At 52.1% G+C, this 71,012-nt stretch overlaps 2 protein-coding genes across 5 annotated transcripts; one reads left to right on the forward strand and one right to left on the reverse strand.

The window, feature by feature from the left end:
• Positions 1 to 10,295: 10,295 nt before the first annotated feature.
• GTPBP8 (GTP binding protein 8 (putative)) lies at positions 10,296 to 15,020 on the reverse strand. 2 transcript variants are annotated; one of them, XM_048492486.1, is made up of 5 exons: positions 14,873 to 15,020; positions 13,718 to 14,159; positions 12,128 to 12,226; positions 11,157 to 11,287; positions 10,296 to 10,442 (listed from the first exon to the last, which is right to left on the reverse strand). In XM_048492486.1, the coding sequence occupies exons 2-5, from the start codon at positions 14,051 to 14,053 to the stop codon at positions 10,325 to 10,327; spliced, it is 684 nt and encodes a 227-aa protein (XP_048348443.1). In that variant the 5' UTR covers positions 14,054 to 14,159; positions 14,873 to 15,020; the 3' UTR covers positions 10,296 to 10,324. The 2 variants fall into 2 exon arrangements, with proteins under 2 accessions (XP_048348443.1, XP_048348442.1); XM_048492485.1 differs by having other exon boundaries at positions 14,869 to 15,020.
• A 16,352-nt stretch (positions 15,021 to 31,372) lies between these two features.
• On the forward strand, positions 31,373 to 44,648 carry CD200R1 (CD200 receptor 1). 3 transcript variants are annotated; one of them, XM_048494674.1, is made up of 7 exons: positions 31,373 to 31,587; positions 34,087 to 34,194; positions 36,032 to 36,340; positions 37,407 to 37,655; positions 40,642 to 40,762; positions 42,270 to 42,327; positions 44,414 to 44,648. In XM_048494674.1, the coding sequence occupies exons 1-7, from the start codon at positions 31,506 to 31,508 to the stop codon at positions 44,528 to 44,530; spliced, it is 1,044 nt and encodes a 347-aa protein (XP_048350631.1). In that variant the 5' UTR covers positions 31,373 to 31,505; the 3' UTR covers positions 44,531 to 44,648. The 3 variants fall into 3 exon arrangements, with proteins under 3 accessions (XP_048350631.1, XP_048350632.1, XP_048350633.1); XM_048494675.1 differs by lacking the exon at positions 42,270 to 42,327; XM_048494676.1 differs by lacking the exon at positions 40,642 to 40,762.
• Positions 44,649 to 71,012: the final 26,364 nt, after the last annotated feature.

A 71,012-nucleotide genomic window follows, 5' to 3' on the forward strand; every position in this document is an offset into this window, starting at 1 on the left:
CCCCCCCACCCCCCCCCCCCCCCACCCCCCCCCCCCCCCACCCCCCCCCCCCCCCACCCCCCCCCCCCCCCACCCCCCCCCCCCCCCACCCCCCCCCCCCCCCACCCCCCCCCCCCCCCACCCCCCCCCCCCCCCACCCCCCCCCCCCCCCACCCCCCCCCCCCCCCACCCCCCCCCCCCCCCACCCCCCCCCCCCCCCACCCCCCCCCCCCCCCACCCCCCCCCCCCCCCACCCCCCCCCCCCCCCACCCCCCCCCCCCCCCACCCCCCCCCCCCCCCACCCCCCCCCCCCCCCACCCCCCCCCCCCCCCACCCCCCCCCCCCCCCACCCCCCCCCCCCCCCACCCCCCCCCCCCCCCACCCCCCCCCCCCCCCACCCCCCCCCCCCCCCACCCCCCCCCCCCCCCACCCCCCCCCCCCCCCACCCCCCCCCCCCCCCACCCCCCCCCCCCCCCACCCCCCCCCCCCCCCACCCCCCCCCCCCCCCACCCCCCCCCCCCCCCACCCCCCCCCCCCCCCACCCCCCCCCCCCCCCACCCCCCCCCCCCCCCACCCCCCCCCCCCCCCACCCCCCCCCCCCCCCACCCCCCCCCCCCCCCACCCCCCCCCCCCCCCACCCCCCCCCCCCCCCACCCCCCCCCCCCCCCACCCCCCCCCCCCCCCACCCCCCCCCCCCCCCACCCCCCCCCCCCCCCACCCCCCCCCCCCCCCACCCCCCCCCCCCCCCACCCCCCCCCCCCCCCACCCCCCCCCCCCCCCACCCCCCCCCCCCCCCACCCCCCCCCCCCCCCACCCCCCCCCCCCCCCACCCCCCCCCCCCCCCACCCCCCCCCCCCCCCACCCCCCCCCCCCCCCACCCCCCCCCCCCCCCACCCCCCCCCCCCCCCACCCCCCCCCCCCCCCACCCCCCCCCCCCCCCACCCCCCCCCCCCCCCACCCCCCCCCCCCCCCACCCCCCCCCCCCCCCACCCCCCCCCCCCCCCACCCCCCCCCCCCCCCACCCCCCCCCCCCCCCACCCCCCCCCCCCCCCACCCCCCCCCCCCCCCACCCCCCCCCCCCCCCACCCCCCCCCCCCCCCACCCCCCCCCCCCCCCACCCCCCCCCCCCCCCACCCCCCCCCCCCCCCACCCCCCCCCCCCCCCACCCCCCCCCCCCCCCACCCCCCCCCCCCCCCACCCCCCCCCCCCCCCACCCCCCCCCCCCCCCACCCCCCCCCCCCCCCACCCCCCCCCCCCCCCACCCCCCCCCCCCCCCACCCCCCCCCCCCCCCACCCCCCCCCCCCCCCACCCCCCCCCCCCCCCACCCCCCCCCCCCCCCACCCCCCCCCCCCCCCACCCCCCCCCCCCCCCACCCCCCCCCCCCCCCACCCCCCCCCCCCCCCACCCCCCCCCCCCCCCACCCCCCCCCCCCCCCACCCCCCCCCCCCCCCACCCCCCCCCCCCCCCACCCCCCCCCCCCCCCACCCCCCCCCCCCCCCACCCCCCCCCCCCCCCACCCCCCCCCCCCCCCACCCCCCCCCCCCCCCACCCCCCCCCCCCCCCACCCCCCCCCCCCCCCACCCCCCCCCCCCCCCACCCCCCCCCCCCCCCACCCCCCCCCCCCCCCACCCCCCCCCCCCCCCACCCCCCCCCCCCCCCACCCCCCCCCCCCCCCACCCCCCCCCCCCCCCACCCCCCCCCCCCCCCACCCCCCCCCCCCCCCACCCCCCCCCCCCCCCACCCCCCCCCCCCCCCACCCCCCCCCCCCCCCACCCCCCCCCCCCCCCACCCCCCCCCCCCCCCACCCCCCCCCCCCCCCACCCCCCCCCCCCCCCACCCCCCCCCCCCCCCACCCCCCCCCCCCCCCACCCCCCCCCCCCCCCACCCCCCCCCCCCCCCACCCCCCCCCCCCCCCACCCCCCCCCCCCCCCACCCCCCCCCCCCCCCACCCCCCCCCCCCCCCACCCCCCCCCCCCCCCACCCCCCCCCCCCCCCACCCCCCCCCCCCCCCACCCCCCCCCCCCCCCACCCCCCCCCCCCCCCACCCCCCCCCCCCCCCACCCCCCCCCCCCCCCACCCCCCCCCCCCCCCACCCCCCCCCCCCCCCACCCCCCCCCCCCCCCACCCCCCCCCCCCCCCACCCCCCCCCCCCCCCACCCCCCCCCCCCCCCACCCCCCCCCCCCCCCACCCCCCCCCCCCCCCACCCCCCCCCCCCCCCACCCCCCCCCCCCCCCACCCCCCCCCCCCCCCACCCCCCCCCCCCCCCACCCCCCCCCCCCCCCACCCCCCCCCCCCCCCACCCCCCCCCCCCCCCACCCCCCCCCCCCCCCACCCCCCCCCCCCCCCACCCCCCCCCCCCCCCACCCCCCCCCCCCCCCACCCCCCCCCCCCCCCACCCCCCCCCCCCCCCACCCCCCCCCCCCCCCACCCCCCCCCCCCCCCACCCCCCCCCCCCCCCACCCCCCCCCCCCCCCACCCCCCCCCCCCCCCACCCCCCCCCCCCCCCACCCCCCCCCCCCCCCACCCCCCCCCCCCCCCACCCCCCCCCCCCCCCACCCCCCCCCCCCCCCACCCCCCCCCCCCCCCACCCCCCCCCCCCCCCACCCCCCCCCCCCCCCACCCCCCCCCCCCCCCACCCCCCCCCCCCCCCACCCCCCCCCCCCCCCACCCCCCCCCCCCCCCACCCCCCCCCCCCCCCACCCCCCCCCCCCCCCACCCCCCCCCCCCCCCACCCCCCCCCCCCCCCACCCCCCCCCCCCCCCACCCCCCCCCCCCCCCACCCCCCCCCCCCCCCACCCCCCCCCCCCCCCACCCCCCCCCCCCCCCACCCCCCCCCCCCCCCACCCCCCCCCCCCCCCACCCCCCCCCCCCCCCACCCCCCCCCCCCCCCACCCCCCCCCCCCCCCACCCCCCCCCCCCCCCACCCCCCCCCCCCCCCACCCCCCCCCCCCCCCACCCCCCCCCCCCCCCACCCCCCCCCCCCCCCACCCCCCCCCCCCCCCACCCCCCCCCCCCCCCACCCCCCCCCCCCCCCACCCCCCCCCCCCCCCACCCCCCCCCCCCCCCACCCCCCCCCCCCCCCACCCCCCCCCCCCCCCACCCCCCCCCCCCCCCACCCCCCCCCCCCCCCACCCCCCCCCCCCCCCACCCCCCCCCCCCCCCACCCCCCCCCCCCCCCACCCCCCCCCCCCCCCACCCCCCCCCCCCCCCACCCCCCCCCCCCCCCACCCCCCCCCCCCCCCACCCCCCCCCCCCCCCACCCCCCCCCCCCCCCACCCCCCCCCCCCCCCACCCCCCCCCCCCCCCACCCCCCCCCCCCCCCACCCCCCCCCCCCCCCACCCCCCCCCCCCCCCACCCCCCCCCCCCCCCACCCCCCCCCCCCCCCACCCCCCCCCCCCCCCACCCCCCCCCCCCCCCACCCCCCCCCCCCCCCACCCCCCCCCCCCCCCACCCCCCCCCCCCCCCACCCCCCCCCCCCCCCACCCCCCCCCCCCCCCACCCCCCCCCCCCCCCACCCCCCCCCCCCCCCACCCCCCCCCCCCCCCACCCCCCCCCCCCCCCACCCCCCCCCCCCCCCACCCCCCCCCCCCCCCACCCCCCCCCCCCCCCACCCCCCCCCCCCCCCACCCCCCCCCCCCCCCACCCCCCCCCCCCCCCACCCCCCCCCCCCCCCACCCCCCCCCCCCCCCACCCCCCCCCCCCCCCACCCCCCCCCCCCCCCACCCCCCCCCCCCCCCACCCCCCCCCCCCCCCACCCCCCCCCCCCCCCACCCCCCCCCCCCCCCACCCCCCCCCCCCCCCACCCCCCCCCCCCCCCACCCCCCCCCCCCCCCACCCCCCCCCCCCCCCACCCCCCCCCCCCCCCACCCCCCCCCCCCCCCACCCCCCCCCCCCCCCACCCCCCCCCCCCCCCACCCCCCCCCCCCCCCACCCCCCCCCCCCCCCACCCCCCCCCCCCCCCACCCCCCCCCCCCCCCACCCCCCCCCCCCCCCACCCCCCCCCCCCCCCACCCCCCCCCCCCCCCACCCCCCCCCCCCCCCACCCCCCCCCCCCCCCACCCCCCCCCCCCCCCACCCCCCCCCCCCCCCACCCCCCCCCCCCCCCACCCCCCCCCCCCCCCACCCCCCCCCCCCCCCACCCCCCCCCCCCCCCACCCCCCCCCCCCCCCACCCCCCCCCCCCCCCACCCCCCCCCCCCCCCACCCCCCCCCCCCCCCACCCCCCCCCCCCCCCACCCCCCCCCCCCCCCACCCCCCCCCCCCCCCACCCCCCCCCCCCCCCACCCCCCCCCCCCCCCACCCCCCCCCCCCCCCACCCCCCCCCCCCCCCACCCCCCCCCCCCCCCACCCCCCCCCCCCCCCACCCCCCCCCCCCCCCACCCCCCCCCCCCCCCACCCCCCCCCCCCCCCACCCCCCCCCCCCCCCACCCCCCCCCCCCCCCACCCCCCCCCCCCCCCACCCCCCCCCCCCCCCACCCCCCCCCCCCCCCACCCCCCCCCCCCCCCACCCCCCCCCCCCCCCACCCCCCCCCCCCCCCACCCCCCCCCCCCCCCACCCCCCCCCCCCCCCACCCCCCCCCCCCCCCACCCCCCCCCCCCCCCACCCCCCCCCCCCCCCACCCCCCCCCCCCCCCACCCCCCCCCCCCCCCACCCCCCCCCCCCCCCACCCCCCCCCCCCCCCACCCCCCCCCCCCCCCACCCCCCCCCCCCCCCACCCCCCCCCCCCCCCACCCCCCCCCCCCCCCACCCCCCCCCCCCCCCACCCCCCCCCCCCCCCACCCCCCCCCCCCCCCACCCCCCCCCCCCCCCACCCCCCCCCCCCCCCACCCCCCCCCCCCCCCACCCCCCCCCCCCCCCACCCCCCCCCCCCCCCACCCCCCCCCCCCCCCACCCCCCCCCCCCCCCACCCCCCCCCCCCCCCACCCCCCCCCCCCCCCACCCCCCCCCCCCCCCACCCCCCCCCCCCCCCACCCCCCCCCCCCCCCACCCCCCCCCCCCCCCACCCCCCCCCCCCCCCACCCCCCCCCCCCCCCACCCCCCCCCCCCCCCACCCCCCCCCCCCCCCACCCCCCCCCCCCCCCACCCCCCCCCCCCCCCACCCCCCCCCCCCCCCACCCCCCCCCCCCCCCACCCCCCCCCCCCCCCACCCCCCCCCCCCCCCACCCCCCCCCCCCCCCACCCCCCCCCCCCCCCACCCCCCCCCCCCCCCACCCCCCCCCCCCCCCACCCCCCCCCCCCCCCACCCCCCCCCCCCCCCACCCCCCCCCCCCCCCACCCCCCCCCCCCCCCACCCCCCCCCCCCCCCACCCCCCCCCCCCCCCACCCCCCCCCCCCCCCACCCCCCCCCCCCCCCACCCCCCCCCCCCCCCACCCCCCCCCCCCCCCACCCCCCCCCCCCCCCACCCCCCCCCCCCCCCACCCCCCCCCCCCCCCACCCCCCCCCCCCCCCACCCCCCCCCCCCCCCACCCCCCCCCCCCCCCACCCCCCCCCCCCCCCACCCCCCCCCCCCCCCACCCCCCCCCCCCCCCACCCCCCCCCCCCCCCACCCCCCCCCCCCCCCACCCCCCCCCCCCCCCACCCCCCCCCCCCCCCACCCCCCCCCCCCCCCACCCCCCCCCCCCCCCACCCCCCCCCCCCCCCACCCCCCCCCCCCCCCACCCCCCCCCCCCCCCACCCCCCCCCCCCCCCACCCCCCCCCCCCCCCACCCCCCCCCCCCCCCACCCCCCCCCCCCCCCACCCCCCCCCCCCCCCACCCCCCCCCCCCCCCACCCCCCCCCCCCCCCACCCCCCCCCCCCCCCACCCCCCCCCCCCCCCACCCCCCCCCCCCCCCACCCCCCCCCCCCCCCACCCCCCCCCCCCCCCACCCCCCCCCCCCCCCACCCCCCCCCCCCCCCACCCCCCCCCCCCCCCACCCCCCCCCCCCCCCACCCCCCCCCCCCCCCACCCCCCCCCCCCCCCACCCCCCCCCCCCCCCACCCCCCCCCCCCCCCACCCCCCCCCCCCCCCACCCCCCCCCCCCCCCACCCCCCCCCCCCCCCACCCCCCCCCCCCCCCACCCCCCCCCCCCCCCACCCCCCCCCCCCCCCACCCCCCCCCCCCCCCACCCCCCCCCCCCCCCACCCCCCCCCCCCCCCACCCCCCCCCCCCCCCACCCCCCCCCCCCCCCACCCCCCCCCCCCCCCACCCCCCCCCCCCCCCACCCCCCCCCCCCCCCACCCCCCCCCCCCCCCACCCCCCCCCCCCCCCACCCCCCCCCCCCCCCACCCCCCCCCCCCCCCACCCCCCCCCCCCCCCACCCCCCCCCCCCCCCACCCCCCCCCCCCCCCACCCCCCCCCCCCCCCACCCCCCCCCCCCCCCACCCCCCCCCCCCCCCACCCCCCCCCCCCCCCACCCCCCCCCCCCCCCACCCCCCCCCCCCCCCACCCCCCCCCCCCCCCACCCCCCCCCCCCCCCACCCCCCCCCCCCCCCACCCCCCCCCCCCCCCACCCCCCCCCCCCCCCACCCCCCCCCCCCCCCACCCCCCCCCCCCCCCACCCCCCCCCCCCCCCACCCCCCCCCCCCCCCACCCCCCCCCCCCCCCACCCCCCCCCCCCCCCACCCCCCCCCCCCCCCACCCCCCCCCCCCCCCACCCCCCCCCCCCCCCACCCCCCCCCCCCCCCACCCCCCCCCCCCCCCACCCCCCCCCCCCCCCACCCCCCCCCCCCCCCACCCCCCCCCCCCCCCACCCCCCCCCCCCCCCACCCCCCCCCCCCCCCACCCCCCCCCCCCCCCACCCCCCCCCCCCCCCACCCCCCCCCCCCCCCACCCCCCCCCCCCCCCACCCCCCCCCCCCCCCACCCCCCCCCCCCCCCACCCCCCCCCCCCCCCACCCCCCCCCCCCCCCACCCCCCCCCCCCCCCACCCCCCCCCCCCCCCACCCCCCCCCCCCCCCACCCCCCCCCCCCCCCACCCCCCCCCCCCCCCACCCCCCCCCCCCCCCACCCCCCCCCCCCCCCACCCCCCCCCCCCCCCACCCCCCCCCCCCCCCACCCCCCCCCCCCCCCACCCCCCCCCCCCCCCACCCCCCCCCCCCCCCACCCCCCCCCCCCCCCACCCCCCCCCCCCCCCACCCCCCCCCCCCCCCACCCCCCCCCCCCCCCACCCCCCCCCCCCCCCACCCCCCCCCCCCCCCACCCCCCCCCCCCCCCACCCCCCCCCCCCCCCACCCCCCCCCCCCCCCACCCCCCCCCCCCCCCACCCCCCCCCCCCCCCACCCCCCCCCCCCCCCACCCCCCCCCCCCCCCACCCCCCCCCCCCCCCACCCCCCCCCCCCCCCACCCCCCCCCCCCCCCACCCCCCCCCCCCCCCACCCCCCCCCCCCCCCACCCCCCCCCCCCCCCACCCCCCCCCCCCCCCACCCCCCCCCCCCCCCACCCCCCCCCCCCCCCACCCCCCCCCCCCCCCACCCCCCCCCCCCCCCACCCCCCCCCCCCCCCACCCCCCCCCCCCCCCACCCCCCCCCCCCCCCACCCCCCCCCCCCCCCACCCCCCCCCCCCCCCACCCCCCCCCCCCCCCACCCCCCCCCCCCCCCACCCCCCCCCCCCCCCACCCCCCCCCCCCCCCACCCCCCCCCCCCCCCACCCCCCCCCCCCCCCACCCCCCCCCCCCCCCACCCCCCCCCCCCCCCACCCCCCCCCCCCCCCACCCCCCCCCCCCCCCACCCCCCCCCCCCCCCACCCCCCCCCCCCCCCACCCCCCCCCCCCCCCACCCCCCCCCCCCCCCACCCCCCCCCCCCCCCACCCCCCCCCCCCCCCACCCCCCCCCCCCCCCACCCCCCCCCCCCCCCACCCCCCCCCCCCCCCACCCCCCCCCCCCCCCACCCCCCCCCCCCCCCACCCCCCCCCCCCCCCACCCCCCCCCCCCCCCACCCCCCCCCCCCCCCACCCCCCCCCCCCCCCACCCCCCCCCCCCCCCACCCCCCCCCCCCCCCACCCCCCCCCCCCCCCACCCCCCCCCCCCCCCACCCCCCCCCCCCCCCACCCCCCCCCCCCCCCACCCCCCCCCCCCCCCACCCCCCCCCCCCCCCACCCCCCCCCCCCCCCACCCCCCCCCCCCCCCACCCCCCCCCCCCCCCACCCCCCCCCCCCCCCACCCCCCCCCCCCCCCACCCCCCCCCCCCCCCACCCCCCCCCCCCCCCACCCCCCCCCCCCCCCACCCCCCCCCCCCCCCACCCCCCCCCCCCCCCACCCCCCCCCCCCCCCACCCCCCCCCCCCCCCACCCCCCCCCCCCCCCACCCCCCCCCCCCCCCACCCCCCCCCCCCCCCACCCCCCCCCCCCCCCACCCCCCCCCCCCCCCACCCCCCCCCCCCCCCACCCCCCCCCCCCCCCACCCCCCCCCCCCCCCACCCCCCCCCCCCCCCACCCCCCCCCCCCCCCACCCCCCCCCCCCCCCACCCCCCCCCCCCCCCACCCCCCCCCCCCCCCACCCCCCCCCCCCCCCACCCCCCCCCCCCCCCACCCCCCCCCCCCCCCACCCCCCCCCCCCCCCACCCCCCCCCCCCCCCACCCCCCCCCCCCCCCACCCCCCCCCCCCCCCACCCCCCCCCCCCCCCACCCCCCCCCCCCCCCACCCCCCCCCCCCCCCACCCCCCCCCCCCCCCACCCCCCCCCCCCCCCACCCCCCCCCCCCCCCACCCCCCCCCCCCCCCACCCCCCCCCCCCCCCACCCCCCCCCCCCCCCACCCCCCCCCCCCCCCACCCCCCCCCCCCCCCACCCCCCCCCCCCCCCACCCCCCCCCCCCCCCACCCCCCCCCCCCCCCACCCCCCCCCCCCCCCACCCCCCCCCCCCCCCACCCCCCCCCCCCCCCACCCCCCCCCCCCCCCACCCCCCCCCCCCCCCACCCCCCCCCCCCCCCACCCCCCCCCCCCCCCACCCCCCCCCCCCCCCACCCCCCCCCCCCCCCACCCCCCCCCCCCCCCACCCCCCCCCCCCCCCACCCCCCCCCCCCCCCACCCCCCCCCCCCCCCACCCCCCCCCCCCCCCACCCCCCCCCCCCCCCACCCCCCCCCCCCCCCACCCCCCCCCCCCCCCACCCCCCCCCCCCCCCACCCCCCCCCCCCCCCACCCCCCCCCCCCCCCACCCCCCCCCCCCCCCACCCCCCCCCCCCCCCACCCCCCCCCCCCCCCACCCCCCCCCCCCCCCACCCCCCCCCCCCCCCACCCCCCCCCCCCCCCACCCCCCCCCCCCCCCACCCCCCCCCCCCCCCACCCCCCCCCCCCCCCACCCCCCCCCCCCCCCACCCCCCCCCCCCCCCACCCCCCCCCCCCCCCACCCCCCCCCCCCCCCACCCCCCCCCCCCCCCACCCCCCCCCCCCCCCACCCCCCCCCCCCCCCACCCCCCCCCCCCCCCACCCCCCCCCCCCCCCACCCCCCCCCCCCCCCACCCCCCCCCCCCCCCACCCCCCCCCCCCCCCACCCCCCCCCCCCCCCACCCCCCCCCCCCCCCACCCCCCCCCCCCCCCACCCCCCCCCCCCCCCACCCCCCCCCCCCCCCACCCCCCCCCCCCCCCACCCCCCCCCCCCCCCACCCCCCCCCCCCCCCACCCCCCCCCCCCCCCACCCCCCCCCCCCCCCACCCCCCCCCCCCCCCACCCCCCCCCCCCCCCACCCCCCCCCCCCCCCACCCCCCCCCCCCCCCACCCCCCCCCCCCCCCACCCCCCCCCCCCCCCACCCCCCCCCCCCCCCACCCCCCCCCCCCCCCACCCCCCCCCCCCCCCACCCCCCCCCCCCCCCACCCCCCCCCCCCCCCACCCCCCCCCCCCCCCACCCCCCCCCCCCCCCACCCCCCCCCCCCCCCACCCCCCCCCCCCCCCACCCCCCCCCCCCCCCACCCCCCCCCCCCCCCACCCCCCCCCCCCCCCACCCCCCCCCCCCCCCACCCCCCCCCCCCCCCACCCCCCCCCCCCCCCACCCCCCCCCCCCCCCACCCCCCCCCCCCCCCACCCCCCACTTCCCCCACCCCCCCCCCCCCCCACCCCCCCCCCCCCCCAACGCCCCCCCCCCCCCCCCCCCCCCCCCCCCACCCCTCCCCCCCCCCCCCCCCCCCCCTCCCCCCCCCCCCCCCCCCCACTCCCCCCGCCCCCCCCCCCCCCCCCCCCCGCGCCCCCCCCCCCCCCCTCCCTCCCCCCCCCCCACCCCCCCCTCCCCCCCCCCCCCCCCCCCCCCCACCCCCAAATTGTAGTCCATAACATCTGGAGTGCAAAAGGTTCGCCACCACTGGACTATACCAACACTTAGCATTTTTGTTACATAATTTGGGACTCACTAATTCAATATACTGCATTTTTACATTATGTGAAGTAACTTACTACATAAGGAATCCCAAATTCTTCCAACATTTCTATAGCAATGCGGTCTGCTGGCTGAATTCCTACCAGGCCATCCACCAATAAGAATGTCCGTTTCAGGCTAGAAACAGAAAACAAAGCCCACAAAGTTTCTCTGTCATTAACAATAAAATCACAGCTGAATTAACTAGCAAGAGAAATTTACCATCCTAGATTTTGCACAGCAGCCCATAAAGACAACTACTGTACCTCACTTGTCTACTTGCTGGATACTAAAATCCTCCATAGCAGTTGTCAGCAGGATAAAGATAACTATCTTGAGTGAGTGAACTCACACCAGGAGTTGGTCTATTTTATGGGCTCCACTCCCTCTTTTAAGGAATGAGCCAAGATTATTTGAAACATAAAATTTACAAGTATTTATTTCCTTCCTTTATACTCCCTTCCTTTCCCTTGCCACCCCTAGAGAATTCAAAGTGACTTGCACTGTTCTCCTTTCCTCCATTTTATTATCATAATAACTATGGGAGGTAGCTTAGACTGAGAATGTGTGACTAGCTCAAGGTAACCCAGCAAGGTCCTATGGCTAAGGGGAGATCTGAATCTAGGCCTCAAGAATCTAAATGCTACTCTGCACCGGCACACCACATTTAGATGCTGTTTCTAAATTTAATTTCATGTGAACTAATATCTTCCGCTACTGAAAATCACATTTTACTACCTGGTTATAAAATAGGATGCAAATTGCTGTTTTGTTTAACCTAGCCACACAATTCTAAAGACAAGATTTAACTTAAAGTACAACAGTAGTATTACTTTCTGCCGGTTATCTTACTTCTGGCGCTGGGTTAAATATGGCTCCACCATCTCTGCAAAATCTTCAGGTGCCCTGTAGCCATAACCTGGCATATCCACCATTGTAAATAATTTTCCCACTTTGAAGAAATTCATTTTCTTGGTGTGACCCTGGAGAAAGATGGAAAAGTGTTTATCATTCCAATTAGTCAGTAAGAGGCAAAGTATCTTGAGACTATGACCTTACTAAAATGGCTATTGATAGAAGTAGTCTATGTGTTCTAAGACACATAACTATTATTTATCTAATGTTCTTCACATAAAAAAGCACTGTGCCAAGGAGAGGTAGACAGGGAAAAGTAGCCTGGCTAGATTAGGTTTGAGTCTCTGTTAATAAAGTTTATTAAGAAGTGACAGACAAATAATTTATATGAAAGTTTCCTTATTTGCTAACCATGCTGAAGACATCAAGAGTGCCTCTCAGATTCACACATTCCTTCCCCTTCTTGGCCTTTCCTCTTTTGGTCAAGTTCCTATCCCTACTAAGGGCTACTGTTGCATCATAATTAGCTTTAAATCAAAGTTCAAAAATCATTTTAAGTCATGGTTTGACATCCTAGTCTATGGTTGTTGGTTTAAAGGGTCAGATGTCAGGTTTAAGCACATTATGACTGTGGAGAGTCAAAATCATGGCTATGCTAGCTCCTATTCTACATCAACTCCAACAATAACAGCAGCCTGTATGCAGACTGTCCCTGTGTCTGACCTGTGCTGGGTCACTCACATAAGCAAGTTTTCATGAATGGCCGTTCATTTGTGAATTGGCTTCTGGGAGCTTCCATTGACTCTACTGGATTTACAAATAATTTCCAGAACTCTCCATCCAACTTCCTTGCATCTGTTACAATACATTTTGACGTAACAATACATGACACATAACATGTATTTTTTTCCCAGTTAAGTTAAATCAATATAGACGTTGAAAGTAAAATATCACCAAATGTTACTTACTGGATGTTTTGAAATTTTTACTTCAATTTCAGGGGACAGTGAAAACAAGGCTTTTATTAAGGAGGACTTTCCAACATTGCTTCTTCCTAAAAAGCAAACCTAGGTAAAGAAGTTACATTACTGCAAATTCATCCTTCTCACCCAATGGCAAGCATGTTATATTGCAAAGAACCATCAACTATAAATCCCTGGTGTTGTCACCTTGACTTTACAATAGTATTAGCAGCTGCAACAGGGGCTTAATTTCAGCCAATATTTTTTTAAAATGTTGGGAACATCCAAGGTCCTGAATTCTTTTTTTCATCCTAACCAAATGCCACTGAGGAGCACACAAGTAAGACACAGAGAAAATAGTATCACGCCATTTCTTATCCCCTCCCCCAGTAAGCTGCCATTAACTCAGAACAAGAACATTTCTTCCACCTATTGTGGCTAAAAGCCATAGATTAGGGTAGGAGTCATGGTCCCATGGTTAACACAGGTATATTCCTTGTCAATAGTACTGTCCACCTTTAACATGTCAAGAACCCAAACATGCATACAGCTAGGGGAAACATTTTGAAACTCTTCTCCCAGGTCTACACCTGGGTCTAAGATCTGAACTAGCACCTTATAAAAGTGTGCTGATTCTTAGAAATAAACAAGCATTGTATTGTCAAAAGCTTTCATGGCTGGAATGAACTGACTGTTGTGGGTTTTCTTGGCTGTGTGGCCATGGTCTGGTAGTTTTTGCTCCTAACATTTTGCCCCTATCTATGGCTGGCATCTACAGAGGCATGTCACAATGAGAAGCATTTTTCTCCGTGGCACATTTTACAATGATATGCCTCTGAAGATCCCAGCCATAAATGCAGGAGCAAAAACTACCAGATATGGCCGCATAATCTGGAAAACCCACAACAGCCAAACAAGCCAAGATCCAGAATTTGTTAAGAAAAAGAACCATAGCAAAGTGAATACAGAGCTGAGAACACACACACTAAACAAATATTTTACAAATCCTAAATTCTACTAAATTCTAGCCTAAGGCAATGTTATTAAACTAAAGGGAATCTAAAGAGAAATGGGATGGGGTGGGGTGAGGAGAGAGATGGAAGTAATACAAAGGAACCTGGAGAGCAAAATCCAGTAAGATTCGTTGGAGAAAGGAAAAAGCAGAGTGCTAGACTCTTTAACTATATACAGAAGGTTTTAGCAAGGGGGGGGAGGGGAATATGAAACGATTTTTCCCTCTTTATCATTTTTATACCTTCTGAGTTTTTGCAGAGGACTATATCTACAGAGCGGTAATTTTTGTGAAGGATCTGGAGGTCTTCAACTAGAGAATCAAAACACTACTCCTGGAATCAATTATGAAAACTGGAAAACATTACATTTATTTAACTATGTTGCAGCCCAAGTATAAATATGTTTAGTTGGAAGAGTTCAATGGAACTTAATACTTGATTAATAGTTCTAGGACTACAGCTTTACAAATTAATTTTTTAAAACTAATGGGATTTAATGCTCACCATGAGGTGCTTTAATGGTGCTCCCTTCCATAAGTAGCTTTACAATTAGTTTGGCTTACCATCCCTTTTCTGACCTCACCTCAGGCTTTGACAATTGCGGGGCATGATCCATCCGGACAGCAGAAACAAAATAGTCAATGATGTGATAGCGTGATGAAATGAAAAATGCCTCTGCTTTCTTGATGTCCTCATGGTTAGGATTAAAAATTTGAAAACCTGAAGTGTCCATATTAGGGGTCAGATATTTTGCCAGATCTTGGAGAGGGAAGGTAATTCCTGTGAACTGCTTCTCCTGTAACTGCAGAACTTCTGAAAAAGACGCATATTTGGTTGCAGTTCGGCCACTAGTCACAACATTCTTCCGCAGTAGACAGTTAATCACTTGAAGTTTCCTTGCTTTTGTTAACTGGACCATCTTCACTCATAGATCTGCCAAACTCATGCGATTCATCAGCTAACTCGGAATATTTGGTATTTTTTTAAAAATGAAAATTTCACTCTGTGCTCTTCAGTTCAGAGTGCTGTTTAAAGAGAAGAAAGTTTTTAAAATTAAAAAAAATTGCAGAAAGAAAAGCAATCAAGAACACAACCCCAATTGGGGGTTTTAAGCCCTGCTAATATTTTAAACATATTATTTCAATTTCTTGCAAACTGTACCAAGCACCTTTAACAGAGAAAATGGAGTAGAAGTTGTTAGAGTACATAATAATGCACAGTAAAACACAGCACTGTGTTGTTTTAGTATGGCAGTTAAGTCACAAAAACATTAAGAGCAAGATAAAAAGGAAAATAACAGGAAAGAGAAAGCAACAAGTACCTAATGTACCAAAACATGAATGGCTCTGGAATAATTCACGCTCTATTTAGAATTAAGACTTAAAGCCTTATTGTTATTATTTGCAGGCAGAAAATCCACACTCTAGTTAGAATTACGACTTACAGCCTAAGGTTAGAAGGTAAGATACTAGAATGTCACCTGATGTTGATTTCATGAGCAGCTAATTAAAAAAATTAACCTGCAACCATCACTCCTACTCACATTCACTAACGCCAATTAAAATTCTTAGTTCACTCATTAGCACATACTGAACGTATAAAGAAAAATGTGTATAGGTCATCGACAAAGATGGGAAGGGGAATATCAGATCTCAGAAGAAGGAAAAGTTATAATCCATCTGTCAAGCAGCTAATGAAAAAAGATAAACTTAATGCAGCTTAGCCTATACAAACCTACTAGGGAGTAAGTCTCACTAAATTCAATGGGGCTTCCACGGAAACACGCATAGGAGCACAAGTCAAAGAAACAAGCAACGCCAGCAAACACGCTTTCCTCTGCTATAGACTCCAAGACTGAACTAGCATCAGCCTACACGCCGATCTCCTTAACCCGGAAGTCAAAACAATCTCTTTACTCCTTCCTGGACAGACCAACCAATGGGTGAAAACTCTCCTAGACCGCCTTCTGTATTCCTGAAAACAGCTGTCCGTCTTCAATATTTGCATTTGCAGGGATTTTTAAAAAAAAAATAGAAAAAAACACATGTTCTTCTATTTTAACAAAGCCCAACCTTGAAAGAACATCAAGTGATTGAAAGATCACAGTTATGATGCAGTTTTGGGTTTCTCTTAAATGGGTAAAATGAGGCACTAAACGGATCCTCCTGAATTCATATGATTTTTGAATTGAAATTAAACTAAACAACCATGAAACTATAAAGCATGTCCTAGTCTACAGGCAGCACCAAAACAATCATGCATCTCATGCTCCCAGGCGCACCAGTGGCACAAAAACATGTTTGAAAAACAGGGATGTTCGAGGATCCCCAGCATTTCTGCACTAGGTCACCCCAAAACCACCATCACATCACAGCTCAAGCCCTTAGCCTCAGGTCTGACCACAACAATCACACATCACATGCTCCCTGCTGCATCAGTGGCGCAAAAACCTCTTTGAAAAAAGGGATGTTTGAGGATACTCATGATTTCTGCACTAGCTCACCCCAAAACCACCATCACATCACAGCTCAAGCCCTCAGCCACAGATCTGACCAAAACAATCACACGGCACATGCTCCCTGGCGCCCCAGTGACGCAAAAACCTGTTTGAAAAACAGGGATCCTCAAGGATCCCCAGCATTTCTGCACTAGGTCACCCCAAAACCACCATCACATCACATCTCAAGCCCTGAGCCACAGGTCTGACCAGGACAATCATGCATCCCTTGCTCCCTGGCGCACCAGTGCCGCAAAAACCTGTTTGAAAAACAGGGATGTTCAAGGATTCCCAGCATTTCTGCACAAAGTCACCCCATCACAGCTCAAGCCCTCAGCCACATGTCTGACCACAACAGCCACGCATCACATGCTCCCTGGTGCACCAGCGGTGCAAAAACCTCTTTGAAAAACAGGGATGTTCAAGGATCCTCAGCATTTCTGCAATAAGGCATCCCCAAACCACCATCACATCACAGCTTAAGCCCTCAGCCACAGGTCTAAGCACAACAACCACGCAGCACATGCTCCCTGGTGCACCAGCGGTGCAAAAACCTCTTTGAAAAACAGGGATGTTTGAGGATACTCATGATTTCTGCACTAGCTCACCCCAAAACCACCATCACATCACAGCTCAAGCCCTCAGCCATACAAATCATGTTTTTTTTCTATTTATAATGTTTACTGACATTCTCAAAGTGTTTTTTAAGCCCAAACAACATTACCTGAATGACCTACCCTACACTCTCAGCCTAAGAAGGTTGACTGGATTATTTCTGCAAAATAAAATTTTAACAGTATATTGGATAAAATTTCAACCTATTTAATTATATCCTTAAAAAAATGTTATCTAGGACAGTTTCGTATTATGAGATGAGCTACCAGAAACAACGTGTGACTCAATGGGCCCCCTCCCACACTCCATCTCATAAATACACCTTCATGAGTCATGAAAGGTAGTTTCTATTTTAATTGTGGATTTTCACTTTCAGTGCTTCAGAAACTGCGACAGCCTACACTGCAGCATTTCTAGCGTGCTCTCAAAAATCTTCAACTTTTTTCCTCTGCTGGTTTTCTTCAGCATTATATCCAACTTGAAGAAGAGTCCTACAAAACTTACTGACTTTTCTGTAATGTTTTGGCTAGCACGAAGATATTATCCTACCAATGTTTTCATTTTATAATTCTAACGGACCAACACACCTGAAAATATTTTATCAACAGCCCTGAACTTTATTTTTCTGGACTTTGAAGGATGTAACTCTACTTAGGATTTCAGTGTTAATTATTCTTGCCCTATAGAATGCCTGCAGTTTTTGACAGGTGCTCATCTGCTAAATGTCTTTGTCAGCGTCAGATCTCAGAAGCTAAGCAGGTTTGATCCTGATTAGTGTTTGGGTGGGAGGCCACTGAGGAAGTTCAAAAGTTGCTACGCAGAGGAAGGCAACAGCAAACCACTGCTTGAAAATCCTCTGGGGTTGCTGTAAGTTGGGAGTGACTTGATGGCACCACAACCAAGATAACTAAAGGATGGCTCATTTCTTTGTTAATTTTTTTAAAAAATTAAAAATTTGTATACGGAATAAAAGAGAACATTATTAATTTTAAAAAACGGTGTGCAGAACTTATTTACATCTGCCAGCATCTAAAACTAACCTAATCAAATATTCTGTTTAAAAATTTCAAGCTTAAAAAGATCTATTACATTTGTTCTTATCCATATGACCATTGTGTTGGTATTTGCAAGTGTCTGTCACAATTTATACATGAAAGGGTTAACTGTGTGCATGCTAATTAGCTACTGAGGACAGAGTTTTATGGCCAGTCCTTTGATTAAGCTATTGGTCAGCTAACCCCAGCGTTGCCTATGTGAGACTAGTCACTGTAGACAGAAGTTATAAAGTAAAGTATGTTTCTTTGTTTGAACCACACGAGGAGAACTCACAAGGAAAAACCTTTGCCTTGCTAGGTAGGCACTATGTGGGACCACATGGGATGAACTATGTAACCAAGTTAGTTTTAGAACAGAAAGCTGTTCTTATTTTCTTCCATGTAAACCCTTCCTAATAGAAAGTAAACTCATTTATATAAAACCAGTAACTGTCTAATGGTCTCTTCTCCTGCTACTCTGCTAAATATTAAGTTAAGAACCCCAACACATTGTTGTCACTTATTGTCCCAGACCTTGATCTCTGTAGTCCAGAATGGCACTCCATTTCTTTCTAAATTCAGTAAGTGATCTGTCATGTATCAGAGATGATAGTTGCACCATTGTTGCATTCATTATTGTAGAGGGTTTTTCCTAGAGTCAATAAAGGGACAAATATGTTTCAGCCTCAGTCTCATGGCCTCAGTCTCAGTCTCATGATGTATAAATTAGGCACTTATCCAAAGGCTGCAATTACAATTGCCAGATCAGGTTGTTCAGTTCTTTCAAACTAAACAACTCCAATTTTCTTGCTGTAAAATGGACCTTTGTGAAGTTTGCTTCACTTGATGGCAGATAGGATTATTCTAGTGCAGTGGTTCTCAACCTTCCTAATTCCACAACCCTTTAATACAGTTCCTCATGTTGTGATGACCCCCAACCATAAAATTGGTGTATATAAAATATAAGAAGACCATTTTCTATGGTCTTAGGCAACCCCTGTGAAAGGGTCGTTCGACCCCCAAAGGGGTCCCGACCCCAAAATGCTGGCAGGTTGTCATCCTGCTTTCTTCTCCGATGGGGACCCAAATTGTTCTTCTCTCCATCTTATCCTTACTACAACAACAATACTTTGAGGTAGGTAGTGTGAGAGAGTTAACTAGCCCAAGGTCACCCAATGTACTTCTGTGGAATTCTAACCTGAGTCGCCTTGATCCTAGTCTGATACTGCAGCTATTATGCCAAGCTGGCAACCGTACCTTTCAAAGAATGTGGGAATATGGAAAGTCATCCTAAGAAGTTCCGTAGGGAAGGAGAATGATTGTATAATTTTAGGTTGTAACCCGCCCTGGGCCTTTTGGGGATAGGGCGAGATATAAATTTAATAAAATAAATAAATAAAAACCAAACAAACAAACAAATAATAAATAAATAAATGTAGGAAAAGAAAAAATATTCAGAAGACCAGAGGAATAGTAGTATGGGGGTAATGAAAGGAAAGTGTGAGGGGGAAAGCAGATCAGCAAGCAAACCATCCGATTCATTTAAATTTGTCAGCAAAACAATTTTAGGTGTGCATATGGAATAACCTGTAACTGCATTTCCCATTATAAAGAATTCTGAGTCATTCTGACACCCCCAGAACGATGGTTTCTCCCTCTAAGCAAGCATGTAGGCAGGCCCCTGTTGCTTTCTGTTTTTCCCACTAGATGGCAAGAAATACACACAAAAAAATGATTTTAGGGAATAGGATGATGCTCAATGTGTAGAATTTTATAAAAAAAGAAAAGAAAATGTCTTGCTTCCACAGTTTTTACCATCTGAAATGCATAATGAGAACTGAGCTGATGCAGTTATACACGTTTACACTTTGGAACCAAGATGAAGATAAGCAGGTGATATTCATGGAAGGATATGATAGATCATGGAATGATTGGCTATAGTTCCTTGTTGCATGAAGTTTGGGCTGATTTAGTATGCTTACTCAAGTGATTTTCAAACAGGGTTGTGAAAATGAAATGAACTGCTGTTTTTCAGGCATTTGCAGATAAGACTGGGGGAGGGTCTAAGCGCCTTTGTGAAGTTTGCTGCCTATTACAATTTTAGCTCACCCTTCCTTCAAGGAAGTCAGGGCAGAATATATGGTTCCTCACTCCCTCATTTAATCCCTTCATCTACTTTGGTAATAAGTTAGAAAGTGATTGGCCTAAGATGATCACACAGTGAGTTTTGTGGTAGAAAGAGAAGTCCTTATCCGTGTCTGATATTCTGGCCACTGCATCAAGCTGGCTGTGCCATATTGACTACTAGCACTGTCTCAAGGATACACTATGAAGGAAGATGGAGAGAGACTTCATATCAGGAGAGTTGCTTTTTATAATTTTAAAGAAAAAGCTGTAGGGATAGCTCCTGAAAAGGAGGAGACTTCACAGTGTTTGCAAATCTGTCACCCTATCCACAGCATAACATTTCCTGGGGCAAATCAGCATGCATATTGCTCCATTGTCAGGGTCTGTTCATCTCAAAATGGTAGGACGGGGACAGCGCTGGGATTAAAATAATTTAACAACCGGTTCCAGTGGTGGGATTAAAATAATTTAACAACCGGTTGTTTACAAGCACCATTTTAACAACCGGTTCGGCTGAAGTGGTGCAAACCTGCTGAATCCCACCACTGGGCGGGGAAGACTTGAGGTCAGGCAATACATACAGATGTCCAGCATACATGTTACATCATGCACATGGTTAGGGTGAGCATGTGAACCATTCATAAACCATCTTGATGAGCCTGTGAACTGAAGATGCCAGCCACAGATGCAGGCGAAACGTTAGGAACAAGATCCACCAGACCACAGCCACACAGCCTGGAAAACCCACCAGAACCAACCCTACACAGCTATGAAGAATAGTTGGGTTCGTCTCTGGTTTTGTTATCCTAGCACCTATTAATTGTAATTTTTGTTTTTATGATGTCTATCCATATGCTGCTAAGTAGAGGTAAAGGTGACCATGTTGCTAAAATAAGTGAGATTGCAGTTTTCAGAGTTGGAAATGACTACATGCACATGCAGGGGTTGGACTAGATGACCCTTGAGGAATCTTTCAGCTCTATGTTTCTCTGGTCAACTCCCAGTTCTTTCTTGGGAAATTCCTGGAAAGTGCATACCTATGTATGAACAGAATAATCCAGAACAAGATGATCTCCCAGTAGCACTGTCACTGAATGATAATTTGAAAATGAGAGTTTTCCCTGCTAGAGAAAGTTACAAACATTTGCATGTGTATGAGAGAGAAGAAACAACAGTTTGAATTTGAGGGAGATTTGCACATCATGGAGTACACAGATTGAGTCTGTGGTCACCTTGTGTAATAGATGTGACTTGTGGATTCCATATGCACAGTGTCAGTTTGGATTGGGAGGGTGATGTATATAAAGAAGGGTCTTGCTGGGGAAACCCATGGATACATATGGGTGTAGGGATGCACTGCTGACCCAGCAGCACCATAAGTAGAGCGCCGGCACACCGGCGCTCCTGCGGCCTTCTGGTCGCACCGCTCCCCCACCCCTCATCCACCGATGAGTCACAGGTCATGAACTACCTGGCTCACAACCACCGGGTGTCCCGGACAAAGGGACAATGGCCTTGCCCCCAGGTGAGGATTAGGCCCAGACGCCGATGCTCCTCTCCGCACGTAGCAGCCAGGTGAGATCATGCATCACATGATGATCTCTCAGTCCCCCGCTCTCCCGCTCTCCCGGAATTCCCCCCGTTCCGCCCTTCCACACGCCCCCGCTAGAATCATAATAAAAGGTGCCAGGAACCAGCATACGAGAGAGTCGCTTGGAACACGGACACCCGCGCTCCCGTTGCTGGCGCTCTCCACCAGATGAAATCACCGCGTCTCGTCTCGTTCTTACGCTGACCTCGCGGCATGACTACAAGCTGGTGCCGAAACCCGGGAATCCTCGAACCTCCACCCTGCTCACCGTCGCCTGGGAAAGGGCCAGCGGTACCGGTCCGCTGGATTAGGCATCCAGGGACCCCCATTTCGTATCGCCCGTCCGCTGGATCGGCGCATCCAGGGACTCGAGTCCTAGGACACTCTCTCGTCCGACGGAACACCGGTGAGTATGGGAGCTTGCAAAAGCAGGGCTTATGACAAGCACGTTAACGAGCTAAAAGCGTAAGCGAAACGCGGCAGGGTCCCCGTAAAGAGAGGGGAGCTGCGCAAATTGGTCGAGGAGATTGAAGCTCAATGTCTATGGTACCCGGAGGGGGAGACATTGAATCTTAAGGATTGGGAAAACATCGGGCGCACTCTTCGCACAGAGCCTCGCGCGGCGGTGTCGCTGCTACTGACGTGGAGACAATGTTATGTCGCCATCAGCCTGCAGACCTATGGCTCCCTTGCTGTAGGCCGCCCTCCTTTCGATCTTTCAACTTCAGTTTCACCCCCGGAATTTTCTCTATCCTCTAAATTGGACGCCTGTCCTCCTTCTGCCCCCAATGCTCCCCTGCCTCCTTCGAATTCTCCCGCGGCTCGACCGCCCCCCCTCGCTCCGCCTTCATTTTCTGAAGCCATAGCACCTCCGTCGGCGCCACGTAATGGCGCGGGTTTCAAAACCCTCGCAGAACGTATTAACCACGACCTGCAAAAAAAGGAAACCCTGACGGAAGACGATACCGATATTCTCGCCTTATGCCCCGTTCACTTCACGGATACCGAGGGGGAGGATGGTATTGTTCGACGGGTTGTCGAGTACCGCCCTTTAAGCTATAATATCCTCACCGAACTCCGCAAAGCGATGCGGGACGTAGGAGTCACCAGCCCCTATGTGAGAGGCATGCTGGAAGCAGTCGCAAGGAATCACCTAATGATTCCGGATGACTGGAAGACCCCCTTTCGCATGCTTTTGAGCCCTGCACAATTTGTGATCTGGGAAAGTGAGTTCCGCCAGCAGTGTATCGCTAGGGGAGCCGCCTCAGGCGGCGCCTACACCGCCAAGAGTTTTACGGGCTTCGATGCCTTCGCCAACCCCAACGATCAGATTGTCCTGCCAGAAGGCCACCCTTACGGCCTCGAATGCGCCTACAAGGCGTTTATCAAGGTCCCTAATGCTGGCCAACCTACCCAAAGTTTCTCAACCATCCGACAAAAACCCCAAGAGCCCTACGCCGACTTTGTGAACAGGCTCCAGGAGGCCCTTAAGAGGCAGGTAGATAGCGAGGAGGCCCAAAACGAGCTCCTCATGCGCCTCGCCAAAGAGAACGCCTCCACTGAGTGCCGTAGAGCAATCATGGGCCTAGGCAAAGATCCGGAACTGGCTGACATGCTTAAGGCTTGCCAGGACATCGGATCCTCTGCCCACCAAGCTAGCCTCCTTGCCGCAGCACTCTCCACCGCCAGGGGACAGCCCCAAGGTGATTGCTTTAATTGCGGCAGGTCAGGACACTTCCGGAGGGAGTGTAGGCAGCCCGGCGGGGGGGCCTACAACCCCGATGGAGGAGGGTCCTCCCCCAAGAGGCGAAGGCCCCCAAGGCCGCCAAGAACCCGATGCCCCCTGTGCCAGAAAGGTTTCCACTGGAGAAGCGACTGCCCGTCGGGAAACTCGCACCCGGGCATCTCCCCAGCCCAGGACCAAGGGGAAGAGTACTAGAGCAGGCCCAAACACCAAGACCCACACCCAAACCACCCCCCTCTCGTGGCATCTCGCTCATGTGCACCCAGCCAATCTCCTTTAAGTTCCCCCACGAGGTCCTCGTTGCCCCAACCCAATATGGCGACCCCATCCCTACCGGGACCATTGGGCTGGTGCTGCCAAAGGCCTCCGCTGCTGAGCAGGGATTGTTCATCATCCCCGGAGTCATTGACTCCACGCACCAGGGACTCATCCATCTCCAAGTCTGGGCAAACATCCCGCAGGAGCTGCCCAGCGGGACCAGCTGCACGCAGCTGATCCTCCTGCCCCATGCGCTGCCTGCTGCCAACACAATAAAGGCCACGAGCCCCGGCAGCCATCAGGGCGCAGCCAATACTACCATCGCAGCGGTGGAAACACCCATCGGAAGCTCCCGCCCGTATCTGGAGCTCACCGTGGAGGGGTGTCTGTTCAAGGGCCTGGTGGACACCGGCGCTGATGTGACCGTCATCAGAGCAGCCGAGTGGCCTGACCAGTGGCCAACCGAGACCTGTCCGCACATCTGGGGGGTGGGGGAAAAACAAACCGTGAGACGGAGCATCCGCCCGCTCACGGTCCACAGCCCAGGGCTCGAGCGGCAGCTCACAGTCCGCCCCATCGTTCTGGAGATCCATGTCAATCTCTGGGGAAGGGACCTCATGAGCCAGGTCAAAACGACCCTAGTCTGGGATGGATAAACCCATCACACAGATCATAGATCCTAATTGTGCCTTCCGAACTCATTCTCGAACTTCCGCAGGGAAACTACCCCCCTTTTCTCTCTTTTCTTTTCCCTCTATCTTTCAACCAGCAGAGGCGGGAGGGCCAATTGGCTGACTGGCCCTCCCTGGATTAAAATCTGGGCCCGTCCTGGTACCGCAGCACTGCCAGGACAGGCCCCAGTTTGAAAGGGAGGCTGCGCCACCATGCCCCTGACAAACCTGTTTGGCTTGTGGCTACCATCGCCAGAAGCTTAGCCGAAACCGCCCCTTAAGGAGTGGTTTCGGGCGGCCAGGGCACGCCTCTAGTCAGCGGGATGCTGCCGCACCATATTCGCACACAAACCTGTGTGGGTTGTGGTTGCCCAGCGCCTGGCGGCTGTGCAAGGCCAGGCGCTATCGGGCAGCCCCTTAAGGAGCGGTTTCGGCGGGCGGCAGTTCCCCAAGATAATTCGATCACAAATTCAGCACCATTCCAGCCTCTCAGCGTTAACCACCAAGGTCACGGTAAGTACATTTTCCCCGCAAAGAAAGAACCCCTCCCCTTTTGTGTGTGAAATTTACCCCTAATCGCCTGATTACTTTGTCTCCCGGATGCATCCATCACCCAAAAGCGCATCCAAGCCCTCTTTTGTGTTGCAAATTAAGCATGCATACCCACAATTCCCCCAGGGTCCGCTTGCCCCTCCTTCCTCGAGGATCGGACCCTCACTTTGACGCACCCTGATGACGCCCTGAAGCCAGCTTCCATCAGGATCGCCTACCCTCTGCCCTTCCTGTCAAACAATTTAAAGAAAGAGGAGTGGGCGGCCCCCAGTAGACTGCATTAAAAGCAACCCTTACGCAGGCTGCAACATCAGCCTGTCGCCCTATCTCAAACACTAAACCCCACAAACCCAACTGAACAAACTTGATTTTGACCTCCCGGCCATCGGCTCTCCAAGCCTGGCAGGACCCGGCCCCCTCCTATAATCTGGGGAAGGGGGTGTGTTTCAGTCCTCTTCCTACAGGTCTCCGGTGGATCCTGACTCGCCATGACAGGCCAGCCGATGGCATGGCGCCAGGAGGAAATCGACCCCATCCCGGAGATGGAACGAATCTCTCTGGAGGATCCGCCCAGCGGCCTCAACGGGAACGGGGCCACCACCTGACACCCAGACGGGTCCAAAGATCCGGGATGACCTGGGGAATGTCAAAGCAACCGCCAGCCAAGCTCAAGAGCTGCTGCGCCAGCAAGGCCACCCCGAGACTTCCGAGAACCTCTGTGCCGCCCTCTTTGCAATCATCACTGCCAACTCGACGGCCACCATCCTTTGCCTGCTCTGCTGCCTCCTGCCGGTGGCAGTCGGCCACCCCCTGACGAGATTTGACCAGACCAACATCTGGGAGCAATTTGCTGCCGCTGCCAACGCTTCGTCCTTCTGCCTGGGCCAGTACTTAGGAGTCGTGGGGAGCCTGCTAAGCTCCTGCCTGCTCCCCGTTTGCAAAGCCCCTGGAGACTTCCTAGCGGAGTCTGGCTTAAGCCCTTTTATGAATGCTTCGTCCATCAAGTACTCTATGGCTGACTGGGGACCCGTCGTCCAAACCCTGCTGGCGCTCTCTCCCTTGTCACCAAGACTGTCACTAATCACAAGTCCAACACCTGCGCCCGCATCTCCGGCGCGACGAGACGAGGAACCGACCCAGGCCCATTCACCGTTCGGATGCCAACTGGAACTGCACGCGCACAGAGGACATTCCCCCCGTGTACGGGAACATCTTGCTCCCAAAGGGTTGGTTCTGGACTTGCGGGGAGAGAACTTTCAACTACATCCCTGCTCGGCTCTCTGCCGGGACTCTCTGTTGCCTTAGTCGCCTCACCATCGTCCTGCCTCAGGCTCCACCCCAGGAGCCCGGGCGCCGCCGCCAGCCAGCTCCACTCTGCCCCTCGACCCCTCTTGCCGGAGCGATGCGGTTGCTCCTCTCCAAGCGGAGTTCGTCTCCCTCGCGACTTCCCTAGTGGGAGTCCCCGGACTCCGCTTCTTACAACAGCTTAAGACCATTGGCCGGCTGGCCTGTGCCCTTTAAGCGAGAGTCCATCAACTCTACCTCCATTGCTCTGGATGCTCTGGCCTCCGAGCAGCAGGAACTTCGTCAAGCAACTTTAGATAATCGTGCCGCTATTGATTATTTGTTGTTATTGCATCACCAAGGTTGTGAGAATGTACATAATATGTGTTGTTTTAATCTTTCTGATAATTCCCATTTGATTCATATGAAAGTCGTGAACTGCAAGATGTTGTATCTAATCTGAAGTATGACGTTCTACCCCACTGGTGGTCAGCCCTCTGGAGCTGGCTACCGGGGATGGTTGAAGTGCTATTGTACAGCTCTGCATTGGCTTGATTGTGTGCCTCATTGTCGGATCTTGTTTCATTCAATGTATATCTAATATTGCCTGTAACATGTGTAAGAAACCCCTTGACTTTCCCTTACATCGCAGCAAAGTCCTAATGTTGCACAAGCAGCTCGGCTAGCTTGGCCAAATGGCATGGAGGAGACGAGCGTCCCCCTAAATCGCCCCCTAACATTTCGGCCTCCCTTCTAAATGTAAAAGGGAGGAGATGTAGGGATGCACTGCTGACCCAGCAGCACCGTAGAAGTAGAGCGCCTGCACAATCCGGCGCATTCCTGTGGCCTCTCTCTTGGTCGCGATCTGCCTCCCCCACCCCTCATCCTCCCTCACGATGAGAGTCAGCATGGGTCAGTGAACTACCTGGCTTCCACAAAACCACCGGGTGTCCCGGACAAAGTGGGACAAATGGCCTTGCCCCCCAGGTGGGAGGATTTCAGGGGCCCAGACGCTGTATGCTCCTCTCCTCAAGACGTAGGCAGCCAGGTGAGATCATGCATCAGCATGATGATCTCTCAGTCCCCTCGCTCTCCCGCTCTCCGAATTCCCTCGCTCCGCCTCTTCCACACACCCCCCCCCAGCAGCTTGGGAGGAATCATAATAAAAGGTGCCAGGAACCAGCATACGAGAGAGTCGCTTGGAACACGGACACCCGCGCTCCCGTTGCTGGCGCTCTCCACCAGATGAAATCACCGCGTCTCGTCTCGTTCTTACGCTGACCTCGCGGCACGACTACATATGGGTTTATCCTGTGGTCTACATAGCACTCATTGGGGCAAACAGGGGAAGACTGAAGCCACATCTCCACAGATACCACAGACCTGATCCAAATCAGTCACCATGTATGTGAGAACTGAGGAGAATCCAGATATGTGTTATGTGTAGGTTGACTTCTTATGATCACATGGAAAAACTAACATGAGTTGTTTGAAGGTAAAACATGTTGAGAAGTAAGCTCTCTCTCTCTCCCTCTCTCCCTCTCTCTCTCTCTCTCTCTCTTTCATTTGGGTCTGCTGTAGATACTACAGACATATAATGAATCCCTAGTATTTGCTCATACTCAGGAAAATGACTAATACTGCCCCTAAAACAACTCCATGTCCTGGAAGCAGGGAGTGCTATTAACAGTATTTTGAGAACAGAAACCCTGTTTGCTGACACAAGGTGTCTGAAAATGGAAAAGAGGAATTTGCTAGTAAACTATGGTTGACATAAATATTTTTTATTTTTATTATTTATTGTATTTATTTGTTAATATTTTATTTATTTTATTTATTTATTTGTTAATATGACTCCATCTGTGGATATTTAAATCCATGGATTGCCACAAAAAAGAAGGAATGTTTTCATGCAAACCTGAAAAGTTTTGCCACAAAACCAAAGGGATGTGTTCCTGCAAATCTGGGAAGTTAAAATAAAAGGAGTGGGTTTAAACTCTTCCCCCCCCCCTCCCCAACAATGGTCTCCATTGGACTGCCAAAAGGAGGAGGCAGTACTGCATGTGAGTGGGAAAAGGAGACCAGAAGCATCTGCTGTCATTATTCCCTACAGTTGGGGAGTGGGGGGTGGGGGGTGGAGGAGGGCTGCCAGGAGGTGGCTGGGCATTCAGCACAGCAGGGTATCAGTTGGGATGGTAAATACAGCAATGGGGAGGGGTCCAGCACGGGGTTGCCAAGCTCCAGGTGGGGACTAGAGTTCTCCCAGAATTACAATTGATCTCCAGACTACAGCGATCAGTTCCGTGAAGGAAATAACATCCTTGGAGCATGGATGGTATGGCATTAAATCCTGACTAAGATCCCTTTTACTCTCTAAACTCCACCCTCCCTAGACTCCATCCCAGATCTCCAGGAACTTCCCAGTCTGGTGTTGACAATCCTAAATTAACAAGAAGCCAACGAGGTGGGGAGGCAAGCAGAGAACAGGAAGTGGGTGTCCAAGATTCCCCCTCACCCAAGAGTTTCTCTCAGGTCCCTGAATGGGGGAAGAGTTAGAGATCAGACCAAAGATGGAAAGCTGAGTGAGCAAAGCAGGGAGGATTTCAACCATAAATTCTTGCTTATTCATGGCAATTCTCAGAAATGCTGCACAGCGGGTTAATTATAGAGCTGAAGTCATCAGAATGATACCGCAAATAGAGAAAAGGGGTTCCTCCACAAGAAGCCAGAAATAGGTAAGAAACTTTAAACTCTTGTTGAAATCATCATCTGTAGGAGTGACACAAAAGGAAATTCACATCGGGCCTTTTGGCAAAGTGGGTGTTTCTCAGAATAAGTAATGAAAACAAACTTTTCAAACATTCCTCTAAGTACATTCATTGCACAGGATGCCATGGTAACTGTTTGGCCGCAGTGGTTACCTACTTTTACCACAAACAACTCAAGGGGAGGGCAGGATCCAGCTGCATACTATTTACACTAAATATAATTGCTACACTCCAGATTATAATCCTTCTTTTCTGGATTATCTCAGCTTCATGCATGTAATATCCTTGCAATGCAACGCTTCTGGAGATTTTAAAACCAAAGCCTACCGTTTTCTTCTTTGCATCATGCATTAGGAAGAAGAAGATTTACAGCATTTTTACTCGCTCCCATGAATGAGTTATGCTTGAAAAACAGCTACCAAAGGTAGCAGAAACAGCTGTCTAGGAAGTACATCATAACTACTTGAAAAGGCTATCAAAGAGCAGCTGTAACCAGATGGGGAGGAGGTCATCTATCATCTCCTCTTCTTTCCTGAATTAGTTTATCGCTGGTAACAAGGGTAATGCTGAACCTACCATGTGACTGGAGGTTACAGTCAAAGCTGCTGTGGTAAATTGTTATGCATCTGCTAAAATCATGATCCTAACTGAGCAGAGTCAAGTGTCTGCAACCATCCATCAAGGTCATTCTGTATTTTTTTTCCTGTGCCAGACAAGCTTGGTAGTTCTTGACTGTATCTGTTGCATCTTCTTCTTTAAACGGGCACAGAATGCTGATACCTGCCATTTTGGAAAAGGGGAAATTCAGAGTGATTCAGAGCTGGTGCAACTGAAAGAGCACAAATGAAAGCTGAGAACTGCCAGGCGGATGCTTTGCGGCATGGTGGAAGAACTGTGGCGATTCAGGCAAGCTAACTAGTGGGTCACTGTCAAATGACTCCTGATGAATTCAAATCTCCAAGGTCTGATGAATTACATCCCAGGGTATTGAAAGAACTGGCAGAAGTAATTTCAGAACAACTTGCTATACTTTTGGAGAATTCCTGGAGAACAGAAGTCCCAGCAGACTAGAGGAGGGTTATTGTTGTCCCCATCTTCAAAAAGGGGAAAAATGAGGACCCCAAAAATTAGCACTCACCCTGACATCAATACTTGGAAAGATTCTAGAGAAGATAATTAAACAGACCATCTGTAAGCACTCAGAAGAGAATGTCATGATCACTAAAAGTCAACATAGGTTTCTCCAAAACAAGTCACACCAGACTAATCTTATTTCTCTTTGTTTCTTTTTTGATAGAGTGACAAGTTTGGCAGACAATGGGAATGCTGTGAATGTAGCATACTTTGATTTTAGTAAGACCTTTAACAAGGTGCCATATGATATTCTTGCAAGCAAGCTAGTAAAATGTGGGCTACACAATGCTACTGTTAGATGGATTTGTAATTGGTCGACTGACTGAACCCAAAGGGTGCTCAACAATGGCTCATCTTCATCCTGTCCAGGGCCCAGGGCTATTCAATATTTTTATCAATGACTTGGATATTGGAAGGGATAGCTAATACCCCAGAGGATAGGATCAGAATTCACAATGACCTGGACAGATTAGAGAGCTGGGCCAAAACTTACAAAATGAATTTCAACAGAGATAAATGTAAGATACTTCACTTAGGCAGAAAAAATAAAATGCACAGATGTAAGATATAAGACACCTGACTTGTAAATGGTACATGTGAAAGGGATCTGGGAGTTTTACTTGACCACAACCTGAACATGAGTCAGCAGTGTCATGTGGTAGCCCAGAAAGCTAATGCAATTCTGGGCTGCATCAATAGGAATACAGTGTCTAGACTGGGGGATGTAATAGTACCACTCTATTCTGCATTGGTCAGACCTCACGTGGAATGCTGTGTCAGTTATGGACACCACAGTTCAAGAAGAATATCCACAAACTGAAATGGGTCCATAGGAGGGCAGCCAAAATGGTAAAATATCTGGATTCCATGTCCCACGAGGAGCGGCTTAGGGAGCAAGGTATGTTTGGTCTGGAGAAGAGAAGGTTAAGGGGTGACATAATAGCCATGTTTGAATATTTGACAGGATATCATGTTGAAGATGGAGCCAGATTGTTTTTTGCTGCTCCAGAGACTAGGACACGGAGTAATGGATTCAAGGTGCAGGAAAAGAGATTCCACCTGAGCATTAGGAAGAACTTCCTGACAGGGAGGCCTGTTTGACAGTGGCATACACTGCCTAGGAGAGTGGTCTCCTTTGGAGGTTTTCTAAATGGAGGCTGGTTAGCCATCTGTCAGGAGTGCTTTGTTTGTGTATTCCTGCATGACGGGGGGTTGGACTTGATGGCTCTTGTGGTCTTTTCCAACTCTATGATTCTATTGGACAGCAGCTTTGCCCACTACCTCTGGCTGAGCAGTCCTGAAGAGAATTCCACTGTTACAAATTCATGGAAGAAGAGTGTAGCTCTGTTCAGGATTACATACTGAATCCTAGCTCCTTAATCGTGCTTTCATTTGTGTAAGCACCTATAAGCCCCGGACTACCCACCAAAGAGTAATGGGACTGGAACTAAGCCTACAGTCAGTTATAAAGAACTTTTTTTACTTTATACTTGCGACTGCCAGCTCTACTACTCAAATCCTGGGGAATATAAATTGCACTTTTATTTACTATTAAATTATGTTCCTTGATTCAGGACAATATAGGAAGAATAGTAAAAAAAATTAGCTGGGATCAAAACATGTACAAAGTGTTCCAGCTCCAGCTTATCTCCTCTTCTGTGAAATTTCAGGCACACTTCAGATAAAGAAAGCTTTAGAAATAAGCTGCCTTATTTATGTGCTGATTGAAGTTCATATACAAATGTATTGTTATTTTTCACCTCAGGTTCAACAGGAGGAGCTTATCTATGCCCAGACATCAAGTTTGTGCAGAGGACCCATCAGCAAAAAGTCTAGAGCTGTTTCCGTAAGGTTGACTTTTGACAGTGAGCACAGGAAGCCCTGTTTAGTGAATGACAAGGCAGAAAGAGGAACCTCTCCAGTCATAAGGACTTAATCAGTCAGGAGCACGCAGGCTTGCTGGGGAAAGTTAGGGATGTGAACAGGAAAACTGAGATGCCAACTGGACAGAAGTAGACTGGTTGAAAAGATGTTCATCATAAGAGTGGCTAGATGTCTGCCATAATGGATGTAATGGTGAGAGAACTATGTGAGCCATGAAATCTGACGTTCATTTTGTTATGAAAGCCACAAGTGCCAGAATTCTGCTTGCTGTCATAGTAATTATGATACCAGTTGGTAAGTGCACCTTTACCTGGTGTTAACATGATGTCATTTTCTTACAATCTCTGTGAATTTCTGTATTTTTTGTGTTGAAGATGTATTATGTTGCAAAGGGGCACTGGCTTCTCAAAGGGGCATCTGCTTTTCATTCGACCCACCATGACATATGTATGTATCAAAACCAAAAATTCGTTATCAGTTGGGACTTGTCCTATCTCTAATTTTTTGTCACAAGAGATGTTGTTCTATTTATTTACTTATTCACTTTCTTGCTTCATTTATTAGCTGTTTATTAGCTGTTCTGGCAAGCTTATTCACTAACTTCACCCTTCTCAGTGGGGACCCAAAGCAGTTTGCATCATTCTCTTCTCAATTTTAGCCTCGCAACAACCCTGTTAGTCAAGTTAGGCTGAGAGTGTCTGATAGGCTCAAGGTCATTCAGTAATTTTTCAGAGTAGAGCCGGCATTCAAATCTGAGTCTCCCAAATCTTTGACTGACACTCTAAAACATGGGTCCTCAACCTTTCTGAGTCTGCAAGCAACTTTGGAATTTTGAGAGTGAATGGTGAATACTTCCCTAAAATGGCTGCTTCAAAAGGTGGTGGTAAACCCAAAATGGCTACCACACAAGGCAGAGCCGAATGGAATGCCTCCCTCCTAACACTATCCGGGAAGAAAGAAAGCCTGAAGGAGAAATTGACCCATTCAGTGATTAAGGAAAGTCCAAGTTGGTACATTCCTCCAGATTGTCCAGTGGCTGTCTATTATTACATCTATGGAAAATACTTTAATCTGAATGAAGCCCTGCGTTACTAAGACCCCACCTACTTTCTGACAAGCTCATTGGCTCTGCCTATTTTCTGACAAGCTCATTGGTACTTGCAGGTGCCATAGCACCCATAGGTGCCAGGTTGGAAAACCTTGACAGCCTAACAGGAACAGTGGAATTTTGTAAAGCACATCATTTATTTGTGGTTGATTTATGTGATTTGTGACTGATGTAACTGTCCAGAGTATGTTTTCTGTTAAGTGAAGAATTTCCATCAGTTCAACATAATTTTACTGTTTCTTTGTTCTTGGTATGGCCCTCTCCTCCATTTTGAGTAATTCAAATGGGCTACTGTGGGAACAGGTAGGCAGAAAAGTTCTGTTGTGTTGATGGAAGCATCTTCTGCTAAAAGAAACTAGACTTTGGATACACTCCTATGAGAAAATAGCCTTATAAACCAAATGTCAATCTCTGGAACTGATCAGAATGGAAAGTGTAGAACACTACACCTATGTAACAAAAGCTGGCTTTATCCTTCTAGCTTCACTTTCTTTATCAAATTTGTGAGGAAATAGCCCCATAGTTGCCTCGCTGAACCAGGGGAATGGGGAATTGACAAGTTATTATACATCAATGAAGAGTTTACCTCTCCAGCCTTATTCTACTGCACTGACCCCAAGCATGATCATGTACTCTGGAGGGATACAGCCTCTCCCTCTTCTCAGAAAAAAAGATAATCTGATAACATTCCACAAAATTGGTATTAAATACGCAGAAGGGAGGATCTAAGAAAAGAACTATTGCATCTCACATATGCAACTTGGCTTTAGATATTTGAAATATGTCTTGGGAGTTACAAAACACACTGACTTCTGCCAACCAAAATATTTTTGGGGGCTGAAATATTTGACTACCCCGAGAAACCTTGGAATTTGGCTTGAAGCACTGAATACATCACAAACATGCATTGGCATAGTGGGGGGGGGGCATGAGTGGGCTAGAGCCCCAGGCACCACTTTCTGGGGAGTGCACTGCTGTGTTTCCCCCTCCTCAACTGTGCCCTAGCCCTGTTAAATGCCAACCAATGAGACTGATCCCACACCCAAACTCCCCATGGAGTGCGAGGCCGCATGCCCCATCTGAATCTCCATGTGGAGTTTGGATCGGAAGCCTGCAGTTTAAAGCTAGCCCCAAGTTTCACCCCAAGTATAAAACTAGAGCTGGTCAGCAAGACATGGAGCCAGCTTTAAAGGGCAGGCTTCCAGTCTGAAGTTTAAAGCTGGGCCCAGCCATCTGAGGCCAGTAGCAAACGGGCTGCTCCATGCTCCACGTAGAGATCGGGGCAGCTGGGTCTGCAGTCAAACTCCACATGAAGTTTGGGGGGCAGGGCCAGTCAGGCTAGCCATGCTGGCTGGCTGTTCCCCCTCAGAGTGCAACTGGGGGCACAGTGCCCAGGGGGAGCCCCAGGCTCTGCTTTAGTGAGCTACGTTCCTGCAAATATGTTTGAACAAGTTTTTGGAGTTTTTTTACAAGATTCTCATAGGATACTAAGATCTAATAATTCCTATCAATGTAATGTGATGTGAAAGATAAACTGTACAGTTTCTAAATAATAAATGACAGTGGAAGATGCTGTGGGAGTGCGACCTTTAAGAGAACCTGCAAATATGTTAACACCTATGAAATATGAGACAAGATGATATCAATATTATGATGTTACAGTGTTGTATCATGACTCTTTTTAGGGTCATTCCCAGCAACAGGCTCCATTCAAAACAGGTCTGCACAGTATCTTTCCAACCATTCAGCTAGCACAGTGACAGTGACCAAGACTGCAACTCAGCTGGCAGAAGGTAATGTTGGCTACCTTCTCAACTTCATTAATACTGTAGCACAGATGATAATACTGTTTTACTTCCATGTGGTTTCTTTCATTTTCTAACATAAAATGGCTTGATAAACAGGTGAAGTAAAGCTGGTGGTTCATATATGTAAGTGAGTTTAAAAATTTTCACTGTCTAGTCCACGGGTGGCCAAACTGTGGCTCATGAGCCACATGGGACCCTTTGCCACATATTGTGTAACTCATAGCTGGGAAAACTGGAGGTGGAGCAGGTCTTCCCCTCTCCTGCTATATGAGTCCTTACCTCTGGCTGCACTGCCATGCTTTGCTACAGGGCAGGGAGGGCAGAAGGGGCATCGATGCCTCAATGCAGGAGTTGGAGGCAAAAGTGTTCAAGGCCCCTAGCAAAGCAGAGCTGTGTGGCCAGAGGCAAGGATGTGCACAGCAGAAGACATTCAGATAGCATTTTTTGGAGGTGGTGGAGGTACTGGCATCAGCTGAGCCTGCAGTCAGTTCTGCTGGCAATAGATTCACCCACAACACAGAGGCTGCTGCACCGCCTTCTCCATGACTAAACATCACAGTCCATCTCAGTTTGCGGACAATGGCCGAATCCCCACTGCTGATTAATCCCGGGATACTCCCCCGAAATATCCAGGTTTCACAAATAACTCCCCACAGCTGAACCGTTGAACACAGATTCATTGTGGTTCTGGCAAACCCCCCCCCCCCGCTTATCCAGTGTTTTCTCGAACCTGCTTGTATGTGAACCTTAAAAAAACCCACACATTTCCAATCCAGATTGGTGGGGAGGTTCAGGGGTCTAATGTGGTTTCAAATTTCCCGCTGTAGAGAGTGACACAAATGCCTTCCAGCCAATCAGAGTGCAGTGGGCTGTGTGCAATGCGTGTGCAGCCTTTTTTTGTTTTGCGTCAGCTGAGTCTATTGTTGTAATGTGTGCACGAGAGAGCATTACTTACTTAAATGTGTGCACGAAAGAACCATACTCGCTTCAACGGTAGCATGGGGTAGCATGCACAAAAAAACAAGTTCCCGCCCTGACAGCCAATCAGGGCGAGGAAGGAAGAGGCACTGAGCAGATCGTGCATTCAATCGCGCAGTAGTAGGGATTGTTGAACTGTTTGAAAGTGTGATTGAGATGGATGTCCTCATCACACACACGCCATGGTGGGGAGGGTGAACCTCAATGAAAAGGTGCCGTTTCTTTTGAAACCAAGTTGAATCTGTATTTAATTTTCAGTGGGGATCCGGCCAATGTGAACACAAAAAATTAAGTATCTCATCTTAACCAGCATACCACTTCCAAGGTTATTTGTGTTCTCATTTTGGTTCATGTCCTGTGGCTCTCAAAATCTGAAGTTTATTCTATGTGACTTTTACATTAAGTAAGTTTGGCCATCCCTAGTCTAGTCTATGGACATGAATTTTAGATCACAGCTTGTATGATAAATTCAGAAGAAATAAATCCAAAAGTGAATTTCCCCTTCATGATTTCGGAGCAAATCAGTTGACTCATAAGAACAAGCACCGAGTTCTGATTTTCACCTACTGTCTCTTTTACATCACAGTTCTGTAGCCATTGGATCCTTTATCCTTTGTGGGATCTCTTAAAACAGGAGTTATGCCTATTGTGTTCATCAGAACTGCAGCAGCCAGTCATAATGGCAAATACAGTGGGAAATTATCTTTTTTTGTGAGCCAGTTTGGCTTTTAAGAGGGAATGTTTGGGCATCCAGGGCTTGGAGTTGAGCACAAATTCCTGCTGAAACCCAGTTACAACTTTAATACTCTGTGACAATATCTTTCTTTCTGTACCTTCTGCACAGAAAAATCGAGTCTATCTGCAGTGGTTGGTTCATCACTCACACTGAAGTGTCCCTGGCAATGGCAAAGAACCTTGTTAACTGTATGGAATGTGAAATTTATAAATGGGACAAATTGTCATTTATCCTACAAAAGTGACCGAAACCTGTCTGTTACAAACTGCAATGAGAACGTTAACTGGTTATCGAGACCCGATCAAGAATATGCTCTTCTTATAAAGCCTGTGCAGATTTTCAATGAAGGATTTTATAAGTGTTCTAGTTCAATTGATAAGGGCACTTTCATTCATGAATATGCTCTAACTGTGCTAGGTAAGCAACACCTTGTGCTATCCATCTAACACTTCTACAAATATATGTCTTTCTGCTGCTACTATTCCATATCTATTAATGATTTTAAATAGTATCTAAAACAGAGAAGTTATATAGTACTTCTCCCAGCTCACAGAGGGCATTTTCACACCTGAGGTTTAAAATGACTTTTGTAATGTAATAGATGATTAGGCTCAACACATATTTTTGTTTTAATTCCCATGCATACCCACACCCACACACTGTGTTGCCTTTTTTTAGCATCCCCATTTAAGCAGCATGCAGCTATCCCCCCCCCACCCCCAGTCATGCCCACTAGAATGGCATATTGTTTGATAAAGGAAATATCCATGCTGACACGGGTTTTTATTATCCTCCTTGGGAGTGCTTTCAAACAGTAACACCAAAAAGAATTGTTCAGCAGTGCTATTCCCTGGCACCATAAGAAGGCATCTTTTGTAGATGAAAGTTTTTCCAGCTACCTGAAAACATTGTTTTTATAGTGCTTAGGTGTCTAGAAAGTCCTTGATAAGGGAAGCAGGTATTGCTAGGATTGGGACAAGTCCTATACTCTTCCATTCACAAGTACTCCAATGCTCTTGTTAAACGGGGCTTGCAAAAACCATAGTGCAGCTAGGCATTGTTGTGTGGAGTGTGTCAGCCACTCTGCTTTCTGAAACAAATGTTTAAACACTTAACCTAGTGACTTTTATTATTATTATTATTATTATTATTATTATTATTATTATTATTATTATTTATATTTATAAACCGCCCTCCCCCGAAGGGCTCAGTTCAAGGGATAGTGGATGATTCAGTGCTTGAAACTACACACTCCATATTTTCAAAATGCTGACAGGGAAGAAAATATGTTTGCTAGGGAAATGGATTTTCTCATCAGGTAAACACCATTTCAAAACCCCTTCCATAACCTCAGCATCGATGTAAACCAAGTATGACTATATTTCTTTTCTCTTTACCTACCTACACTTTCCTAGAACAGATCCCATCCCATTACCAGTATATTTGGTAAACTGAGCTGACTCTTTCTGCCATTTTACTTCAGTGCCTCCTCAGGTGCACCTGACCCATGACTACAATGGAACTGCTGTGTGTACGGCAGCTGCAGGAAAACCAGCTGCCCAGATCTCATGGGGCCAGAAAGGGGATTTTATCACAGTGAATGAAACTTTGCCTAATGGCACCAAGACCGTCATAAGCAAATATAAGATCACCAGTGCTGAAGAGAACAATTTAACTTGCTACATTTCCCATCCAGCTTGGACGAACTCACAAGTCTTAAGTTTCCTGTCAGGTAACGTTATGGATCCTATCTCAATGTTTGGTTGTAACTGCTACTATTTGGAATTACCTTCGGAGAGTTCTCAGAACAGCCTCCAACTTGTGCACGTTCTCTTGTCTGCAGAAGGGTTTCCCTTTCTGCGCATCTTGATAACTTTCATCGTTTTATGCTGCTTCATCATCTTCTTCATTATACTCCCCTACTTGTAAGCCTTTATTTTTAGGTTCTTGATTCACAGTTTCCCATTTATATAATTTGCTTTATATCAGCATCCACCATTTTTAGTTTAAATGGTCACCCTTACGTTTCAAAAATATATGGGTGCTGCAAATCCAGACTTTCTACATATACATGTTACTGTTTATCCTTCACTGTAACATTGCTATTTCATCAGTTGTTGCTAAGATGATGTGACTCTTGTTGTTTTAATTATGCTGCAGCTTTCTCTTCATAGTTTTGTATCCTTAACTGTGTTCTTTGGTGTTTGACAATTCTGTTTATGTTAATTGTTGATGGTAAGTACTGATTCTGTGTTGTGAGCTTCCTTAGCAACGTTTGTGTGCCGGAAGTAGATAAATATTCAAAACAAATGAATACACGGTTCCATTCTATAGGCCATGAGTTCTGAGGTTCCTGGATTGTGGGCTGGCCATTTTATTTTTGGCCTAGATTTCTAAAAAAGAGGTAATTCCCCTGGCAAGGAGGCCTTTCCTCCTTGGTGCTTCACTATATTATTTTCCTTTTGAGTGATTCACTATATTATTTTCCTTTTGAGCGATTCCTATACAGAATCTGCATGGAATATCTTAGATTCCCAAGGTATATTTAAGATTCCCAAGTAGGATGCTGGATGGCTTCCAGACTCTGTTCATGAACTTTTCTTAATGTTCTGCACATTGTTCTTACATAAAAATTATTCCCAAAGCAAGGACAGTGGCTCAGTGGGAGAGTTTCTATTTGGTGTTCAGAGGGTCCCTAGTTCAACCCTTCAACCCTCAGGATCTCTTTTTTGGGGCTGCTGCCCCCTTGGCTCCCAGGCACGTGCGTACACCACACACACACACACACACACACACACACACACACACACACACACACACACACACACACACACACACACACACACACACACACACACACACACACACATCCCTCTTTCTTGGTATCAGGTCTACTGCAAATTCAAAACAACAGTGAGGAGAGTGATGCTGCTTTTACTTTAAAAAGACTGTCCTGCAAAGCAGCCAGTTAGCAAGCCCACCCTGACCCTGCAGCCACCCTTGGCTCAGCCGCCCTCTCCCTCAGCCAAACACATGCACACCCACCCACCCACACCCACACATCCACGTACACACACACACACACACACACACACACACACACACACACACACACACACCCGCAAAGGCTACACAGTGAGGAGAGGACTGCTTTTCCTTTAAAACATTTTTCCTTGCAGCAGCAATGGGGCTCTTTGTCTTAACTGCTTTAAACGGCTGTCTTTTGTGTTGACACTTGTGCAAGAGCTTTTGCATGAACAGTAGGGTAGCCAACTCCAGGTTAGAAAATTCCTGGAGATCTGCAGATAGAGTCTGGGAAGGAAGGGCTTAGGGAGGGGAAGAACATCAGTGGGGCACCCACCCTCCAAAACAGCCATCTTCTCTACGGGAATTGACTTCTGTCATCTGGAGATCAGTTGTAATTTTGGGAGCAATCCAGGCCCCACCTGGAGACTGGCAACCCTAAAGAACTGAAACATATCCTAGGTTCAGTCTGCTGTTATGAAGTTTCTTTTAGGTGAATTCCGCACTGTAAATGTATAACAGGTTGCAGTCATTACAAACAAATCCATTTTCCTTTTTTTTCTGTTCACATGTGTGCTGTGCAGGCAGCGATTGGAGCCCATGGAAACAATCTGGGTTGCTATCAAACCTTTACACAGAGATGCTTTTCTTTTTGAAAAAAAATTCCTGCAACACATGCGTAGCTGTGCAGGCATACAGAAATGAACCTCTGCAGCCATGCCAATCGTCTCACAATATGATCGGCTGCAGCTGCATAGCTGCGCATGTGCAACACACAAAAGAACAAGAAAAAAGGGCCCTCTCTGCAACAGCAGGGTAATGGCAGGCGGATTTTCCCTGACTGTGGAACAGTAGAAGGGAGGGAAATAAAGCGTCTCCTGTCTGGCTGTTCATGCAGGAGCTTATCCAACTCGGGATTTTGCAAAGGAATTGCTTGTTTAGTGATATTCAAAAATCCCAGGTTGAGGGAAATAAAATGGGACAAACTCATTGTGGGGACAGGACCTGTGTGAAGTCTCCCCCCTTCAAATGATTTGTATTGCGCTCTACTCCCGTTATATTTGGCCTGTGCGGAATCCACCTTAATGTTCTAATGAAATCTACCATCCTGCAACTTAGGTTGAGGATAAAATTTCCATATTACCAAACCCTCAATATTTACACTGTTTTAAATGACTGAAGGAATAGTACTGTATTCCATACATATCAGATAATTTACAATTTAGTAATAAGAGGCTACCAGGCAGTATATCAGAAGGTAAGGTTGTCTTTTATATGCTCCTCTTTATCAGTTTGGTAACCTAGAATATTCCGGCTCATTAAAACTTCACAGCTGAAGTATACAAATTAAAATCTCATGAGTCTTGAAGACAACCTGGGAGGGTTAAGGAATAGCACAGATTCCAATTTAGCACCATGAGCTCCAATTGCTCTTATAGCTGGAAGGAAAGTTCTACCGCTTAATGCAGAAGATCTGATAGGTTTGGAAACAAAATAAAAAGAAAAGTCATCTTTCATTTTCTTTTCTATCACATTTGGTTTAGAAAAGAGGGCTTCCACAGCTTTCCATCTGAACTCTATTGATTTACCCCAGCAAATTTTAGTTTACAATTTTAACTATTGTAGACTGAGTTATTGAATGAACCTATGTGATCTCTGCTAATTAATATTGCTGGCATTTTGCAAATCTTCAGGCAGAAATGACAAAACAATGAAGGATTCTAAAGTGCCACTTCTGTATTCCATCCCCGCTGTTCTCCTGGGTATTATTCTGGTTTCGCTTTTCATCTTCCTCGGCAGATTTCTGCATGGAAAGTATGTATGACAAAGGCCTTACATAAGCAAGTTATTTAGCATTGTAGTATTGATTAACTGCCACCATGACCATCATTTTCAAACAGAAAAAGAGCAGTATAAATGTGTGTTCTTCTGCCTCTTGTTTTGAGGAAATGGTCCATAGGTGTAAGGGGCTCTCATTATACCATTCGGGGGGGGGGGGGGGGGCAGATGTAACCCTAGTAGGGCCCCTTCCACACATGCAGAATAATGACCATTCAATACACTTTGCAGCTCGATTTTACTATGAAGAATAGCAAAATCCACTTTTTTGCAGTTGTGAAAGTGGATTGAAAGTGCATTATTCTGCATGTGTGGAAGAGCCTATGGGTGCCCTGGGGATGAATTGCCCCTATACATTTACATTGAAACTTGGACACTTGATCTTATGAGTTGTGGCAGCATAGCAATGACAAATTTAATCAAGCTGAAAAGTCAAAAGGGATGCTTAGTAAGTAATTTGATGTTTCTAAATCTAGAAAATTGAGAAAATAAGAGAATATGCTAGAATGGCCAGACTAGAGAACCTTGTGAAAAGAAGACTAAATCAAGTAATCCAACTGAAATGGAAGTTGTATTTTGCCTACTATTCTTGAAAACAAGAATAAGTGTATTATTTTCCTTTAATACTTATAAAGAAACTGTCCAAGAGGTTAATAGCCCAATCCAGAGCTGACAGGTGGGCGGCAACAGTGCTGCTTTGTTCCCACCTCGCCCTCTCCAAGGGGCTTTGCCATGGTGCAGGAAGCCCAGGAACAAAAACTACCCTAGCCAACAATTCCTCTCAGGGGATTATGGAAATATCCTGCAAAAATGTGGCATATCTCTGAGGAGCCCTCCGCAGGCACGGGGCTGGGGGGCGGGGTGAATGACTAAGCTGACTAAGGTTAGTTCCACCCCTGTTCTGCCCCTGGAATACCCCCAGGCATACTGGTGCAGCTTTGCGCTGTGGCTTCCAGGTTGGGTCCTGTGGAGCCATGCAGTGCCCATCTGGCTACATGGGTAGCCCATCTGCCAGTGGATCTGCCCCTTGCACTAGTGGAATGAGCACCCATGCTGGCACAGGGCTGTTCCAGCTTCAGAGGGGGGTTCAGTCCCCCCCCAGATAGAACTGCCCATGTTGAAGTTTAGAAATAACAGTAAAATCGTTATACTAATATCCCTCTTAATTAATGCATATCATAGGTAACAGTTAACCTTTAACATTATACATTTAATAAAATATCTAAGGATTTTTTGAACAATTATCAGAAATCTTTAAAAGCTCTCTTAAATATAGAATATTATTAAAGTTAAAATCCATAATGCATTGATAATGCATGTATGTATTCTTTCTCTCTTTGTTAATTATGAAAATAACATCATCTAGCAAAATAGAACATTGCAAAAAAAGTAATTTGATATAAAAAGTATATTGATTCAAAGTGATTTGGGATGGTATACGGCTGGAAAGATGCAATATGATTATATTCTCATTTTCTGTCAGGCACAAGAAAGTCAATACATCTAAAAGTCCAGAAACAATTTCAAGAGGCAGCATTCAGGTGAGACAAATAAATAAGGAATGTACTCAGCTGTGAATTTTTTCATTAAAAAGGGACCTTTTTTTTAACCACTGCACATGTACACTGATACTAGCCATTATTACCATACCATGAAAGGGTTGCTTATTATGACTGCCAAGTACGTGTGCCCGTTTATCATACCATTCCTGGGTTCAGATAAACAATAATTTGTAAAGCAAAAATATCATTTAAAAGATGGAGGTTCATTCTTGATGACTCTTTGTGATCTCTTGAAAATTACCTGAGATTAGAAACATGGAAATAAATTTATGACTATCAAGGCCCTCTGGTTTATTTTCCAAATGCTATCATAGAACCTGGCTGGGTAGGAGATTAAGTATCTGAGGCCTGCATTGAGATATAACAAACAAACTCTTGCTAGGGATTGTTCAACTAATCCCCGTTTATTGAGCTATCTAAAACCAGGTACATCAACCAACTGGAGTTTGTTTCTTGCACAAAAGCTAGGATTCTACATTCTAAGCTGTGTGCAAGAAACAAATTGTGAATAATCAAAGCTTTCCTGAATAATTAAATGTTCAGTCATTGATTCAGGTGCAACACATAATCAGTGAGAATAAACCAGGGCCAGGCTTGATTCCATTGGGTTACTCTGGGAATACCTAGGTTCAAATCCCCACTCTGCCATAGAAGCTTGCCAAGTGAATTTGGGTCAGTCACATGCTCTCAGTCTAACATAGCTCAAATGATTGTTATGAGGATAAATGGAGGAGGGAAAGCTGTTGTGAACCATTTTGGGTCCACATTGGGGAGGAAAGTTAATTTTAAATGGAATAATTACATTAATTAACTGGACAATGTGTTTGACATCTAAGTATTCTATTAAACACTCTCCCCACAGAGGTACACCAGGTGCCAACTCTGCAAGAGTTTAGGTGCCTGGCCAAGATTACCCTCTGTACCTGGGTTTATGGATGATCTCTCTTGTGTGGTGTCCCCCCCTCAAAAAATACTTCCCTTTTTATTATGGTACCTGCTATCACTGTACCAGCGCTCTTTTGGTGCAACCCCAGCCCAATTTTTGAAGTGCACTGGGGGCATTATGGGGGAGGAATGATTATGTATTTTTAGGAGGGTTAGGATGGAGCGTGGAGATGGTTTCTGAAGTAGAAGTTATGATGGTTTTAAGATTGTTTTATGTATTTTATAAGTGTAACCTACCCAAGGATCATGGTGATGGGCAGGAAATAAGTACACAGATAAATAAATAATACAGTAATCAATAGTTTATACTGATAATTTTAAAATCTTTTTGAGACCAATATGCTCATCATTGTTCACTTTGTAAAAAAAACACCCACATACATAAAAGTTACCTTTTGTGTTCTTTTTAAAACAGATAAGTTGAAGCATTCTTTCAAGGGCCCCTCCACACTGTAGGATTCGACCTTAGTTCGATGTAGGTCCGACCCAAGTACTCCGCACAGCCGTAGCGTTCGACTCATGTCTGTCTCTGCTCCCCCCCCCCCCATCAAATTTTCGAGCTCGACTGGGAGGTACAACTTCCTGGCGAACTCGGGTTGCACTCAAGCCGAAGCCGGCAGAGTGCGGAATCTCCCTCGCCTTGACTCTGCCAGCCAGCCAATCACAGTGCAGTATTTCGGCCATGCGCAGAATGGGAGACTTGTGGCGGCAGCGAGAAGCGCGCCTTTTTAAAAAATCCTTCTACGTAGCTCCTACGTTGGTAAATGGAAAAAAAAGGGACGCACACTCACATTTCCTGCCGTAGAACGGCAGCCAATCGGGAATGAGGAGCGGAAGATGCGAGGAGGTAATCCAGCCCTCTGAACTCGGCTCCGGAGACATGAGCCAGCTGCTGTGCGGAGTAACAGAGGAGTCGAGCTCAGGTAACAATTTCCGAAGACACGAGTCGAACCCTAGTTGCCTCTGCTGTGCGGAGGGGCCGTAAGTGTACATAGTGTAACAAAAGAAACAAATGAGTCTTAGAAAGATCCTTTCCTTTTTAGAAACGTTCTAGAACTCTATCTGGAAGGTGGAATATGAACCATTTTTCCTTCTCAAGAAATGTGTCTTTTTCTTGCAGGAGAATGAGATGGAACCCTATGCCACCTTTGTGCAAATGGAAAATGTGATCTACGATACAACGTTTGACACCTCAATGGGCAAACACTTCCCACCCGGGCTTTCACCTTCCACATAAGTTTCAATATGACTCTAGCTTTCTGTGCAAAGGAGACAGAGAAACACAGCATAATAGGAAGAGGAAAGACAGCTGTTGCCTTTTAAAAATGACCTACCAAAAAACGTGGTCAAATGTTTCTAAATTCTTCTCATGTGTTCAGTGTCCTGTTTTCTCCATCATTTGTTTAAAACCCAGATTGTCTGCTGGGTTTTTTTCCTGCTGGCTAATTGGAGGCATCATTTACCCCAGACTATCTTCCCTCAGTTTTCTCCCAGTTTCAAAAGAACCACATGGCCAAATAATTCTGCAGTTATTTTTCAGCTATGTGAATTCTTCCAAGAACGTGCCTGTACTAAGATTGTAGAACTTCTTTTTCTCACATTGACATGATACATAGCCAACATTTCCCCAGTTTTGGCATTTAGTTTTAGTTTAACTTTAGTTTTGAGAGCCATGGGAAAAGGTAGTTCTAATTACTGCTATTGTATAACTGCCATAACCAAGCAGAGCACTCATCTAAAAATGAAACCTTGTAGAATACTGTGGAAAGTGGGGAGGCATTTCAAAAATCAAGTATTCCACAAGAGGATAATTTCAAGTAATGAAAGCGCATAGATAATTGCCATACCACAGACATTACTGTCAGGGTTCTAAGGATCTGTGCCATGGGAAGCGCAAATTGGTTTTTATGCAAGTACTGGAACCAGAGGTAATATAAATTCCTGGTTCACATCCTGAAGAATGATAGTTTCTTGGGAAAGTTTTTATGCGCTGTGTTCTGTCTGCCAGCAGAACCAATAAAGAACATAAGAAAGCGCCTGCTGGATCAGACCAGAATCCATCTAGTCCAGCACTCTGCTACTCGCAGTGGCCCACCAGATACCTTTGGGAGCTCACATGCAGGATGTGAACGCAATGGCCTTCTGCTGCTGCTGGTCCCGAGCACCTGGTCTGCTAAGGCATTTGTAGTCTCAGATCAAGGAGGATCAAGATTAATAGCCGTAGATCGACTTCTCCTCCATAAATCTATCCAAGTCCCTTTTAAAACTATCCAGGTTAGTGGCCATCACTACCTCCTGTGGCAGCATATTCCAAACACTAATCACGTGTTGCGTGAAGAAATGTTTCCTTTTATTCTAATTCTTCACCCCAGCATTTTCAATGTATGCCCCCTGGTTTTAGTATTGTGAGAAAGAGAGAAAAATTTCTTTCTGTTAACATTTTCTACCCCATGCATAATTTTATAGACTTTAATCATATCCTCCTTCAGATGTCTCCTGTCCAAACTAAAGAGTTCCAAACACTACAGCCTCTCCTCATAAGGAAGGTGATCCAATCCCCCAATCATCCTCGTTGCCCTTCTCTGCACTTTTTCTATCTCTTCAATATCCTTTTTGAGATGTGGCGACCAGAGCTGAACACTGCCATTGTACAACTCACCATCCCTTGCTCATCATCCCGTGTGTGTGTGTGTGTGTGTGTGTGTGTGTACATGAAGCAGTAAGTGTAGTGTAATGCATTAAATTATCAGATATTACATACTAGAACCAGGCTCAGCATTTTAGCACCCTGCTGAGAAGTTTCAAAAGATATCCTTATAAATAGATGCCTCTGGCCTAAGATACCCTCACAATGATGCTGAGAGTATGGTCCTAGAGGAACCTCATGTAAGCACTTTCGTGAAACTGACCGATTCTGGGCTAGGAGGGGAGAATGTTGCTCTGAGCTCTTTGGAACAAGTATGCTGCTCTGTGTTTTTTTTAATGCCTAAATTAGAGGCATATAAATATGTTCCAAATGTTACTTTAACAGAAATAATAATTCCTAATGGTCTTACAGTTGTCAAGGGCCACTAGGTGGCATTTCAGCCTCACGGCTAGTCACACAATGTGAAAATGATATTTTTCCTAAGAGTTTCCTTGACAGACCTGGAACCTTCAATCTTCAGTGGTCTTTCAAGGAATCTTGCTGCCTGAGATGGTAGCAATAGCCTTCCCACCCACTCCCTACCCCAAATGGCTTTACCACACCATTGCTACCACTCACCCTATCATGTACTTTTTTGCTTCTCCCGCTTTAAAAAAAAACAGTTCGGGGAGCTGTGCATACTTTATAAAAATTCCTAAACTCTGGCATGATGCCTTCCTTCAAGAATGTGACCACCTTAGCTGCCATGGCAGCAGGAAACTGGGAAATTATTGCCACCGTCTCTTTAGAAGAGTTAGAATCTTGAGAGAAATAGGCATGTACAGTTTGCCATGCTGCTTTCACTGAATGTCTGAAGAAAGTATGGAGGTAAAGAGAATTATGTCTATCAGCTCCCTGTCAGGCGATGCAGTTGGGCGGGCAGGCAGGACATGAACCAAACATCTGCTCCTCAAGTCATCTAATTTCAAAATTAGCCCTACCTGGCATCTTTGAATCAAATTCTGAACAATAGCTCAAAAGAGTGGATTTAAAAATCTGCAAAAATGTAGATTTAAAAATCTGCATGCACGCACATGTACACCCACACACAGACCCACATATATCTTATTATATAAATGGCTAATCATGGGGATGACAACTCACTTCCAGCCATCACCATGCACACATGGCTTGGGGGAGGGCTTACACAGAACATGTGAAGAACAACACACACAAAACAACGTAACATGGGGGTTTCCTGCATGCTCACCCTTCTCCCCCACTCCTGAAAAATTTTCATCACTGTACCTACTTTCCACAGTTACCCGAGGAGAAGCAGGCTCAGGTGTTGGCTGTTTGCCATGGGAGGGTCGCAACTGTTGGCAGTGGCAACTGTGCTGTTAACTGTGTGGCAATTCAGACATCCAGGAAGAGTAGCAGGTATCTGGGAACAGGAGGAGACAGCTAGTGATACAGTGCTGAGGGGGGAGGAAAGGCAGGCGGGATCGCCCACTGTGAGCCATTAACCCTTGTGTGCTGATGCAGGCTTCCAGAAAGAAGAGGATGAGGAGGGAGCTGGTGATGTGGGGCTAAGAGGGAGGAAAGGCAGGAGGGGTTGGCAGTGGGCACCATTAACTCACCAACAGTTTTCTAGAGCCCACTGTATTTGTTCATACAATGGGCTTTATTGCTATTGTATGTGTGAGCATGTGTGTATTTCTACAAACTTTGGACAATCTTTAGATTTGCAGAAAAAAATTAAAAATACTTTTAAAATTGACTGTTTCAACGACCACTCAAAATCTGAAAATGATGACTAAGATCTTGCAAAGTCTTGTGAGATCAGTTGGCACTATGAGATTGTCTAGCAACTGAGGCATTGGCGTCTGGGCCTGGGCAACCCAGCGAGATTTCAAGTTTGGGAGGAAGGAGCAGTGGGGAGGGAACGAAAGTGGTGAGTGAGGGAAGAGGGATGGAAAATGGCTCAGAAGAAAGAGTGTAGAAAATGGGATGGAAAGAGGAGAAAGGACTTAAAAGACAGAACCCAGGGGACAATGTGTGTATGCAGGGGTGGGGGGTGGGCGGTAATTTTCTGTCCCCAGTAAGTGTTGGCGATCTCCAGTTTGCACTTCTGGAATATGTTTCACACATTGGTATGTGTAACCATCATATAACACTGAGAAACAAGAAAAAATACCACAGGGGAAGCAGAAAATGCTGAGTAGGGTTTCTGAAGTAACACAGGATGTATGTGGCAGAGACAGGACTCACATACATAAACCTGTGAAGAGAACTTAAGAAAATGTTAGCTATAACTTTTTTGGCATATTTCCTTCTAACAGCAAACTTATTGGCTCCATGCCAACTGGTTGGGCCATGCAATGGGACCACCCACAGACAAGCTAGATGTTTCTGCATAGTGCTGAACTCTTCATATATGCAAGAAAATATTGATATTTAATCTCTCTTAGTTCAGTAAACTGAGGACGCACAAAAGACAGAATTTACTGCCATGACATGTAATGATGAAGGTGAGGGCTTGCATGTTCTGCTCTGCCAGCTGGCTTTTAAAGGAAGTTAGACAAATTCATGAAAGATTGGCCCATTGGTGGCTATTAACCAAGATGATGAAATGGAACCTCCATCTCAGAGGCAGGAGCTCTCTGAATACCAGTGCTGGGGGGCTACTTTTTCCAACTCTATTCAGCTGGGGGTGGAATAACAGCACTCAGGTTTGAAACTGATGTGACAATAGTAGGAGAGCTTTTTAAAACCCTGCCTCCCCCAAGATGTTCTGCTCAGGTTGGAAGCCACCTTTAGTCCCCCATTCTACCAAGAATCACTTTGAAGGAAAAGGGACACTGAGCTATCCCACAGATGTGTGGTCTGCAATTTGTGTCAAATATTTAGAAACTCCACAAAGTTACTTGGTTCATAAACCTAGAAGAACTGGCACAATCTAGATGGATCACTGTTGTATTGCAATGAATTAGCAGAGTAAATAATAGGGCATCAATGCAAGTGAGTAGTTTTTGTAGAACTTTACTAGATAAATTAATTTACACTAAACTCTATCTGTGCAAGTAGTCTGGATGTCTGTTCAGTCTATCTATGCCTATGTGTCTGCCTCTCCTCTTTTGCTGGAAGAAGAAAGGAGAGATGGTTCCAGAACCTCATGGGATTCTAGGAACGTGACTTCAACAGTTAACTCTTGCTTGACTGAATGAAGCTGATACTTGTAAAATCCTAACAGTCATGAAAAAGTTGTCAAGCAATAGGATTATACTGAATCTTTGACTTGTTCAGTGCTTTGCCTTGCAAAGAGCATGCTGTGGCTGAGGGTCACTCACTGATGATATTTTCTGACTTCCATTTTGAAAGGACAGCTAGATGGCCAGCATGTCTTTGTAATGGGGAAATGCTATCATGAATAACCAAAAGGTGTGACCAGCCAAAGTACTGGGAATATTGCAGATTGATATTTTTAAGATTGGTTCACACATGTATATTCACTTGCCAAGTATATACTATTGAGAATCCCTATTTATTTTACCTGTAGTTGCTAAATCATAATTCTTACATTGTTCCTATTATGTTGTATTTTCAAAAATATTGTGGAAGTCTTGTAAATGCACAATTCATATGAGGGAGGGAATCACAACTAGGTGCCATCTTTTTAGTTATCTTAGGCTTAGATTTTAAGGATTGAAATCGTAACTACATATATGTTGTTATATTTTAAATTTTTGTGCCCCTCAGTGAAATGAGATGAGGGCTCCTCCCTGCTCCTCCCCCCTCCCCCCACGCTTTTTTGCTGCTGCTCCAGAGTCATCCGTGTGCTTGGTGCAAGTGCCCAGCCCCACTCTTGCTTTGTGTGCACCCACTGCGTTCCTCCCTGCTTCACTGCCCAACCCGCCACAGCATCCTTGGCTGTTGAGTTGCACTTTGATGCTGGGCTGGGCCATGACTCTTGCTCTGTGGGGTGTCTTGGGCTCTTCATTGGAGCTCTCCCCAGCAGAAGGCAAGTGAGGGGGAGTTTGGCGGGGAAAGTTTGGCCAGGGAGCTCTCCCCAGCAGAAGGCAAGTGAGGGGGAGTTTGGCCGGGAAAGTGTGGTGGGGCTCCATTTTGTGTTGGTATGCCACTGTCTGGACTTTCTTTTTCATGAAGGAAAATGGTGTGGGGAGAAAAGGTGAGTTTAACTCTTTCCCCTGTCATTTCTCACAAAAAAGGCAGATGAGTTGCTTTTACTATAAGGGAGGAAAAACCATAACGTTTTCAAAGTGATTGTAGAATGTGCTTCAAGAATGTTCTGTTCCTATATTTGAAATGTTGGATGTTATGCTGAAGCTTCAAGTTATTGCAAATCATACTCTGTAGTCAACCCCGCAGGGTCGTCGCTAAGGAATAGGCGAGACGCGGAGGAGGTTTCATCTGGCGGAGAGCGTCAGCAACAGGAAGCGGGTTTTCGCGGATCCCGACAATCTCTGCCCTGTGCTGGTCTCGACCTTTATTAGGTTGGGCTCTCATTGTATGCAAAGGAGGTGGGTAGGGAGATGAGCGGGAGACCGGGAGACCTGGAGATCATCATGTGATGCATGATCTCACCTGGCTACGCGCGGAGAGGAGCGTGAGCTGCCTGAGCCTAATCCTCACCTGGGGGCAAGACCATTGTCCCTGCCTCCGTGACTGAGCCAGACAGTTCATGACCCGCGGACTCATAGGGGATGAGGAGTGGGGTGCAGCGACCAGCAAGGCCGTCAGAGGTCCATTACGCCCCAACGTTTCTACCACGGGTGCTGCTGGGTCAGCAGTGCATCACTACATCTCCTCCTTACATTTTGTGAAAAGGGGACCAAAATGCTAAGGGCGATTTAAAGGGACGCTTGTCTCCTCCTCGCCATCTGGTCAAGCTGACCAAGCTGCTTGTGTAACATTAGAACTTGGCTAGCGGGGTAAGGGAAATTGGTGGGCTTCTTGCACACGCGCAGGCAATATTAGACACACATTGAACGTAAACAGGATCCGGAGCAACGAGGGCAATACAATTAAACCAATGCAGAGCTGTACAATAACATCAACCATCCTCCCGCAGCCAGCTCCAGAGGGCTGACCACCAATGGGGCAAAACATCATACTTCAGATTAGATACAACTTCTTGCAGCTCACGCATTTCATATGAATCAATTGGGAATTATCAGAAAGATTAAAACAACACATATTGCGTACATTCACAACCTTGGTGATGTAATAACAATAAGTAATCAATAGCTGCATCGACATTGTCTAGGGTCGCTGATCGAAGTTCCTGCTGCTCGGAGGCCAGAGCCGCCCAGAGCAATGGAGGTAGAATTGATGTGGCCGCGATGGCAATAGCCAGCCGCCAATAGTCTTGGTGTTACAGGAAACAAGTCCGGGGCTCCCACAAGCGGGAAGTCGCGTCAAGGGACACAGGCTCACTTTGAGGCATGCACTGCGGTCGCTTCACAGGAGGGATCGAAGGCAGAGCGGGCGGGCGGCGGCCCGGCTCCTGGGGTGGAGCCTGGGTAGCAGAGAGTCCCGCAGACAGACAGGCGAAAATGCAGCAATAACAAATAACATAACTTCAAAAACTAGGGCATGCAATAAATTTAAACAACAAAACATGGCTAAACGATACATAGGCTGGATGTGATGGCGAAGGAAGGCAACCCGTGGTTGCATAATTGTCCAATGGCTCTTGCTGTTTGGACTACCAAAGCTACAGAGCGAAGGACGTTAGAGTCCATGGATTTCAAGAGCGTAGGGAGAGCTACTGATAGTCTTTTTAGCATTGCAGGTTTCCAGTGATTCTCAATGGAAAGCAAGGTTGCTGAGAGAAGGTGTTCCAACAATTATTCAAGCTGCTGAAAACAGCGAGGAGAGTTCCAAGGGTTAATCTATCAGGGGAATGTTCCTGGCTGCAATTCCAGAAGTTTCAGCCAGGGGAAACTGCAGAGAGGAGAGAGAATGGCTGACTGTAGATGAGGAGCAGCGACACACTGGCGTCCAACCTTGTGAGCCATAGCTGGCCCGAATGGCAGCCCTGGGTTGCGATCTCCATTCGGGTGGAAGAATGGGTGCGTACTGGTTCCAGAGAGGTCCCTCCCATCTTGGCCCAGCCCAGAGCTGGAGGGAGGTGATGGGGCTCTCTTCAACAGGAGGCGTGAAGCGGGTCCGGATCCTCCAGGGAGGCCCAGCTCCATCTCCGGGGATAGGGAGCTGGCCTGGCATGGCGAGCTGGACTCCCTGTATAGAAAGAGAAAAAAACAAGCGGCAGCACCCAGGGGTTTTGCGTGCTGGCTGAGTTTTTACCTCCGTTTCTTATAGATGACAATGTCTTATAGATGACAATGGAAGCCCGAGCCCTGAGTGGGGGGGGGGCGGCAATTTTTGATAGAGAATAGAGAAGCAGTACTTTGGATATGGTCTGGCTGGATGAGACCTTGATTGGAGTCCAATAGGGGGGGGAACTACTCCCCTGCTTGTTGTTGTGAAGCGCCAAGCTTTAGGCTTGAAACAGTTGGCCCCATTCCCACAATCCATCACTTGCAACATTCAAAGGCGTTAAGAGATACAAGGCAAGGGAATTGGGTTCCCGAAGGCTTACAGGAGAAAGGGAGAGAGGAGTCATATCCAGGTCCGGATGTTTGTTTGTAAAAACAATCCCAATCACCGTCTAAAGGTGTGGGTTTTTTGCAAAGCAACTTGAACAATTCCTGACAATTATAGTCCATATGCGTAATATAGCCGTCTATAGGAAAGATATAGAGAAGATGCAAAGAAAACAGTTCCTGGGCTAGCTTGAGGTTTGATCACAGGAGCAAATTGGAGAGGGTTTGCAAAAACCCTTTATCCAGATCCTAGATCTAGAGGTGGGGTGCTGGCCAGCCCATTAGAAAGAGGAGGGTGTGCAGAAGGGAAGGCGGGAGGGGTTTGGGAAGTCCAGCTCTACCTTCCCCTCCCGCAGGGGACTTTGGCCGGGTTTGAGCTCACTTTCCTGCCTTCACAGCCGAGGCTGTGTAAAGATAGGTGTGGGCTGAGAGAGACCCCCTTGGCACTGTGACTAGCCAAGGAGCCCTCAGCAGAGAATGTGGGGAGCATGAAAAATGATTTTGGCTTCATATGTAAACTTCTGCGCCCACGCCAATGTGGCAGGCAGTGTAGAGCTCAGATGGGCCTAGCGAGGAAAAGGTTCTCAAGAGGAGAGGTTTGAGAAGAAAAGTTTTGAAGGTTTAAACTAAGATGGAGTATGCTTGAAGCAGGTCCCTATCCCGGTATCCTAGGGGAGCATACGAAGCTGTGTCCCCGTTTAAAGGCCGAGGATGCTGCTGTAATGGGCTAAACCTTTCAAGGCATTGGCACACATAATCAGAAGGGAGAAAAACTTTAATTGAAGCATACAAGAGCATAGCTTAGCAAGCAATGATGAAAAATCCCCTATGAGGGGAAAAAACTTTAGGGGGTCTCTTGAAAGGGGCAAGACATGTACCATAGAACATACATGGGCATACAGAGCAATAATATAAAGTAACGAGGAGGGGATTGCAACTCTGATTTGAGATTTTGCTCTCTCTGAGGTGCTGGCAGCGATTTCCACGCTGCCACCTGGGAGCTTTGCAGCTTAGGGCTTTGCACAGGCTCAGAGGCTATGAGAATCCCTGGTTTTGAACCCTGCCCACACGGCTGGAGAGGAGACCCAAGAGGGGCTTCTTCTTCACGAAGGGACTTTTGGCTTAAAGGCCATGTAGCGAAAGCATCTTCCCCTTTCCATGCCTCTATTGTCCTGTAGATTGGCTATGGGCATTCTGAGGGAGAGCTCAAAACGTAGTGTCCTCTTCCGTCACAGCATTCCCTTTCTGCTGCAATTCAGTGACTGTGGACTCTGCAGAGATTTTTGAAATGCTAGCCATTCTGGGGCACTAGGCGGGAGGAACATGGTGACTTTGGAAGTAGAAGCGGCCCTTAGCAGGAGCAGGAAGTATAGGCAGTAGGGGAAGCCTGAGCAACGAGATTTAGATTAGCTGAACTTAGATTAGACTCAAGTGAGAGCATAGAGGCAGGGTGTCTCGGTGAACTTGGCAGTTTCTACGGGATGTTTGTCCATACTTCGGATGTGGATGGCTCCCTTGGTGCATGGGAGTGCGATGACCCCCCTGGGATGCATGAACAACCCCTGTTCCAGCGGGCGAAGCTTTGCTTAGCAAGACCAGCCTATGAGGATGAGATTACTCCTGCGGGGATGGGATCACTATACTGAGCTGGAGCAGATCTCATGGGATCTCATGGGAGCTCGGGGAAGCCCGGTTTGAGTCATGCGGATCTTGGTGGTCCGGGCTGGGGAGATGCCCGGCGCCGGCCTCCCCAGCTGGCATTGGGGCGCCTCGCCCAGACTTTCCTAAGGGGGTCTTAGCCCTCTGGGGAGAGACCCTCCTCCACCCGATCAGGAGTTGCTGAGGCCCCCGCCGAGGGCAGCCTACAACTCCTCCCGGAAATGTCCTGGCTTGCCGCGAATGGTGAAACACTCATCTCAGGAGACTTGCCTTCAATGGCAGCCCGGAGAGGGCGGCGACTAGGAAGGCTGGCTTTGATGGGCTAAAGACCCGATTATCCCTGGCAAGCTTTTGAGCATGTCGGCCAGCTGGGAGTTCCTTCCTAGAGCCCAGTGATGATGCAGCTTTGGCGGCACTCAGTTTTGAGGCTGCTCTCAGCTTGGCAAGGCGCTTTAAGGAGTTCAGCCCTGGGCCTCCTAGTCGTCAACCTTGCCTCTTGAGGGGCAGCTCCCTGGAGCCTGTTCACAAACTCAGCCATAGGGTTTCCTTTGAGGGCTTCTGCCCGGGTGCTAGAAAAACTTTGGGTTGGCTTAGTCCGGCATTGGGGATCTCTTTCAAAAACGCCTTTGTGGCGCATTCCAGAAGAGGCTTAATCGTAGCGGGTGGTACACCCGGACAGGACGATCTGATTGTTGGGGGGGTTACTAGAAGGCATCAAAGCCGTAGTGCTGAAGCGGCTGTGTAGAGGCGCCGCCGGAGTATGCTGCCCTGCTAAAGCATTGTCAGCGGAACTCAGCTCTCCCAGACCACAAATTGTGCAGGAGCTCCAGGAGCATCACGGAAGGTGGTCTTCCAGTGCGTCCGGAGACCATTAAGTGATTCCTCGCGAATACGCCTCTAGCATGCCTCTCACATGGGAATAGCCAGTGACTCCCTACGCCCGCGACCGCTTTCGCGAGAACTCAGTGAGGATGTTATAGCTTAAAGGCGCTGCCTTACTGACAACCCGCTCAATAATGACGCCACCCCTCCCCCCCTCCCAGGTATCTGTAGAAGTGGACGGGGCTGACAATGCAAAAGAATCTCGGCATCGCTCTTCCGTCAGGTTTCTTTCTTTCTTCACAGATGAAGTGGCTAATAATGCTCTGGGCGAAAGTTTCGAAACCCGCGTATTACATTGACGATAAGCGGGCTAGACGGAGGTCTGCAGTGGCTTTCGAGAAATGAAGGCGGAGCAGGAGGGGAGGAAATGGCTGTAGCTCGCTGAGAGTTTGAATGGTGGGTGAAGAAGGAGGGGGGGGCAGAAGGAGGGACAGGGCGGCCAATAATTTGAGTGGATAGAGAAAAAATTCCGAGGGTTGAAATTGAGAGAAGGTGAAAGATGTCAAAAGGAGGCGGCGCTCTACAGCAAGGGAGCCATAGGGTCTGCAGGCTGATGGCGACAAAGAAACATTGTCTCCGACGCCAGTAGCAGCGACATCGGGCGCTACGAGGCTCTGTGCTAAGAGTGCGCCCGATGTTTTCCCCAGTCCTTAAGATTCAATGTCCCCCCCCCCTCTGGGCTACCATGGACACTGAGCTTCAATCTCCTCAAACCAATTTGCGCAGCTCCCCTTCTCTCTCTCACGGGGACCCTGCCGCATTCGTACGTTAAGCACCGCCAGTTGCATCCAGCGTGCTTGTCATAAGCCCTGCTTTTTTGCAAGCTCCCATACTCCACCCGGTGTTCCGTCCCGGACCGAGGAAGTGTCCCTAGGGCCAAGATGTCTCTGGATCGCCCGATCCAGAGGACGAAGCGACAACAAACGGGTAGAGGTCCCTGGTAGCGCCGATCCAAGCGGATCTCGTAATTCAGCGAGCCCCTTCCCCAGGCTGCATCGTGTGAGCAGGAGTGGAGGTTCGAGGATTCCCGGGTTTCTCGCACCAGCTTGTAGTCAACCCTGCGGGAGTGTCGAAACCAGCTAAGGAATAGGCCGAGACGCTGTGGAGGGAGGTTTCATCTGGCTGAGGAGGCGTCAGCAACACAGGAAGCCGCTGGTTTTCGTGATCCTGACAACTCTGCCCTGTGCTGGTCTCTCGCACCTTTTATTAGGGTTTCATTGTGGGCGTGTAAAGGAGGTGGGTAGGGAGATGAGCGGGAGACCGGGAGACCTGGAGATCATCATGTGATGCATGATCTCACCTGGCTACGTGCGGAGAGGAGCGTAAGCGTCTGAGCCTAATCCTCACCTGGGGGCAAGACCATTGTCCCCATACCGATGACCCCTGAGCCAGACAGAAGTTCATGACCCGTGACTCCATAGGGGGATGAGAGGGGAATGCGGTAAGCGACTTCCTCAGCAAGGTCATTAGGTCCATTGGCGTCCCAACGTTCTACCACGGTGCTGCTGGGTCAGCAGTGCATCACTACAATACTCAGTTCACATTGTTGGTCTACTAGCCGGTTGAGTTCTGTTTACTGTGATTGGCAGCAGCCCTCCAGGGACTCAGATAAAGATCTTTCCAGCACCTGAGCTAACAGAGATCTAACAAGGGATGTTTTCCTATTTACATATTTACTTAAAACATGTCTGTGCTGCCTTTCACCCTGATCCATAAGGCAGTGAACATTAAAGCATTAATCCATTTTGAATAATTAAAAGCATTTAATATACAAATATATATAAATATTTAAAACAAATAAAAGATAATATAAACATGTGAACACATAACAATATAAATACATCAACACATAAAAGACTGGGAGGAGGGCTAATAAGCATTAGTAAAGGAAGACCAAACCAAGAAGACAACAATAGAGAACGACAGAGGAAACTTTCCGTAAAGGGGTGCTGAAGTTTTTGGCTCCATGACAAAAAGGCTCTTTCTTGGGGTTGCTACTCATCTAATCTCAAATGGTTGGGGCACCCAAAGCAGGACCTTTGAAGATGACCAGAGTGGTTGGATAGATATATATGGGAGTAAATAGACCTTCAGGCATGTCGACTCCAACCTGTATAGAGCTTTAAAGATTATTACCAGCATCTTGAATTGGGCCAGAAGCAAATTGGGAGCCAGTGAAGAGGAAAGAAGGCTGGAGTGATATGTACCTTTGACCCCCTCCATGCAACGTCCTCACCACAGCATTATGTACCAACTGCAATTTATGAACATGTCTCAGTGGGACTCTGACATACAGTGCATTGCAGTAATCATATCTAGATCTTACCAGGACATGTGTCACAGTGGCAAGATTTTTTGGCTCAGGAATGGCAAAATGCTTTTACATGCAAAGAATACCCTCTACCGGGGTGCTATGTGGTTTCTGGGCTGTATGGCCGTGTTCTAGCAGCATTCTCTCCAGACGTTTCGCCTGCATCTGTGGCTGGCATCTTCAGAGGATCTGATAGTAGGAAAACAAGTGGAGTATATATACCTGTTGGAGTGTCCAGGGTGAGGGAAAGAACCATTGGCTGTTAACAAATAAAGGGTGCAGTTAGCAAGCTAGATTTACATGTGTTGAGTGGGATCCACCCATTAGCATGTGAGTAACAATGAAGATAGCAAGGTCAATAGGTGAGTAAAGCCTCAGAGTTTTTTTACAGGAAGAACTCTCCAGTCCCTTGAGAAACCCTAGAAAGCTATTTGGCATTGCTTCCCTGCAAGTGAAGCCTAGAGACTCCCACAAGCCTTTACATCCTGGAAACCACACAGAACCCCAATGATTCTGGCCGTGAAAGCCTTCGACAATACATTGAATACCCTCTACCACTGTGCCAAACTCCGCTTGATAAACGGCTGGATACAAGCAATAGGAAAAATATTTCATTTATCTATTATTGTGGAGTTTTAAAAGAACTTCCAGGTTTCCCCAGCAACTGAATCCACTTATGAAGAAACCAACTTATACGTATTATACAACTTGGGCACAGAGGTCCAAACTGCAAATGATTTTGGTGAATTTAAGCCCCCACCATGGATTCCCTAGGGTTGCCATCAATCTTCCCTATTCTGGGTTTTTTCCAGACTCCACCAGGAGGCAGATGGCACCTCATCTAAATTTCATTAACTACGTTTTTGTGAAATTTTTATCATTCTGACTTTTTCCCCATGAACTTTGGGGAAAGTTCTGATCAGCTCAACTCTGTTTAGCTTTGCCTTGTGTGCCTTTTTTAAAAAGACCATGCAGTGGTCCAGAAAGATGATTCAGGTGAGAGCCATTTAATGCTAACTAAGAAAGTCATGAGAAATTAATCTTGTTTGTTCTGCCCCTTAGAAATGTGGTTTGACCTTCCCCGCATTTTAGAGGTTTGCCATTTTCTGGCTCCTTCCCTATTTACCTGGGGATCAGATTGGCTAGGCCAGTTCTTATGCAGTCATTTTCAATGGAAAAAAAAGTTCAACAAATTTCTGTTTGAGAATGAGCTTTGTAAAAAAAAAAAAGCATTGAATTTAATAACCATATGGGAAAACCAGATGCCTCCTCATATTTCTACAGCATCTTTCATTCTGAAGAATCTCTCCTGCTGTTCTGGTATTGTGGCATGACTTCATTCACCACTCTGAGGCAGCCATCTTTGTGGCTGTCCACAGCCATTGTTTCAATGGGTAAGCAGCTATTTTAGAGCAGGAAATAAGGAAAAGTTTTTTCCAGACCGGAGTAACAGAAGGAAATTCACTTGGGCTAAATGCCCTCCTTTTATATATAATCACCACACTTAATCACATGTATACAGTCACCAAACTTAATCACATTCTCGCAACAGGAGATGCAATACTTTTAACGGACCAAAGGAATTATGCTGTCTTTTCCTGAGAACCCAGACCTATGCCACTGCACTCAGCTGACTCAGAAGGAAGGAGAGACATGGGTCTATTAGAAATATGGGATGTGGTTTTCTGAGTGTTTTTTTAAAGACCTCTTATTTAAGATTTGACCTGTTTTCGGATTTGTTTGCTAAATATTACCATGCCTGGGTATGGGCAACATTGACTTGGAAATTAAAAATAAACAGTGCTCTCTGCACAGATAAAGTTATTCAGTTGAAATGCATCACAGTACTAATTCCTCTGCAGAGAAAAGATGATATGCAGGATTAATACCCAATGGCTGCCTTTTGCAGGCTTTGTGATGGCAAGCCTGGGATAATAGCTATAACTTTCCAGGGAGCAGCCTAATTGAATAGGGCTCTGAGTAGTCCTGCTAAGATTTGCTCTGTCAGTGTTGAAACTGGAACATGTGGGTGGTTTCCCACTAGTCATTTAGTCTGAAGTTGCCATTATTTGTTCATTCAGTTTTAGTAGGCTATCCAGATGACATTATTCGTAACCCACTGCATTCTACTGTTAACTGCTGTTTTCCTATATTTTTTCACACCTAATTTGTAATGAGTAAAAAAAAACCCTTGAAAAACCAAGCTGCTCTGTTGTCATGTCCTCTAGATCTCTCAAATAAAGCAGACTCAAGTGTAAATGAAATCTCTTTTATTGATAGAGAATCTGTAGAGATGTACATTGGGAAAGGATTGTTGTCCAGTCTGAACTTGAGCAGAAAGTTCCCAGTAGAAGTTACACCAGCTTCTCCTTCCAGGCCCAAGTGGCCAGCAAGTTTCTTGCAAGCAGGTACAGCTGTGCACCTCCCCCACCCCCATAACCAATCTCTCAGAAGATCCTGTGAGGCAGCTGAGATAGGAAAGCAAAAGTAAGCAAGCTGAGAACAGTCAGAGCAACCCCAGATGCCACATCCCCTGCTCCCACCTGACCTAGTGATTCATAGCAAGACCAAACACTCCAGTGTGGACAAATACTTGTGTGGACAGCTAAACACTAATGGAGTTTCTCAGGATTACTTATGTTTTCAAGTTTTTCTCCCTTCCTCATCCTTGCAGTTTAATTCATACTTCCTGTTTCCTTCGAACTAATTCCCAGAGATTTTTCAGCCCATTGATGCCCATGTAGGAAGATAAACTTACAGTAGCATTTCAGCCTCCTTGAGCTTTGCATCGCACATGTGATTTAGGAATTTGGATACATAGGGACAAGGAACTTTTCATGCAATTTGCAGAAGGAGAAAGGACTGTTCCATTTCTTCATGTGAGCTGTTACCTTGTGCCTTTCACTTTCTGGCTCAGTCATGCAAATGTTTGTTTCTCATAAAAAATTTTGCTGATAGGAAAGAAGTTCAAGGAAATGCAGAGACAGCTTGTGAAAGTCTGCTTGTGTGGAAGCCTCTTAAGTAACTCCAGCGCTGCTTTGTGTGTACATGTGAATTATGAACAGGCAAAAGCATGACAGGAACTTTGTGGGACAAAGTGTAGCAGTCTTGGAAAAACCCTCTTTTTCCTGGTACAAAATGGGCTAATGAACATGTGCTGCAAGGCCAAATGATGTGTTAGTTAGTACTACATAAACAGACAGTTTAAAAACCTGAAAAGTTTTTAGGGGCGGGGTAGGGGGCAATCAGGAACAGAAGGAAGGAAAGGATAGGGTCCTTATCCCCTTCAGAGAAAGTTTTTCCACTTCAGATTACAAATGCCCTACTTTTGCTTTTTCTCCCATAAAGTTCCAAACACTTCCTCAATAGTGATGTCATACATGTTGTGTCAAGTATGTTTGACATTTGAACTTGCTTTGTTTGACTGTGACAGGCACTGGGCCTCTTTGGTTTGGCACTGAGCAATATGAATGCCTGCTGAATAGTTTTTTTCCAAACTGTGTACAGAAACATTAATATCACTAAGAACTTCTTAAATGAACACTGAATTATAGGCTTTTTATTTATGACTGATTTATATCGACTGTGGCTAATTGAACTACCTTATAAGTTGACCCGCATATAAGTTGAGGCACCTAATTTTACCACAAAAAACTGGGAAAACTTATTGACTTGTGTATAAGTCAAGGGTGGGAAATGCAGCAGCTGCTGGTAAATTTCAAAAATAAAAATAGATACCAATAAAATTACATTAATTGAGGCATCAGTAGGTTAAATATTTTTGAATATTTATTTCAAAGAAAAACAGTAAACTAGCCCTGTAAGCCCTGATTCTCCCTTTAAATCCACCCAGAAAAGGGGGGGGGGGGGCGATTTAAAGGGAGAATCTGAGGAAAATTTGAGGGGGCCTGTCAGGGGAGGAATGTTTATGTTAGCAGTACCAACATTTCAGAGTATCTTTTAGGGGAGACTTTCCTCACATTGATGATACCAGCCAGGTTTGGTGATGTTTGGTTCAGGGGGTCCAAAGTTATGGACCCTCAAAAGGGTAGCCCCATCCACTATTAGCTTCCATTGGAAACAAATGGGGGATGGGAGCACCCACTTTGGGGATCCATAACTTTGGATCCCCTGAACCAAACATCACCAAACCTGGCTGGTATCAGCAAGAGATTAACCCAGGTTTAGTGAAGCTTGGTTCAAGGGTTCCAACGTTATGGACCCTCAAAATGTAGCCCCATCTACTGTTAACTCCCATTGGAAACAATGGGGGATGGGGGCACCCCCTTTGGGGGTCCATAACTTTGGACCCCCTGAACCAAAGTTTACCAAACCTGGCTAGTATCATCAGAAGTGTCACCTGATGATATCCTGAAATTGTGGTGCCGATAGCCTAAAAACTGCACCCCCTGGCGGCCAACAAAGTAAAAACCCTAAATATTTTTAAAAATACACCTCACTTGCGTATAAGTCGAGGGGGGCTTTTTCAGCACAAAAAATGTGCTGAAAAATTCGACTTATATGCGAGTATATACGGTATTTGAAAAGCTATTTTAAAAAACTGCCTGATGAGTACAGTAGCAGCACAAGAAGTAGGGCCAGATTTAGGGAGGTGAGAGAGGCAGATGCCTGGGCAGTGGCAGCCCAATCAGAGGATATAACTGCTTGCCTTGCCCCACTGCTGCTGCTCACCAGAGACTAGCAGTAGCAGTGTACTGTGGCTGGCACTGCCCCAAGAACTGATCTGGGGGGGTACATGCCCCCGTAGGACTCAGATGGGGCCAACAGAAGCCTTTCCCCATGAAGTACAACTCCCACAAGCCTCAGAGATTTTTACAGGAAGAACTCTCCAGTCCCATGATGTATGATGCGAGAAACCCTAGAAAGCTATTTGGCATTGTTTCCCTGCAAGTGCAGTCTTGTGCTTATAAAATCAAGATTCCATCGTTTTCCGATAGTGGACTAACGAGGTTGTCAAATGCAGCTTTTAATTGTCTAGAAGTCTCTTATAAATTGTGAGACTATCAGTAAAGCAAGTACAAAGTAAGCAAACTTCTTTAAATCCTAGGTGAAAAGCTTCCATATGGAAAAAATTGTTCTCCTACAAGTTTCCAACAATGGGAACCTTATGGATGAAAAATATAAAATTTACAGCCAGTCAAACATTAAGAGAAAATTGTTGCAAGATGTTTAATCGGCAGTTTATTACTCCAAAGGGTATCGAGAAGATGGACAAGAAGTATAAAGGGAAATGCTGGAAATGTAAAGAAGTGGAGCTCACTTTTAATCATGTGTTGTGAACATGCAAAAAAAGGTGGTGGTGAACATGCCAAAATCCAGAATTTTTTTAAAAAAATTAAAACAATTAATAATTCTGCCAAAAAATATTCCAAAAATCTTGGAAGAATGGTTGGATACATGATAAAGGCAGAAGAGTGTTCACACTGAAAGGACTCAGAAAACAAATTACCTGAATATGCAATAATGGCAAAACTTAATAAAATATGTTAATTAAAGACCAATTAAAGAATTCAAAGATAAATAGAAAACATATTACTAAAAATGGGCAGTAGAAAAGGAGGTTGTTGCAATTATATATAGGAATGAATACTTAATGATCTGTTTGATATAGTTATATTGCAAAGGGCCAAGGGGGACATTTAAAAATACTTTAGATAGGTATGTGAATTTTATTTTCAATACTTGGGAAGAATTTTTATAAATTTACAATAAGAATCAACACTGCATGTATTTTTATCTATATTATTTTATTATTATTTATCTTATTGTTTAACATCTTTATCAGGTTTATCAAGTACTCAATAGGGAAGCTTATGATTTATGTTAAGATTATTATTATAATCACTATTTAATGCTCATCATTATACTATATTTACTGTTAATAACTATTGTATGTACATCTTTTTTGTGTCTTTTGGTACAGTTGAAATTGTTATTTGGATATGGTTTTTAATATATTTTCTCCTGTGTATTTTTAAAAAAATAAAATCTTTTTAAAAATACACATCATTTTCTATTTTTGCCTTGCCCCACTTAAAAAAAATGAAGATCCCACCCCGACATCAAGGGGACAATAGAATCCAGTTGGGTGGAGTGCTAGCAACCCCCAGGAGCGTAAGGGACAAAGCCTGGGGAGATGATGACAGCATAGATATTATAATATCACTTTCAAGCAAGACCCAGGAAGTGACATCAAGCTGGTCATAATGCTACAGGGATTTCCCTAATGTCTGTGGTAAAAACCATAGGTTTTGGGGGGAATTCGTTATGTTGTGGACCCTATGATGATGTTTCCTCCATTTTTCTACCACTGCTCTATTAACAGCGCAATCCAGTTTCCTGAGGCATCCAGGGGTGGCGTGGTGAAGATGGCGCCACAATGCCTTAAAGGGGCTTTGGGTGGTGCAGAAGGGAGGGAAACCAAACAACCCTCCCACTACCTGACTTGGCGCATTGCTGACACAGGCTTACACTGCACAAAAGTGTAGCGTAAGCCTGGAAGTCTGGGGGCCAGCATTCCTGGGCTGGAACACCAGTGGAAGCTGACTAACATTGGCTCCATACCCAGGAACACCCCGCCTTGCCACACACACACCATGACTGTGTTCGGACTTCTGGGTTTTGCTGAAGGGTGGCCAGCTGCCAGTGCCTCTGCCTCCTCCGCTGGTGGGGGTGCCCCTTGTGCCAGTGGAGGAGACAAACACATCAGCACACCTTTCCTGCTCCCTGTGAATATTCACACACACATCCCCATCTGAATTGGGCTGTAAATGAGCACGAAGGATAGGAAATTGGGGATGAGAAGCTATCCACCTGGGTGGGGAGAATTGACAACTGGCAAGCCTCACTGGGCTGTGTGAGAGTGCACTTGTGCAAAAAACCTGATCACACAATTAGGAAGGTTTATGGTGACTGCCATAAAACTGCCATGAAAGGTACACAAAAAAAATGAATAATTGATAAACCAGCTATCTATTTGTGATTGGTGAACAATGATAGGAGCTCTACTGGTGGATACTGAGGTATTCCTAGACTTCAGGGGCCTGAGCATAAATGTGCTTAGAATCTAGTGTATGACCCTTTCTTCACAAGCCACCTGAAATGTTTGCAAAAAAGGTTTCACACAAAAGAATCATGTTAAAAGGGTTTTCAGATAAAATGTTTCCAGACTGGAAATAAAACATTTGTGGAATGTAAGGGAGAAAAAATAATGCAGAACTTCACAGAGCAAACGCTTTTTATTTCCTGCCTGAAAATGTTTGAAAGCGTTTGTGCGGAAAGGACTTCTGTTTGTGTGTAATTCAGGGATGACTCAGACTGGTAAAGCACTAGCCGGGAAGTTCAGCACTCTTTTACCCCATCACATCTCCAGCATACATCTTTCCCTCTTGAAGATGCTTTAGTTCATCACAAGTAGCAGTTAGAGCTGACTTCATGTGTAATGTGGTTAGGCTTTAACTCTGCCTATTAAGGTAATTTTAATTATGACTGTTGTGGAACCAAAGCTCTTTGAGAGCATCAAAGGTAGACTATCTGCTTCCCCACCCCTCACCACCACTGTATCTTTCAACATGCAAGTAGATCCTATTAGTTCACGCACTCCATTAGAGTTGCAAATCTGAAGCCACCTGGAGTCTGTCGTGTGCTTTTTTAATTGCCTTTAATGGTTTCAGATTATATTCCTTGCGCTCTGGCAAAGGATGAAAAGAAATGAACTGGAAAAAGCAGCAAATGACAGACTTTTCCATGGTGCCAAGCTCCCTCTCATGCCTGCTATAGAATTCCATCACAAACTTTCTTGCTTAGGCAATCTGTCCAGACTGTGAAAATCACAGCAAGTTCTTCTGCAAGGCGGAACTTAATATCTGGGCATTGTAGCTGTTCCAACAAAAAGTGATTTTATGCACACACACACACATTTTGTCTCTGGAGTTCTTGAGGCTATTTTGCCTTCTGGTCCCTTCCCCCTCCACTTGAAAGCAAAGGACTGGAGTTCTGGGGAATTATTTTATTGGGGTTTTTAAATACTTCACTTTCGTCGGCTGGATGGATGGATGGTGCAGGATTGCTCATACAGCTTGAAACTCTTTAGTTAGTTTCATGCTATTTTTTTTTTTAAAAAAAACCTAACTGGAGTGAAACTGACTAGAAGGTGATGGATGTCATTTGATAGCTGGTTAATCTGATCATTTTAGCTAGCAAAGAATAGAATTCTGAATGTGATTTACGCAAGAAGTCAGTTGCATATTCGAAACATAAAGTTGATCTCTGTGTCCTTTTGGCAAAGGTGGAAAGTGCTGTTAAATTGCAGCCATCTTATGATGACCCTGTAGAGTTTCAAGGCAAGAAACATTCAGAGATGGTTTGCCATTGCCTACCTCAAGGTAGCAACCCTGGACCTTCTGGGTGATCTCACATCCAAATATTTACCAGGGCCGACCTTGCTTTGCTTCCAAGAGCTGAGAAGATTGGGCTAGCCTGGGCCATCTTAAAAAATCTTGTTTCAACTGTCTGAATTCTGAAAGTGAGAAAACAACACCTTTTCAAAGCCAGTGTCACATCATGTTCCTTAAGTTCTTTCAATTGTCTTTCCAGTACAAAAATCAGTGGTGATTGTGTGGATGGCCATCACCATCCATCCTCCAGTGACCAGACAAGAAAGTGACCATTTTGAAAGCAAAAAGTATGTAAAATTCCATCTAAGGTGAGAAGAGCTCAGCTCCCAGGTGTGAACTTGCTATCTATGTAAAGTCATCATGTAATCTCTGAGCCTTTGCTGTCTCACCAGCATTAATTGGAATATTTGGAATGTACCAGTCTGAGAAAGTTTCTGTCTGTTGTAGGGATGAGCTGCTGACCCAGCAGCACCGTAAGTAGAGCGCTGGCACACCGGCGCTCCTACGGTCTTCTGGTCGCACCGCTCCCCCACTCCTCACCCCCCGATGAGTCACGGGTCATGAACTACCTGGCTCACAACCACTGGGTGTTCCGGCACAAAGCGGGACAATGGTCTTGCCCCCCCAGGTGAGATTAGGCCCAGACGCTTTCGATGCCTTCTCCGCGACGTAGCAGGCCAGGTGAGATCATGCATCACATGATGATCTCAGTCTCCCGCCTCCCCGCCTCGATTTCCTCGCTCACTTCTACACGCCCGCTAGAATCATAATGTAAAGGTGCCAGGAACCAGCACGCAGAGTCGCTAGACGACACCACAAGCCCCGGCTGCTGGCACTCTCCACCAGATGTTATCACCGTTCGCTCGTTTTGCGCTGACCTCAGCGTCACTTACTACAAGCTGGTGCCGAAAACCCGGAACTTCAACCTTCCACCCTGCTACCGGCCGCCTGGGAAAGGGTCACGGGTACGACGCCCGCTGGATCGGCGCGATCCAGGGACCCACCTCTCGGTAATCGCACCGCTGATCGGCGATCCAGGGACTCGAAGTTCTAGGACACTTCTCGCCTGATCTAACCAACGGGTATGGGAGCTTGCAAAAGCAGGGCGTAAGCATGCTGAATGCTAGCTTAACCGAAAGCGCCAGCTTAAATGCGCGCAGGGTCTCCATAAAGAGAGGGAGCTGCACAAATTGGTTGAGGAGATTGAAGCTCAATGTCCATGGTACCCTGCAGAAAGGGGACATTGAATCTTTTAAGGATTGGAAAGATCGGCGACTCTTCACATTGGTGAGCCTCGCCACGATGTCACTGCTACTGACGCGGAGGCAATGTTATGTCGCCATCAGCCTGTAGGTCTATGGCTCCCTTGCTGTAGATCGCCCTCCTTCGGTCTCTTCAGCTTCAGTTTCACTCTCAGGAATTTCTTATCCACTAAATTGGACGCTCTGTCCCTCTGCCTCCCTTGCTTCCCCGCCTCTCCTTCACCTGCTCTCGGGGTCGCCTCCTCTCCCTTTCATTTCTAAAGCCACCGCGACTGCCGCCGATGCACGGCGCTGGTTTCAAAACTCTAACAGAGCCGTGATATTTCACGATCTGCAAAAGAAGCTGAAACCCGACGGAAGACGCATGCCGACATCCTTGCCATGTGCCCCGCCCACTACACAGATAACGAGGGGAGGATGCATCATCCGCGAAGTTGTCGGCAACGCTTCCCCTAGGTTACAACATTTCACCGAAAGCCCGCAAGGCAATAGTGGATCGAGAATCACCAGCCCTATGTGAGAGGCATGTTGGAAGTATCGCCAGGAACCACCTACCGGTTCCGAGGACTGGAAACCACCTTTCGTGATGCTTTTAAACCTCCTCGCACAGTATGCGTGATCTGGGAAAGCAAGTACCGCCAGCAATGCATGTTGTGAGAGCCTTCTGGCGCTTACACCGCCGCCAAGAGTTTTATGGCTGCTTTCACCAACCCCAACGACAAATTATCCTGGAGGCCACCCTACGCACGCTTCTGAATGCTTCACAAGGCGCTTTTGAAAGTCCCCAGCACCGGATCGCCAGCCCAAAGCTTTTCAGCGCCCGCAGAAGCCTCTTTGCGGAGCCCCATATGCTTCAATTCAGAACAGGCCTTAAGAGGCCTCTAAAAGGCAGTTGACAACGAGGAGGCCCAGGGCGAACTCCTTAAGCCAGCTTTGCCAAAGAGAACGCCCGGGCTGAGTGCCGCAGCAGTCACAGGTCTAGGTAGGAACCCTCGAACTGGCTGGACATGCTTAAGGCTTACAGGGAGATCGGGTCTTTTCACTTCCATCAAGGCCAGCCTCTTCTAGTCAGCAGGCCTCCGCTATGAGACAAAAGCCCCGACCAGTGTTTCAATTCGCTGTAAATAGCCAGGACACTCGTATAGCTCGTAGGCTGCCCGGGTGGGGGCCTACAGCTCGCACGAGGGGGGTTCCCCAGAGGGCTAAGACCCTGTGGGAGGTCTAAGACCAGGTGTTTCCTACCTGGAGGCCTGCGCCAAGCATCTCCCCAGCCCGAACCAAGATCCGCGACTCAAACCCTTCTCCGAGCTTCCCATGAGATCTTCGCTGCTCCAGCTCAGTGTAGTGATCCCCATCTCACGGAGACCATTGGGTTGGTCTTGCTAAAGCTTCTGCCGCTGAACAGGGATTGTCTATCATCCCAGGGGTCATCGACGACGCGACCAGGGAGCCATCCACATCCAGGTGTGGACAAACATCCCGCCGAACTGTGCCAAGTTCATCCGGACATCCTGCCTTCTATGCTTTCACTCGAAGCCCGACGGTTCAGCTAATCTAAATTCAAGCTGTTGCCTCCCTACGTCTATACTTCCTGCTCTGCTAGCCCCCTTTCTACTTCCAAAGTCACCATGCTCTCCGGGCCAGTGCTCCCAGAGGGTGCAGATTAAAATTCCTTGCATTCCCACGCTCACTAATGCAGCAGCTTGACGGAAGAGAACGGGCCTGTTCTGCCCATGCCCCTGCCCTGCCTCACAACCAGAGACCTGAACCCTTCCCAGAGAAATGCCCCTGCCCAGCCCCAAGAGTGCTGGAGAACGCACAGTGAAGAGGCCGCACACAAGCCCAAGTCCCATAGCAAAGCCCCGGCCCTCCAGCTGCCCCCCAAACCAGATCTCATAGCCTCTGAGCCTGTGCAGCTCCTAAGCTCGTGCTTCTCCTTCCCAGTGTGGCAGCAAAATCGTCAGTGGCCTCAGGGAAAGCAGGATCACAGCCTGCAAAGGAATCGCCTCTTGCAAGATCCAGAGAGCAAGACCCTCAACCAGAGAGATGCAATCCTCCCTCATTACTTTATATGTGCTCTGTAATGCCTATATATGTTCTGTATGTCTTGCCCTTCAGAGACCCCCCCTAAAGTTTTCCCCTCATAAGAAGGATTTTTCCATTGCTTCTAAGCTATGCCTTGTGCCTCAATTAAAGTTCTCCTTTTTGATTATGTGTGCCAGTGCCCTGAAAGGTTTCCACCCATTACAGCATCAGCCTTGAGCGAGACACAGCTCGCGGCATGTTCCCCTAGATGCCTGTGGAGCCTGCTTCGTCGCCTCCATCTTAGTTAAAACCCTCAAATTCTTCTTTCTTTTTAAAGCTTTTCCTCTTGAGAACCCTTTCTTTGGCTTTCGTCTGGAGCCTTACATTACCACATTGGCCTCCCGCCAGGAAGGTAGGAAGCGAGTTCAAACCGCCTGCTGTCTCTACAGGAGGGAAGGTGAAGTTCAAACCTTCCCCTTTCTTTCTTCTGGCGCGCACTTTTGTATTGTCTCCGGAATTCACTCCCTGGGCCTCACCAGGAGCTGTTCCCTCCCCTCCTTCCTTCCTTCTATTTTTCAACTAGTAAAGGGCGGAGGGCCAATTGGCTGACTGGCCCTCCTGGATAAAAATCTGGGCCCATCCTGGTAACAAGAGCACTGCCAGGACAGGCTCCCAAGTTAAGGGGTGCTGCAGACAGATCCACTCAGATCTGGGGTGGTGGTTAAAGCGCAGGGCAGCTGTATGGATTCAGCATGCAGGCTCCTGGCGCCGATCAAGCCGCCTCTTTAAGGAGCGGCCCTCAAGCGGGCAGCATCTCCCCAAGATAATTCGATTACAAATTCAGCACCATTCCAGCCTCTCGGCGCTAACTCACCAAGGTCACGTAAGTACATTTTCTTTCCTGCAAAGAAAAGACCCTCCCCTTTGTGTGTGAAATTTACCCCCTAATCGCCTGATTGCTTTTGTCTCCTCGGATGCATCCATCACCCAAAAGCGCATCCAAGCCCTCTTTTGTGTTGCAAATTAAGCATGCACACCCATTACCCTCAGGTCCACTCAGTTCCTCCTCCCTCGGCTGCACCGCTTTGACGCACCCTGATGACGCTTCAGCCAGCTTCCATCAGGATCGCCACCCTCTGCCCTTCCTGTCAAACAATTTAAAGAAAGAGAGAAGCGCCCCCAGTAGATTGCATTGTGCAACCTTCACGCAGGCTGCAAATGTTTCTATATTAAACTCTAAATCAAACAAAAAAACAAAAACTCAAACAAAACAAAACAAAAATCGATCTTGACCTCCCTTCTAGAACCAGCCTGGCGGGACCCGCCCCCTCCCATAACCTGGGAAGGGGGTGTGTTTCAGTCCTTCTTCCTACAGGTCCCCTTAGACTCCTCGGCTATGACCGGCCAGGCCCATGAATGGCGCTTGTGAGGGAAACCAATCCATCCCAGATGGCCAGGATCTCTTCTGGAGTGATCCTCGCCTCACGCTCCCCAACGGAGACGCCGACGCCGACGCCTCGACGGTCCAAAGACCCGATGACCTGTGGGGATGTCAAGGCACCACCAGCCGCTTTCTCGAGCTGCTGCGCCAGCAGGCTATCCCGGTGACACTCCGAGGGTCTCTGTGCTGCCATCTTATGAATATCATCGCCAACTCGCAGTCACCATTCTCTGCTTCCAGCCTGCTGCCTCCGTCGTGGCACGGCCACCCCTGGATGAGCTTTGACCAGACCAACATCTGGGAGCACTACGTCACGCCAACCGTCCTTCTGCCTGGGCCAGCTTATGGCTCATTGAGGTTGATCGCCAGGTGTCGCTGCTCCTCATCTACAGCCCATTTTCTCCCCTCTGCTTCCCCTGGCTGGAGTTTGAAGTTGCAGCCAGGAACATTCCTGATAACCCTTGAAC

Source organism: Sphaerodactylus townsendi, linkage group LG04 (genome assembly GCF_021028975.2).
Source record: "Sphaerodactylus townsendi isolate TG3544 linkage group LG04, MPM_Stown_v2.3, whole genome shotgun sequence".
In the NCBI taxonomy this organism is placed as follows: domain Eukaryota; kingdom Metazoa; phylum Chordata; class Lepidosauria; order Squamata; family Sphaerodactylidae; genus Sphaerodactylus; species Sphaerodactylus townsendi.

Coding starts and splice junctions, on each gene's coding strand:
- GTPBP8 (XM_048492486.1), bottom strand. CDS start 14,053: ATGGTCCAGTTAACAAAAGCAAGGAAACTTCAAGTGATTAACTGTCTA. Junction 12,227..13,717: donor CGCAATTGTCAAAGCCTGAG/GTGAGGTCAGAA, acceptor TTCTTTACCTAG/GTTTGCTTTTTAGGAAGAAG. Junction 10,443..11,156: donor TATTTAACCCAGCGCCAGAA/GTAAGATAACCG, acceptor TTCTGTTTCTAG/CCTGAAACGGACATTCTTAT.
- CD200R1 (XM_048494674.1), top strand. CDS start 31,506: ATGAAATCTGACGTTCATTTTGTTATGAAAGCCACAAGTGCCAGAATT. Junction 31,588..34,086: donor AGTAATTATGATACCAGTTG/GTAAGTGCACCT, acceptor GACTCTTTTTAG/GGTCATTCCCAGCAACAGGC. Junction 40,763..42,269: donor GGCAGATTTCTGCATGGAAA/GTATGTATGACA, acceptor ATTTTCTGTCAG/GCACAAGAAAGTCAATACAT.